At 42.0% G+C, this 72,089-nt stretch overlaps 1 protein-coding gene, 1 non-coding gene and 1 pseudogene across 3 annotated transcripts; all 3 read right to left on the bottom strand.

The window, feature by feature from the left end:
• Positions 1-19,364: 19,364 nt before the first annotated feature.
• On the bottom strand, positions 19,365-44,102 carry LOC102389067 (serpin B8). Of its 2 annotated transcripts, XM_006071725.4 has the most exons (7): positions 43,948-44,102; positions 34,817-34,994; positions 30,405-30,542; positions 28,009-28,126; positions 27,276-27,418; positions 23,397-23,549; positions 19,365-19,891 (listed from the first exon to the last, which is right to left on the bottom strand). In XM_006071725.4, the coding sequence occupies exons 2-7, from the start codon at positions 34,982-34,984 to the stop codon at positions 19,487-19,489; spliced, it is 1,125 nt and encodes a 374-aa protein (XP_006071787.4). In that variant the 5' UTR covers positions 34,985-34,994; positions 43,948-44,102; the 3' UTR covers positions 19,365-19,486. The 2 variants fall into 2 exon arrangements, with proteins under 2 accessions (XP_006071787.4, XP_006071788.4); XM_006071726.4 differs by lacking the exons at positions 34,817-34,994; positions 43,948-44,102 and adding an exon at positions 28,769-28,854 and having other exon boundaries at positions 30,405-30,543.
• TRNAK-UUU lies at positions 40,688-40,760 on the bottom strand. Its single transcript has one exon. It is a non-coding gene; the product is annotated as a tRNA-Lys (tRNA).
• Positions 44,103-46,513: 2,411 nt separating the features above from the next.
• Positions 46,514-70,619, bottom strand: LOC123331193 (annotated as a pseudogene).
• Between the last annotated feature and the right edge of the window lie 1,470 nt (positions 70,620-72,089).

Raw genomic sequence — 72,089 nt, 5'->3', positions numbered from 1 at the left:
CACATTCTAAGATCCCACAATATTACTTCCATTTTATGTTTTACTTTTTGGCTGCCAGAAACCAAAAAGCCAAAGCATAAAATGGAAGCAATATTATAATGAATTCAATAAAGACTGAAAAATGGTTCACATAAAAAAAAAAAAAATGATCGTAACTTCTGACCATACAACAATTAAAAGATTTAGGGACTTCCCTGGCAGTTCAGTGCTTAAGATTTCTGCATCTCCAAGGCAGGGGGTACCAGTCTGATCCTTGGTTCAGGAAGTAAGATCCCTCATGCCACACAGCCAAAAAATAAAATTTAAAAAAAAGTGAAAGATTTATGTGTAAAAAAAAAAAAAATCTAACATGATGCTAATTTAGTCCTTAATCTTGGACAAGTTTCTTAGTTTCATTGCCTTTGTTTTCTGTTTTTCAGCAGTAAATAGAGATGATTTTTGAAAAGCCTACTTTATCTGAGCAGGAAGCTTAATGAAGTGAGTAGTCACATGTGAAAGTTATTCACAAATTTTCAAGTGTTATCCATTAGTTATTATTTTTGCCACTCTGGGTAGATTATATTTGTACTCCTCTCCAAAGTATTAACATATACATGGGCCCATTTAACAAACATTTATTGTAACTCCTAATCTGTGCTGCAATGACAGGTCCAAGGACGCAGTGATGTATAAAACAGTTCTCTGCCCTCATAATTTATATTGTGTGGGAGAAAAGACTATTACAACATTATGTGACAATGAATCTGATTTTTTAAAAATGTTTATACATGGGAGACACACTTATTCCAGTCTTAGAATAAGGAAAGCATCCTGAAGGAAGTGACATCTAAGATGAAGACTAAAGATGTGTAAAATTTAGAAAAGTCAGAGATTTTGATGGGGGAGTACAACTCAGATAGAAAAAGCAACATGTGCAAAGACCTGGAAGGCACCTTCATAACATATTTCTGGAACTCCACACAGTCCAGTTTTCATAAAATGAATAATGTAATTCTGTGTATAAGGAGAGATGAGTTAGACTGTTTTATAGAAATGAAATCTTGATGGTCTTATACAACATACAACAGAGGCTGGACTTTTTCCAGTAGGCAACAGAGTTTTAGGCAGGCTATGGCATGATCTCAACATTCAGAAAACGAAGATCATGGCATCTGGTCCCATCACTTCATGGGAAATAGATGAGGAAACAGTGGAAACAGTGTCAGACTTTATTTTTCTGGGCTCCAAAATCACTGCAGATGGTGACTGCAGCCATGAAATTAAAAGACGCTTACTCCTTGGAAGGAAAGTTATGACCAACCTAGATAGCATATTCAAAAGCAGAGACATTACTTTGCCAACAAAGGTTCGTCTAGTCAAGGCTATGGTTTTTCCTGTGGTCATGTATGGATGTGAGAGTTGGACTGTGAAGAAGGCTGAGCGCCGAAGAATTGATGCTTTTGAACTGTCGTGCTGGAGAAGACTTTTGAGAGTCCCTTGGACTGCAAGGAGATCCAACCAGTCCATTCTAAAGGAGATCAGCCCTGGGATTTCTTTGGAAGGAATGATGCTAAAGCTGAAACTCCAGTACTTTGGCCACCTCATGAGAAGAGTTGACTCATTGGAAAAGACTCTGATGCTGGGAGGGATTGGGGGCAAGAGGAGAAGGGGACGACAGAGCTAGGAGATGGCTGGATGGCATCACTGACTCGATGGACGTGAGTCTGAGTGAACTCCGGGAGTTGGTGATGGACAGGGAGGCCTGGCATGCTGAGATTCATGGGGTCGCAAAGAGTCGGACACGACTGAGTGACTGATCTGATCTGATCTGATGGCATGATCAGATTAGAATTATTGAGGATTGGATGAAAGATTTAGATTAGGGCTATTGCAGTAATCCAGATAAAATTCAGTAGTAAAATGTTCTAAGACAGATCTGCACGCATTTACTGTTCATAAAGTTTTACCGAAGATGGCTGTATTCACTTACATATTGTTTTTGTTTGCTTCAGTGCTGCAGTGGTAAGGCTGTATGGTCATGACAGAGACTGTTTAGCCCCTCAAACCTGGAATACTCACTATCTGCCATTGACTAAAAAAGTTTGCCAACTTGATCTAAGGAGAAAATATAATAGGAATGAAGAACAGAAGGCATTGCAGAAAAATCACAAATTGACAGTTTGTAACTGATTAAAGCTGGAAGGGATTGGGGGCAGGAGGAGAAGGGGACAACAGGGGATGACATGGCTGGATGGTATCACTGACTCGATGGACATGAGTTTGAGTAAACTCCGGGAGTTGGTGGTGGACAGGGAGGCCTGGCGTGCTGTGATTCATGGGGTGGCAGAGTGGGACACGACTGAGCGACTGAACTGAACTGAACTGAAATGTAGAGTAGTAAGAAAGATAAATCTAAAAGATGTTTGACATGGACTGAATTAACAGGTACTAAATAAATAAACTGTATCTGATACCCTATCTTTGTGACTATTCAACTACTATGATATAATCACACTCTGATATTCACAGCTTAGTGTTGAATATATCTAACATGAGCTTCTCTGGTGGCTCAGACAGTAAAGAACCTGCCTGTAATGTGGGAGACCTGAGTTCAGTCCCTGGGTTGGGAAGATCCCCTGGAGAAGGGAATGGCAATCCACTCCAGGAGTCTTGCCTGGAGAATTTCATGAACAGAGGAGACTGGTGGGCTGCAGTTCCCGGGGTGGCAAAGAGTTGGACATGATTGAGCAACTAACACTTTCACTTTTTTTTAACATTCATCTATAACATACTGCAAAATATTAAACCTCCCAAAATGTCAATCCATATGGTTTAACACATATATTTAATAGACCAGTATTTTATTTAAACTGAAAATTAGAATGAATATTATTTTCCAAGTAAAGTTAAACGTGCCCCTTCAAATCTGATTTTGTTTTTCTTTAATGAATCTTATAGAAGTTTGTAAATTTAAGTGTGCATCTTGGGAAAACCCTTTCAAGTCTCAGTTTTCTCATTTACAGAATCATTATTTATATTATCCCTAACATCTAAAAATTGAAACATTAATGATTCTAGAGCATTTTGGTTTTCATTTAACTTGCAGCAGAGGAAAAGAACAAAAATAGGGTTTGTGCTGCTGCTGCTAAGTCGCTTCAGTCGTGTCCGACCCTGTGCGACCCCATAGATGGCAGCCCACCAGGCTCCTCCGTCCCTGGGATTCTCCAGGAAAGAATACTGGAGTGGGTTGCCATTTCCTTCTCCAATGCATGAAAGTGAAAAGTGAAAGTGAAGTCTCTCAGTCGTGCCCGACTCTTAGTGACCCCATGGACTGGAGCCTACCAGCCTCCTCCGTCCATGGGATTTTCCAGGCAAGAGTACTGGAGTGGGGTGCCATTGCCTTCTCCAAAAATAGGGTTGAAGTGGCTATGAATCTGAGAAATAAAATATCAAGTGAGAGAATCATATGATAAGAAAGATATTCCTAGGCTAAAAAGGAAAGTTCCAAGCGCTTGGGAGACGTATATCCAGTTAAGTATAAAACTAGACTGGATATACAGTATGTTTAGTTGGTTCACACTTTTAAAATGTTTTTAATGACCTATTTCTACTTTCTAGATGCCCTGATGATTTATCTCTATTGAGCCATGCCATGCCAAGTTGCTTCAGTCGTGTCTGACTCTTTGCGACCCTGTGGACTATAGCCTGCCAGGGTCCTCTGTCCATGAGATTCTCCAGGAAAGAATCCTGGAGTGGGAGTTGCCATTTCCTCCTCCAGAGGTTCTTCTCAACCCAGGGATCAAACCCAGGTCTCCCACATTGCAGGCAGTTTTTATTTCTCAGCTGCTCTGTTGAGCAGCTCAATACAATTACTGACTTGTTTCTCTGTCTTTATTGTCTAGAACCAAACAGTGCAGTTGGTCTTTCAACTGACCAATCAGTGTCTTGGAAATTTTGAGACGGTTCAACCAATATATAAACCTTGGTGAGTTGCTTTGATTTTTGATGTTCTAGAGACTCTTCCTTCCAAAAGTTTCCTTTGCCTTGTCTTTATTTATTTATTATTTTCTTAAGTCCTGATAGAAGGAGAGATGTTGGGTCTTTTGTGGTATGATACATTTGGTGGACTCTGAAGACGTTATTCAGAAAAGGACATTGGGGGAGGAAAAGTCACATGCACACGAGGTAAGTGTTGCATTGTCTATTACTTGAGTACTTAGGTACTTACATTTAAAACCCAGAGCACAAATATTGTAAGTCAGGATCAATTTTGCTTTAAATCAGTTGGATAGAGGCAGAGCCAAGGCACACTGGCAGCCAAAGGACCTGTTTAGGGAGATGATAAATTGAGTCCTTAAGTCCTTGGCAGAAGAGCCGACTTATAGATAGGAGATAAGGAAATGAGTTTGCAATAGAATCTCTACTGATTAGTTGGGATGGAAATCAGAAGGTCTTCTGTGGTCTGGATTGCATTTTATATTATCTTTGCCACTTATTTAGTACATCAGCATATTTTGCAACTTCCCTCCCACCCCCACCACCAACTCAGTCCCTTCAGTAACATCTTTTGCTTGAGTGAGCAGTAAATAACAAGGAGAACTAGGGACAATTAACTATTATTGTAGCCCTATGACTAATGAAAATTCGTACATTGCACATTGGGGAAAAATGTACTTATTAACATGCCTGTGGGGGGTAGGTTAATGTTGCTATTTTAACTTTGCTTGGGAGAAACTGAAGTCAAATAACTTACCCAAGGTTATCGAGCCGTCTGTGGCTGTGAGAATTACACAAGCAGAGTTCCTCCTGTCAGTGGCCGCAAGACACTGGTGAAGAAAGTCCAGGGTCCCAGCAGCAACCTCTGGCCGTATCCCAGACTCTAAACACAGGATTCATCTCTGTGTAGTGAGGCTCATTAGCAGGGTTACTAAAAATGCATGTAGCAACTAGCAAGTAATCTCAAGGCTTTTCTCATGCACTCACACATTCACTTGAAGATTCACAGAAATCTTCATTCCTTTCTGAAGAATTTTTTTAATTGGAGTATAATTCCTTTACAATGCTGTGTTAAATTCTGCTGTACAACAACATGAATCAGCTCTGTGCATACATGTATTGGCTCCCTCTTGAGCCTCCTTTCCACTCCCCCATCTCACCTCTCTAAGTCATCATAGAGCACCGAGCTGAGCTCCCTATGTTATACGATAGCTTCCCACTAACTCTCTCTTTTATATGTGGTCATGTGTCTATTGGGCTTCCCAGATGGTGCTAGTGGTAAAAGACTTGCCTGCCATTGCAGGAGACATAAGAGACATGGGTTCAATTCCCGGGTTGGGAAGATCCCCTGGAGGAGGAAAGGGCAACCCACTTCAGTATTCTTGCCTGGGGAATCCCATGGCTAGAGGAGCCTGGTGGCTACAGTGCATGGGGTTACAAAGAGTCAGATGCAGCAAACACACAGTGTATATATGTCAAAACTAATCTCGCAATTTATCCCACTTTCTCCCTCCCCCTCTACACCCACAAGTCTGTTCCCTACCTTGGTGAGGATTTTTTAACCCAGTAAAAACACCAGGACCCCCAAAAGAAAGCTTTAATGGTGAGGTGACATGTGGCAGACTTGGCAAGCAGGTTCATTAGGCACCAAATGACACTGTCACTTACTTCTTTATTAATTCAACCAAAACTTATGTGGCACTTAGTGGGTAGTTCAGGGCTGCTGTAGTATAAGCCCTAGTAGAGTTAACGGAGGACTGCGGCATTCGGTGGGGCCGGTACCGAGGACTCTCCTTGTGACATAAAAGGGAGTATTCTGTTGTATAGTTAATGGTTGTTGTTACTCAGTCGCTAAGTCTTGTCCGACTCTTTGTGAGCCCATGGACTGCAGCATACCAGGCTTCCCTGTCCTTCACCATCTCCCAGAGTTAATGGTTAGCCGCTGGAAAAGTCTGAACAGGGGTGTGACTTAATTAGATTTTCTTGACTGCTACTGACAACAATCTGGCAGAGAAGGAAGAAAAACCAGAACTAAGAAATAGCCCTTTTCTGAGAGAGAGGGTAAGAACTTGAACTCGATCTTTAGCCATGGGTTTGGCAAGATGAAGATAAACAGAGATATTAGTATTCACAGGACAGACAGACAGGAAGACAAGAGTGGCTGGAGGTAGGAGGCAGGAAGGGGGGCGAATTTGGGGATGACTTCTAGATTTCTGATTTGGACGAGGGAGTAGATGATGCTGTCATTCAGTGATTCCTCCTGGAATTACAGGGGGCAAATGAGGTGGAGGCTGTGTAGGGTACAGGAGATGCAGAATAGGAAAATGTCTTTGCTTTGAAATATGCTGAGCTGGAAATGCCTGCAGGCATCTGGACAGTTTCCAATAAGCAGGTTGCTATAGAGGTTTAGCCCTCAAGGAGAAATCTGCACTAACATCAAGATTTGACAGTCTTGATATAGTGGACACTCGTGTATCTTGGTTGGCCTGGATTCCTCACCTAGCCAGTGTCTGATCCTGAATTAAAGGTTATAACCTGTAGAACTGAAAAACTGGACACGGTCATTCACTTTCTCTTTGCCTTTGTTTTTATGTTGTTGCCTTTGTTTTTAAGCCATGAAAATATCTGATATTAGCAAGTACTGGGGAAAATATAAAGTCAAATATCAAGATGTGTCTCAGAAACTTTGATAGACTTATAAATCCCTTATACCAAGGAGTACAACTCACAGGTGTTTATTTTGTTTCCCTTGGTTTCCCTGAGTTTTGTTTTTTTTTTTTTTTTTACTTTTGTCCTTGACCTCATGAGAGTCATTAGGATAAAATATTTTGTAAGCTGTAAAACATTAAACAAAAGTGAAGGATTAGAACAGTCATAATGATAAAGATGATTATATTTTAAAATGTAAACATTTTAAACCCAATGTCATTTAACACAATGGCTTCACACCATAATTATTCAATCAATATTATATTTCTTAGTCACTTCAATGGAACCAAATGCTTACAACATCTTCAGCACAAGAAAACTAGAACAATTCTAATAATCAAACCACTAGTTGTAAGAAATCAATTCTTAATGTTCCATTCACTTTGTATTGATTGGCCTTTGACACCATTTTAAGAGTTCCTTCTGGTTCTGTAATTTCTGCTCAGTGCACCAAGATGATGGATGTAATTAAGGAGGCTTTTTAATCAGACAAGATTTATTTGTTCAGAAGTGTCTCTGGAAATAAACTCAAAGTTGACTACTATTAACTTTTGAAAAATAAAATTAAAAAGCAAAAATTTTAGTTGAATTCTAATATATCTATTCTAGTTTAGCTCAAAAGTATTTCTTTAAAATAAACAAGTTGTCATCTGTCTAGAATAAGTGAAAAGGAAATTGTGGTTCAGTTACCTACATACAGACTAATAGCAACACCAAGTGGTAGCATATTGGAATTGTTTTCAGTCTGTTTTATAAACGCCTAAGAGAAATTACAATCTAGGAAAGTGGCTATTGTGACCAGCGTAATCTGTAATTGGCCTCTAAACGGTTGCAGATTTGAAGTATAATTACAACTAGTGCTTCTGTAATAAAAGTTTTATTTCCAGTCCAGAGTCAGAGTCAAAAATGACTCTCCATATGGACAATCTTGGTATACAAATGAGCATAAGGAAGGTTGCTTATCTTTTGGAAAGAAAGAGGAGGCAGGTGCAGCTCAGAGGGGCCATCAGCCTGCTACAGGGGTCACTGCTACCCCTTACTGATGAGAGGAACTAATGGGAAGGGTAAATCAAGCAAGGTTAAATCCTTCTCTGCTGCTTGTTGGATATATGATTTCCAGTTCATTATTTTAAACTGAATATGTGTGGTTTATTTTTTTTTTTCCATCTTTAAAGTGGGGACAGCTACACTCCAGTTACAGAAAGGGGAGGCCAGTTACAGAAAGATCCAGGGTGGACAGTGAATCTGTCATCACTTTCAGATAACTGGGTTCCTCTTGTCTCACCTTTACCTAGGAACAACACCTGAGAAGTTCTCCAGGTTGCAGGGTATATATGATGGGCAGATCCAGGGGGCAAATAGGAGATGACAATAAGAGAGGAGGAAGCATCGAATGTGGCAAAGATATGAAGCCACATGGAATATGAATCAGGCTACCAAGTTCACTGTAGCTGAAGTATAATATACAAGCGAGAGAAAAAAGGGAAGCAATGAGAGTAAAGAATTAGTGAGGGGACTTCCCTGGTGGTCCAGTGGTTAAGAGTCAGCACTTCCACTGTAGGGGCTGTGGGTTCAATCCCTTTTTGAGAAACTAAGATTCCATATACCATGCAGTACAGCCCCCCCCCCAAAAAAAATTAATTAGGGGCAGATCATAACTGGTCATGTCACTTGAACAAGTTTGGATTTTATTATGAGGGCTTTGAAAAATGGAAAGTGGTTGAACAATCTTTATTTTTTAGAAGTATGACCTTAATAACAAGTTAAGGATTAAATTCAGGAGGAAGTGGATAAGACTGGAGCAGAACTAGTGAAGGGTTGGCAGGATGGGAGAAGCACATGAATTTATAAAACAGTCAGGGTTTTTAACCAATCAGATATTAATTAATTGGGGAACCAGAGAGGTAGAAATCAAGGATGATGCCTAGGCATCTCTTGTTTTCCTACAGATGATATTGTATCAATGGAGAAGGGAGGGCAAAAACAGCTCTCTAATCACAATTTCTGGTGGTGAAAGTCTTAGGCTTAGAACAAAACAGACAGTGGAAAAGGAGTTTGAAATTCAAGGATCTTGAATACAGGTCTACGTTTCTCATTCTTCTCCTTCCACAGTCCAGGACTGCCACCAAGATTTGTGCTACTGAACACTTAATCCAGAAATATTTAATAAACTGATATAACATGTGAGGTGATCTTCTGGATGATGGACAGGCTATACAAACTCTCTGGGTCTTAGATTCCATAAAATAAGGGTGAAAAGTGAAAAGTGTTAGTCACTCATTAGTGTCTGACTCTTTGCAACCCCATAGACTGTAGCCTGACAGTCTCCTCTGTCCATGGAATTCTCCAGGCAAGAATTATGGAGTGGGTAGCCATTCCCTTCTCCAAGGGATCTTCCTAACCCAGGGATCGAACCCAGGTGTCCCTCATTGCAGGTGAATTCTTTACTGTCTGAGCCACCAGGGAAATCATAAAATAAGGGTGGCATCTAGATTATTCCTAAAAGCTCCCCCTATTCAAATACTGAATCTCTGTGACTTTCCAGTAAACCCCTTTTTATTCACTAGTCACCTTTAGCAATAATAAAACTTATTTATCCCTTCCATTCATCACTATGAATATTTCTTTCTGTGATGTCTACCTGAAGGTAAGGAAATCAACCTTGCTGCAGCCACCCTTGAAAGCAGAAGTCTTAAAACTTCTGGGTTTTCTAGAACAAATCTGATTTCAGATCAGAACAAATATCATTTCAAACCAGAACACACCTGGTTTCAACCAGAAAAAAAGAAAAAAACAAAGGAAAAAACAACACGATTTCCAACCTGTGTTTCTGAAAACACACTTGCATTGTGCCCTGATTGAGGATAATCAAAGCTGTGGTTTTCCCAGTAGTTATGTATGGTTGTGAGAGTTGTACCATAAAGAAGGCTGAGCACCAAAGAATTGATGCTTTCTAATTGTGGTGCTGCAGAAGACTCTTGAGAGTCCCATGGACTGCAAGGAGATCAAACCAGTCAATTCTAAAGGAAATCAACCCTGAATATTCATTGGAAGAACTGATGCAAGCTGAAGCTCCAATACTTCAGCCACCTGGTGTGAAGGGTCAACTCATTGAAAAAGACCCTGATGCTGGGAAAGATGGAGGGCAGGAGGAAAAGGGGGAGACAGAGGATGAGATGGTTGGATGGCATCGCCGATTCAATGGACATGAGTTTGAGGACAGGGAAGCCTGGCGTGCTACAGTTCATGGGGTCACAAAGACTCGGACATGACTTAGCAACTGAACAAACAATAACTGATTAAGGCTTTGAGGGAACTGGTCTTGGCAGAGACAGCTAGAAAGCTTTTCTAAAGAATCGTCTATGTATACCTGTGGCGGATTCATTTTGATATTTGGCAAAACTAATACAATTATGTAAAGTTTAAAAATAAAATAAAATTTAAAAAAAAAGTAAAAAAAAAAAAAAAGAATCGTCTATTAAGCTTTGTGACCTATTGGATAAACAAGGCCTCTCCCAGTGGAAGGACTTTCTGGCAAGCTTCAGTCACCAGCTGTACTTCTCAGGAAGCATAACCAGATCAGCTGCCCTGCCCCCAAACCCTGCACTCCCAGGTGTCACCTGAAAGAGGCTTAGCGGTTCTGTGAATATAAATAATCTTACTTCCTAAGAACTGCACAAAAGCCACATGAGCCGCTGAGCCCTGCAGCAGCTTTTTCCTCCAAATTTTGGTCCTCTAATCGAATGTCGCTCTCTTTATCAGGAAGTGAAGAGACTGCCTGGAGCCCTTGGTTAACATGTAGCAGGCTTGCCTAGACCCCTGTCTATGACACAAGCCGCCGCCCTGGAGAACTATTAGCAGAAGTCTTCATTCTGATAAGAGGAACTTCAAAGACCCCCGATGAGGAAAGCAATGTCCCTGGAAAATGTTGAAATGACAAATAGCAATATTTCCGCTGACAAAAGATGAAGATGAAACAAATGTTAGAACAGAAAACGTGATTTTATTTTGCTGGGCTCTCACTGAAAACTGTCATCAAAGTCTTTGACTGAATGAAAAAAAGGCGTCACTATAACAAGCCCAGTAGAGCCAACTTAGATTTCTAACACTGAAAGTCATCTTTGAAATAGCAAAAGCTTACAAAGTAATGAAAAATTGCAATGCAGAAAGTCACGTGCATGGCCCCAGATAGTCTTGTGCTGCACATTTGGTAGACAGCAATAGAGCTGGAAGCCTCTTAGGGATCATTCAGGTAAACCCTTTCATGTTACAAAGCAGGAGACTTGGAACCCAGAAGACATGTGGTAACTTTCTCAAGGTCATAGAACTAGTTAGTGACTTCCAAATTCTTAGCAACTGCCCCTCTACATCTGGGGAGCCAATTGCTTCTCCCTGAAAATCCAACTTTGCCCAGCGATTAAGACAGCTCTAATCAGGTGGTGCTAGGGGTAAAGAATTTGCCCGCAATGCAGGAGACCTGAGTTTGATCCCTGGGTTGGGAAGATCCTCTGGAGAAGGGAATGGCTACCCAGTCCAGTATTCTTACCTGGGAAATCCCACAGACAGAGGAGTCAGTGGGGTCACAAAGTGTCGAACACGACTGAGTGACTAAGCACACACAGCCAGGACTGAAATTCAAGTTCAGTAGGTCCTGGGGCCTAACGTTTGTCCTGCTATCTCAGGTCCATTCTGTGTTATACTCATTAAGCCATAGACTTGCTGAAACCCACCTCATCACTGCCTCACAGCTGCAGAGTCAGAGGTCTGTGTGCAGACCTATGCCCTCTGTGTCAGATCTGTCTGATGACATATGACCTGGAACACAGGGACCAAGGCTGTAAATTTCAAAAAAGTACTGGACAAAAAGGATGAAGGGCTGATGAAGGCATGGTGCATCCTAAAATTTGAAGCCCACAGAGTTAAACATTAGGGATAAGAGAAAAGATAGAAAACCCGAAAGATAAAATGACTTTTTTCCAAACACTACTTAATATGAGAAGTCCTAAGATCAGTCAACAGATGAGACATTCAGACAGTTCAGCCTTTTAAAAGTTGTAAAAGATTTGGAGTTTTGTGGCTTAATCTGCCTTTCAGATATACAGATGACACATTTTTCAAGAATAAGTAAATTTTTTTAATTTTAAGTAAAAGGCATAGAGCCTATAGAGATGAACCCTCAGATCAAATGCAAAGAAGAGGCATGGAAAATACTCAGAGAAGGGCAATCTGAGAAGGCTTTCTGCAGAATCTGAAGGTAATGGATGGAAACTGGCTTGTACAACAGAAATCAAGTTGATGTGTTATTTATGAAATTGGATCACACCATCCAAGAGGGAGGAGTCTGCGGTTGAAAAAAGAGATAATTGGCTTACGGAAGGATTGCTGAAAGGACCCTCAATCCATACTCTTTCTGCCCAGGGCTCTGCATCCCCAACCACTTCCCTGGCCTTGCATCATCTGACTCTGTTCTGTGCTCCAGACACAGCTATGAAGTTACCTTCTTGAAATAACACATACTGTCGGCCTTCATTAGCTACAAGTTCACATCCACGGATTCAATCAACCACAGATTGAATTCCACAATATGGAGTGCCAACTGTTCATAAATGTTGCAAGAATCTCAGTGTTAACCAGTTCAAAATGGAACCCTTGGTCCCCACGCCACCTACAACTGCCTAACCCTGCTCCCCCTTCAGCTTTTCCCCACCACAGGAAAAGGACCTCCTCTGTTCCTTAACTCATGCCAGACCCTTCCATAGCTTAAGTTGCCCTCCCCACCTTGACACGTATCCTGGTACATTTTGTTCCACACTGCGACCTGTGATAACTTCCCTAAAATATGTCTCTAATACGTTCCCTTTTCTAAGCATATTCCTCTACTACTCTAGCCAGATCAGCCCTCATCTCTTGCCAAGACTGTTAAAATAACCTCCCAATTGGACATCTTGTTTCTACGTTTGCCCTATTTTATTCTCCATACAGCAATCCAAATCATTTTTAGAAACTGCAGATGATTTAAGTCTTTCCTTCTACGTAAAACCCTTTTAGTAGGTGCCAATAGCATTAATGAAAGAAAGTGAAAGTGTTAGTCGCTCAGTCGTGTCCTCTTTATGACCCCATGGACTGAAGCCCACCAGGCTCCATGGGATTTTCCAGGCAAGAATACTGGAGTGGATAGCCATTCCCTTCTCCAGGGGATCTTCCAGACCCAGGGATTGAAGCTGCGTCTCCTGCGGCCCCTGCATTGGCAGATGGATTCTTTACATTTTAATCCACCAGGGAAGCACACCAATAGTATTATTAGTTAAATATAAATTTTTGTGTGTGACACACCCACCCTTTATGACTGACCCTGCTTCTTTATTTTGCTTCCTTTTCACCCCTCCTTCTCTGGCTCTAAACTTCCCTCGCACACTGTTCCAGTGCTCCTTCAATAAGCATCTTTCAATATCAGGAGTTTGCATCTGCTGTTTCTTCTTCCTGGTACATTTTGCTCATTAACAGCCTGGTTATTGTCACTCAAAATTTAGATCTTAAATGGTACTTCCTCAAAGAGATCTTCCCTCTTTGGCCATCCAAGTAAGTCTCCCAGGTGATTCTCTCATTGCCTCCTTTATTCTACTTCTTTTCCTGATATTTAGGATACTTTGTAACTATATTGTTTTGCATCCCTTTGGTTCATCTTTATGACCTTGACTCCACAAGAGGTAATGGCACAAGAAGACTAAAATGACCTCACTAAAATGCAATATTATTTCATGTTTTGCTAAGGAATTAAAACTTGTGCCGACTGAATTATGATACAATAATTGATGCTTTCCAATTGTGGTGTTGGAGAAGACACTTGAGAGTCCTTTGGACAGCAAGGGATCAAACCAGTCTATCCTAAAGGAGCTCAACCCTGAATATTTATTGGAAGGACTGATACTGAAGCTGAAGCTCCAATACTCTGGCCACCTGATGGGAAGAGCCGACTCAGTGGAAAAGCCCCTGATGCTGGGAAAGATTGAGGGCAGGAGGAGAAGAAAGGGGCAGAGGATGAGATGGTTGAATAGCATCACTGACTCAATGAACACGAGTCTGAGCAAATTCCAGGAGATTGTGAAGGATAGGGAAGCCTGGCGTGCTGTAGTCCATGCAGTTGCAAAGAGTCAGACACGACTTAGAGACTAAACAACAACAACAGCAGCAATACTTTATTTCACCTGAAATTTCATGATAAATATGTAAAAAGTTCCTTTGCGTTTAGACATATATTTTTGTATATCTTATTCATATGTATTGATAGAATGCAATATTTGCAAAATAAATCACACACAAAAAAACTTAAAAAAAACTTTAGAATCTGGTTCTTTTAAATGGTTATGGGGCTTAAAACCATAGATGTTAATTTTTCACAACAGTATTCTTTATTATGCTGGCAAGAATTTTGGTATGTGGGCATTACCAAACACGAACAAACACAGTGCTATTATTGGGAGGTTTTTCTTCCAAGCTACGACACTCTTCCTGCAAGCTTTGATGTTGGTGTGTGAAGTGCAACGCTGTAACACACTCACCCACTTGTTCTTTCTTAGGTCCTACAATGTTGCTTTGCAAGAAAATTGGGAATTTCACTCATTCCTCCAAACCTAGATATTCACTTCTCTAATATCAAATTCTGGGAGAAGGCAATGGCACCCCACTCCAGTACTGTTGCCCGGAAAATCCCATGGACGGAGGAGCCTGGTAGGCTGCAGTCCATGGGGTCGCTAAGAGTCAGACACCACTGAGTGACTTCACTTTCACTTTCCACTTTCATGCATTGGAGAAGGAAATGGCAACCCACTCCAGTGTTCTTGCCTGGAGAATCCCATGGATGGAGAAGCCTGGTAGGCTGCAGTCCATGGGGTCGCACAGAGTCAGACACGACTGAAGCGACTTGGCAGCAGCAATATCAAATTCCACATCACTGTTTCACTTCAATAATTTTTAGCATTTACAATAATGTTTTCAATGTGCAGATATAATCTTTAAAATTAATGGCGACTATTCTCAACACATACAACACCAAAAATAACTTGAAATGAAAAAAAAAAAAGATACCTTGACTAAAATAAACATGTATGGACCGTGACAATTATATCAAGACATATTTTACTTTCAGAGGTGTAAAAATGTACGAAGTATGGTATAGTCTTTTGCTTTTTTATCAGTTTTTTAATTATTATTTTTTTGTGTGTTCATCTGTCCCGTTTTGAAAGAGGCACATTGAAATTTAAATTGCATCTTCACTGTGAATCGTACCTTTTCTATATCAAATGACAGCATTTTTCCATTTTAATGCATTCCTTAAAGTCCAATTTTTCTGGTATTAATAGCTTGACTCCTGTTGTCCCTTTATTTAAATCTGCCTGATATATCTTTGCTGATTTTATGTCATTTTGTTTGAGATATGCTAATGGAAGACCATATTTGACAAAACACCATTTTTTATTTTCAATGTAAGAGATTTCTATCTTTTAATAAGGAAGTTACATTTAGTTCCATTATTAAATTTGTAATAGTTAGTCTTGCTTCTCTTAGCTGGCTGTAGTTCTTATGGCATCATATTATACCATGATTTCTCCATTCTTTTGTTAAAATGTTTTATTGTGAAATGTATCACAAATACACACAATGGATATATATATGCATATTTAAAGATTAATAGTTAAGTTGAATAAAATTCTAATATCCACTATCCAGCTTAAGAAACAGAGTATCGGGTATAATTCTGAAGCTTCCTGTTGACTTGATTACACTCTTTCCCTGCACTGGATTTAGTACTATCCTGTATTTTGTGTAAGCAGTTCCTTTGCTTTTTCTCTATAGCTTTACTACATATATGTTGCTTTAAACAATTTAATGATCAGCTTGCTTATTGTTTAACTTTATACAAATGCAATTGACACATGATAGCTTTGCTCTGGACCATTTTATGCTGATGGCTGTGATTAATTCATTTTCCCTAATATACGGTGTTCTGTAAAAAATCGTAGAAGCTTGTACATTGTGTTCTCTATGAAAGGTGCTGACAATGTGGATGGTGCCCCCGAGCTGAAGAAGGCCATAACCCTGATCCTTTGTATGAATGCAACATAATCTACTCATTTTAATAATGGTAGATATTTGTACCACTTTTGCAGAATTTATTTGTTTGATATTTTATCAAATTAAAAATTTATAAAGTAAAAAAAAATATAATAATTCAGCATTTTTCCTAGGGTTGTTTTTCTAACTTTTTATTCCTTTTTTTTTGGCCATGCTGCATAATATGTGGGACATTATTTCCCTGACCAGGGGCCAAACCTGCCCCTGCGCTGAAAGCACAGTCTTAACCACTGGACCACCAGGGAAGTCCTCCTAGGTTTCTTGAGCTTTCTTTAACAGTTTTTCCTTGGTTTCTTGCAATAGTATTGCCATGAGCATTATTTTACATGTCTCTGGAACATATGGTTTCTCTAGGGTTTCTAACTAGGAGTGGAATAACTGGTAACAGTGCATACACATACATATGTCAATAAACTTTTGTTCCGGACTTCCCTAGTGGACCTGTGGCTAAGGCTCCATTCTTCCAGTGCAGGGGTCCCAGTTTGATCCCTGGTCAGGGAACTGGATCTTACACGCAGCAACTGAAAAGATCCCATGTGCTGAAACTGAGACCTGGTGCAGCCAAATAAATAAAAAATAAACAAACTGATTTTCTCTTGTTAATCTTTTTGTTAACAAGTCTCAGCTGGAAACCTAAAACAGTGGATAGAAGATTCCCTTCCTTACAAAAGCATCAGATGGATGGGGGACCACCATTGCTGGCATTGAAAATGGAAGAAGCCACAAGAAAGGCCCTCAGCTGACAGGCAAAGAGGAAACAGGGACCTCATTCCTACAAGCACATGGAGCTCAGCGCTGCCAGTAACCTGAAAGTCCCCGGAAATGAATTCTCCCTCAGACCCTGCCAAGGAGGCAGCCTGGCCAACAGCCTGACTTTGACCCTGTAAGACCTAAGGCAGGGCAGACAAGTCACTTACCTACAATACTGTGAGAAGAGATCTCTTACTCAGTGTTAGTGGATCAGTCTGTCTGACTCTTTGTGACCCCATGGACTGTAGCCCACCAGGCTCCTCTGTCCATGGGAGTCTCCAGGCAAGAATACTGGAATGGGTTGCCATGCCCTCTTCCAGGGGATCTTTCCAACCTAGGGATCAAACCTGGGTCTCTAGCATTGCAGGTGGATTCTTTACCCCTGTACCATCTGGGAAACCCTTACTCATGCCACTGAGATTGTAGCAATCTGTCAGGAATAAAAACCAGTACATTTGGTGAGCCTAGTTTATGATAGTTTTGATGATTCAAATGCTTTCAAACAGCCTGATCAATATTATTTCAAATTAATCATTTTTCTAGTTGTGTCAATCTTTAATTGGCAGGAGGAGGCCATGAACTAAGAAGCATCACTGCTCAATTAAAGGCAAAACAGGTTGGGTGGAAAAGAGACACCTGATCAGTCTTCCAAGCAACGTATTATAGTAACTGTCTCTAGTTCATCTCTGTGGTTTCCAGACACTTTGCCCATGTTTTTTGTTCTAGAATGGACAGCTGTGGAGCAAAATTTGGCCAGTCCATATTGGGGTTAAAGGGTGGAACTCTGCTTCAAGTTCCTTGGGGAAAGAGAAGGAAGCTGACACACAGAGAAACAATAAAACCTGAGATGAAGAAAGAACCTAAGGCACTTGGGTCCAAGCTTCTGATTATTCCTCACACACTTTTCCAAACTTGATATCAGATAATAAATTGCTTTTCACTAAGACAGAAATGTGTTTCAGTCATTTGCCAATGAAAAGAACCAGTCTTGAATGCTGTATCCATTTCTGAATGATAAATGTAGTGACTTATTAGTAAAACACCACACATTCACTATCTCAAAGCTCTGCTGTTCAGAAGTTCAGTGCAGGTCTCTGGGCTAAAACCAAGGTCCCAGCAGAGCCACAGCTCTGTCTCAGGGCTCCAGGCCAGAATGCATGTCCCTGCCTTCCAGCTTCTCCATCCACACTTGGCTGGGCCCTTTTCCTCCATCCTCAAAAGTCAGCAACATTGACTCTCTCTCTGCCTTTCCTCTATGGTCACATCTCCCTCTGACCTCTAATGCTTATTTTAATTTGTTTACTTTTATGAATGACATTGAGCATCTTTTCATGTGTTTACTGACCTTTTCTGTTTTCTCTTTTGTGAGGTCTCCGTTTCAAGTCTTTGTCAACTTTTCTATTGGGTCGTTTGCTGCTTTTCTTCCCATTTCTTTCATGGAACTATTTCACATTTTGGAGATTTATCCTTTAGCAGTTAAATCCATTAAACTATCATCTCCTCTTTTGTGCTTATATTTTGATAATTTTATGGCTTTTAAACTTAACCTGTATTTTAATGTAGTTGATTTTGTCCATTGTTTGTCTTACTTTTCTATATATTGATGAAGAAATTCTTCTTTTTTCCTAAAGTCAAAGGATATTCTGCTATATTTTATTGTAAAGGATATAAATTTTTCTTTTCTAATTAAGTATTTACTCTGTCAATAATTGTTTTCTCTTTTTTCCCCAATTAATTAATTAATTAATTTAGCTGCCTCGATTCTTAGTTGCATTCTGGGCTGCTCTCTCGAGTTGTGTGACTCGCGGTGGGTTTAGCCGCCGTACAGCATGTGAGATCTTAGTTCCCCTACCAGGGATCGAACCTGCATCCTCTGCATTTGAAGGCAGATTCTTAACTACAGGACCACCAGGGAAGTCTCGTTTTCTTCTTTTAAATAAGGAAGTTTGCACAGAACATTGTACTGGGCTGTCATTTTCTTACTGATCTCTAATACCAGTTCCTTTCTATTTCACATTTTCATACATGCATTAAGTATGCTTCTGGGCTCTTTATTCTGTACCATTAATCGGTTATGTCTATCTCTGAGTAAACACCACAGTATATTACCAGTAATTTATAATAAGCTTCACTATCTAGTAGAACCAGAGCTCTTCAACTTGATCTTTTTCTTTAGAATATGTTATATCTTTTTGGCCTTTTGCTTATTCATATGCCTTTTAAAATAAACTTGTCAAGTTCCATAGAAACATGGCTGGAATTTGGATTAGAATTACGTCTATAGGACAAGTGGAGGAGAACTGACAATTTTTAACTCAAGGTCTATTCCTGACATGAAATATGTCCATTTATTTTGGTCATCTTTAATGGCTGTCAATAGCACTTTATAATTTTTAGTGTAACAGTCTTACTTAGGTTTTGTTAATCGTTATTCCTGAGAACATTATATTTTTAGTGCAAAAGTAATTACATTTTCTCACTGTTGTTTCTTAAGTGCATAAAAATGCAATTAACTCTTGTCCAATAATGTTCTAAAGTGAAAGTGTCAGTCATAGCCGTGCCTGATTCTCTGTGACCCCATAGACTGTAGCCCACCAGGCTCCTCTGTCCATGGAATTGTCCAGGCAAGAATACTGGAGTGGATTCCCATTCCCTTCTCCAGGGGATCTTCCCCACCCAGGGATCAAACCCAGGTCTCCTGCATTGTAGGCAGGTTCTTTACCATCGGAGCCACCAGGGAAGCCCCCAGGTTCTTTATCAACTCATTAAATCCTCTCATCAACTCTACGAAGGGGAGATCTGTTAACCATAATCACACTTTATTTCAGCATTCAAACCACCGCGTCAATTTGGCAACCGGAATTTGGAGTAAGGCAGAGTGTGTAGAAGCGAGAAGAGAGAAGTAAAGCGATTGCGCCTCTTACGGAGAAGAGAACCTGCCACAGAACAAAATGCTGTTGGTTTCCCGGTGCCTGATGAAGAAGAGGAAAGGGTGGTCTGCACAAAATTTCGGTTCCATTCTGCAGCACCGGGAGTTCCTGACCACGGCAGTGGCCCCGGCTGCCTCTGTGCCCTCCTCATTGACCTCCACGAAGCATTTGTGTGCAACCTTGGACATGGGCACATTCTTCTTAGCTGACATTCCGGAAAAGTCTGCCTTGGCTTCCTCGAAAGCATCAGTCATTCCTAAACTTCGAAGAAAAGCCTCCAAGTCATAACTCGCCTCCAGCTTTAATCTGGGAAGAAAAACTTGAACTTTCTCCTCAGTCAGCTTTTCTGGACTCGTCCAGGTTCTGAACTTCTCATATGTAAGTGCTTTTTCCACCTGAAATAATGAAGAGTTAAGTCTTAAAAGCTAGAGGACAATAGCCCAGTACCCACCCACCTATTGGCTCACTAACCCCTCCCCCTCATGACCTGTGACTTGACACTGAGTTCTGTTCCAGGATAATCTACAGGATATTTCCTCTTATAAACACACCAAAATTTTCCCTCTATTTCTTGCATTTTCCCTTTTTTATGGATACAAGAGAGTAACAGCTAGGAAACACCTGAGACAAAGATAGGGTTTTATTTTGAACTATCTGGAGCAAATTCATGTCAAGTTGGTTTTTTAGTTTAGGAAATTCTCATAACCAATTTATTGTATTTATGTAGATGATACCACTTTAATGGCAGAAAGTGAAGAGGAACTAAAGAGCCTCTTGATGAAGGTGAAAAAAGAGAGTGAAAAAGCTGGCTTAAAACTCAGCATTCAAAAACTAAGATATGGCAAATAGATGGGGAAACAGTATCAGATTTCATTTTTCTGGGCTCCAAAATCAATGTGGACAGTGACTACAATCACGGAGTTAAGACGATTGCTCCTTGGAAGAAGAGCTATGACCAACCTGCTGCTGCTGCTAAGTCACTTCAGTTGTGTCCGACTCTGTGTGACCCCATAGACGGGAGCCCACCAGGCTCCCCTGTCCCTGGGATTCTCCAGGCAAGAACACTGGAGTGGGTTGCCATTTCCTTCTCCAATGCATGAAAGTGAAAAGTAAAAGTGAAGTCGCTCAGTCGTGTCCGACCCTCAGCGACCCCATGGACTGCAGCCTACCAGGGTCCTCCATCCATAGGATTTTCTAGGCAAGAGTACTGAAGTGGGGTGCCATTGCCTTCTCCAATGACCAACCTAGACAGTGTTTTAAAAAGCAGAGACATCACCTTGCTGACAAACTACGTATAGTCAAAGCTATGGCTTTTCCAGTAGTCATGTATGGATGTGAGAGTTGGACCATTAAGAAGGCTGAGTGCCAAAGAACTGACACTTTTGAACTGTGGTGTTGGAGAAGATTCTTAAGAGTTCCTTGGACTGCAGGGAGATCAAACCAGTCAATCCTACAGGAAATTAACCCTGAATATTCATTGGCAGGACTGATGCTGAAGCGGAAGCTCCAATACTTTGGCCACCTGATTGGAAGAGCTGACTCATTGAAAAGACCCTAATGCAGGGAAAAATTAAGGATGAGATGGTTGGATGGCATCACTGACTCAATGGACATGAGTTTTAGCAAACTCAGGGAGATGATGAAGGACAGGGAAGCCTGGCATGCTGCAGTTCATGGGGCTCCAAGAGTTACACATGACTTAGCAACTGAACAACATCAAATGCAATACAGTATCGTGAGTTTGAGAAGCTGTTGACCAAAGAGAGAAAAGCATGACTTAGAACTCGGCTGAATGAAAAAGGGAGAACTCCGTGATTCTGGGGGAGGAGGGCAGGATGGGAAATCCCACAGGACTGTTGCTTCTGGCATCCTTGCTTGCCCTCTGCCTGTTCTGGGGGTAGCTTCAAGCCCTCCCAGATCCAGCCTTCATTCTTGTTTATTAACAAGGAAAATATACAGAGGAGCATCTTCCCCTCAACCAGCAGAAGTCCAGGTGAGAGCTCCTCTCCAGTGGCAGATGTTTGGATGGCAGTTCTATTCCTAGACTTTCCTAATTTTCTTTTTTTTGGGGGGGTGAGGAGCTTTTGAAAAAATTGAAATATATGTGATATACAACATTGTATAAATTTGACATGTCATGTTAGTGTCATACATTTATATATTGAAATATAATTGCCATTATGGCAATGATTAATACCTCATATTATATAACTATCATTTATTTTTTATTTGTTTATTATTAACTGGAGGATAATTGCCTCATAATGTAGCACTGGTTTCTGCCATTCATCAACATGAGTCAGCCATACGTGTGTGTGTATATATATATATATGTCCCTCCCTATTGAACCTCCCTCCCACCTCCCACCCTGTCCCAACCCTGTAGGTTGTCACAGAGCACAGGGTTTGAGCTCCCTGCATCATAGAGCAAATTCCCAGTGGCTACCTACTTTACCTGTGGAAATGTGCATGTTTCTATGCTACTCTCTCAGTTCATCCCACCCTCTCCTACCCCCGCTGTGTCCACAGGTCTCTTCTCCATGTCTGCATCTCATTTTCTTAAAGTTGCCATGACAGATCTCTTCCTTGCTTTATGCCAGGAGGTTCCTGATTCCATAGAGAAGCCAAGGAAATCAGGCAGGCCCTCCCCTCACAGGTGTGGGCCGGCGTGTGCCGGCGTGCTGGAGCTAGCTTGCATCTTCTGCAAAAGTCAACTGTTAAACCCTTGGGAGCCTAAACCTGGCCATGGTGCAGGTATTCACACCACAGGAATCAGCACACATTGTAAGTGAGGGCTTCCCCCACACCTAAGGGGCCAGATAACCAGCACACTGTCGCTCCTGCACCTCCCACCCTGTAAATTTACTTTCCCCCAACCTGAACCCTCTTTTCCTGTCATGGGAAAATATCCTTTTCTTCCTGTCTAAGAAAAATTCCTCACCTGTACTTTAGACTCTTGCTCCTCAAAATTGGGTTTATGACCAACAGCATCTGTATCACTTGGAATCTTGTCAGAAATGCAAAATCTCAGGCCATAATTCCCCTAACTCAGAATCTGTATTTTAACAGGATCCCATTAGATTAATATGCACATATTAAAGTGTTTGAGGAACACTGCTCAGAACTATCTTTATCTTTTTCCTGTTCTTTTGTTCAATAATTACTGGGCTCGCAACTAGCCCCTCCCTTCAGAATAAATAATAGTGTTCTTATTTTTGGAACTCTCTTTGTTTAGGCTTCATCAGAATTTGTTTATTCCAGAAATTCCACTCCTAGGTGTACACTCAATGGAAATGCACACACATGTTCATCAAAAGTCACGCAGTGGTGTTCATTTAGCACTCTTTAGAACAACCCTCTGGAGAAAGAAATGGCAACCCACTCCAGTATTCTTGCCTGGAGAATTTCGTGGACAGAGGAGCCAGGCAGGCTACAGTCCATTGAAGACTTAGACACAACTGAGAGACTCTCACTCACTTACTCACTTAGTACAACCCTAAACTGGAAATGCCTCAAATGCAATCCAGTGGATGCACTTTTGAAAATGAGCTCAGGCTACTTAGGATTGCCAAGGGGAAGGACTGGGGGAAGGGATAGTTAGGGAGAGTGGGGTGGACATGTATACACTGCTACATTTAAAACGGATAGCCAGCAATGACCTAATGTAGAGCACAGGGAACTCTGCACGATGGTACATGGCAGCTAGATGGGAGGGGAGGTTGGGGGAGAATGGATGCAAGCATATATATGCATATATGGCTGAGTCCCTTCACTGTTCACCTGAAATTATTACAGCATTGTTAATCAGCTATATCCCAATACAGAATAAAAAGTTTAAAAAAAAAAAAAACATGCGCAGACTGGATCCGTAGACACTCAGACTTCATGTCAAGGGCTTACCACAGCAAGATCCGTGTTCTCATCAGGCAGAAGGATGAGCATGCTCAGCTCGGCCCCCACGTAGGGCAGCTCCAGGACCTGGGCAGGCACCTCCTTCACGTGCCCCATTTTAAACTTGGCTTGCTTGAACATCATCTGTACTGTCTTCTTCTCCTGATAAAAACATGAAACTAAAATCAAATCACTGAAAAATAACACAGAGTACTAAGAACTGGTATGTCTAATTCACAGAACCCTTGTCGTTCAGTCACTAAGTCACGTCTGACTCTTTGTAACCCCATGGACTGTAGCCACCAGGCGCCTCTGTCCATGGGATTCTTTAGGCAAGACACTGGAGTGGGTTGCCATTTCCTTCTCCAAGAGATATTCCTGACCCAGAGGTCGATCCTATGTCTCCTGCATTGCAGGCGGATTCTTTACCACTGAGCTACCAGGGAAGCCCGTGGAACATAACATATCAGATCAGATCAGATCAGTCGCTCAGTCGTGTCCAACTCTTTGCGACCCATGAATCGCAGCACGCCAGGTCTCCCTGTCCCTCACCAACTCCCGGAGTTCACTGAGACTCACGTCCATCGAGTCAGTGATGCCATCCAGCCATCTCATCCTCTGTCGTCCCCTTCTCCTCCTGCCCCCAATCCCTCCCAGCATCAGAGTCTTTTCCAATGAGTCAACTCTTCTCATGAGGTGACCGAAGTATTGGAGTTTCAGCCTCACCATCATTCCTTCCAAAGAAATCCCAGGGCTGATCTCCTTCAGAATGGACTGGTTGGATCTCCTTGCAGTCCAAGGGACTCTCAAGAGTCTTCTCCAACACCACAGTTCAAAAGCATCAATTCTTCAGTGCTCAGCCCTCTTCACAGTCCAACTCTCACATCCATACATGACCACAGGAAAAACCATAGCCTTGACTAGATGAACCTTTGTTGGCAAAGTAATGTCTCTGCTTTTGAATATGCTATCTAGGTTGGTCATAACTTTCCTTCCAAGGAGTAAGCGTCTTTTAATTTCATGGCTGCAGTCACCATCTGTAGTGATTTTGGAGCCCAGAAAAATAAAGTCTGACACTGTTTCCACTGTTTCCCCATCTATTTCCCATGAAGTGGTGCGACCAGATGCCATGATCTTTGTTTTCTGAATGTTGAGCTTTAAGCCAACTTTTTCACTCTCCTCTTTCACTTTCATCAAGAGGCTTTTGAGTTCCTCTTCACTTTCTGCCATAAGGGTGGTGTCATCTGCATATCTGAGGTTATTGATATTTCTCCCTGCAATCTTGATTCCAGCTTGTGTTTCTTCCAGTCCAGCGTTTCTTATGATGTACTCTGCATATAAGTTAAATAAACAGGGTGACAATATACAGCCTTGACGAACTCCTTTTCCTATTTGGAACCAGTCTGTTGTTCCATGTCCAGTTCTAACTGTTGCTTCCTGACCTGCATACAAATTTCTCAAGAGGCAGATCAGGTGGTCTGATATTCCCATCTCTTTCAGAATTTTCCACAGTTTATTGTGATCCATACAGTCAAAGGCTTTGGCATAGTCAATAAAGCAGAAATAGATGTTTTTCTGGAACTCTCTTGCTTTTTCCATGATCCAGCAGATGTTGGCAATTTGATCTCTGGTTCCTCTGCCTTTTCTAAAACCAGCTTGAACATCAGGGAGTTCACGGTTCACATATTGCTTAAGCCTGGCTTGGAGAATTTTGAGCATTACTTTACTAGCGTATGAGATGAGTGCAATTGTGTGGTAGTTTGAGCATTCTTTGGCATTGCTTTTCTTTGGGATTGGAATGAAAACTGACCTTTTCCAGTCCTGTGGCCACTGCTGAGTTTTCCAAATTTGCTGGCATATTGAGTGCAGCACTTTCACAGCATCATCTTTCAGGATTTGGAATAGCTCAACTGGAATTCCATCACCTCCACTAGCTTTGTTCATAGTGATGCTTTCTAAGGCCCGCTTGACTTCACATTCCAGGATGTCTGGCTCTAGGTCAGTGATCACACCATCGTGATTATCTGGGTCGTGAAGATCTTTTTTGTACAGTTCTTCTGTGTATTCTTGCCATCTCTTCTTAATACCTTCTGCTTCTGTTAGGTCCATACCATTTCTGTCCTTTATCGAGCTCATCTTTGCATGAAATGTTCCTTTGGTATCTCTGATTTTCTTGAAGAGATCCCTAGTCTTTCCCATTCTGTTGTTTTCCTCTATTTCTTTGCATAGATTGCTGAAGAAGGCTTTCTTATCTCTTCTTGCTATTCTTTGGAACTCTGCATTCAGATGTTTATATCTTTCCTTTTCTCCTTTGCTTTTCGCTTCCCTTCTTTTCACAGCTATTTGTAAGGCCTCCCCAGACAGCCATTTTGCTTTTTTGCATTTCTTTTCTATGGGAATGGTCTTGATCCCTGTCTCCTGTACAATGTCACAAACCTCATTCCATAGTTCATCAGGCACTCTATCTTTCAGATCTAGGCCCTTAAATCTATTTCTCATTTCCACTGTATAATCATAAGGGATTTGATTTAGGTCATACCTGAATGGTCTAGTGGTTTTCCCTACTTTCTTCAATTTAAGTCTGAATTTGGCAATAAGGAATGGCAAACATAACATATAGGTACATATAATTATTGTTTCTATGCATTTATGCTGATTGATGCAAAATCTTCATTAGTACATACTAGCGTTGAGTAATAACATTCCATTGTCCCAGCAGATCAAGTACTACCATGTGGGAGAGAAAAAATTGATGAATAGAGACATAAAACTCTTTATATTATCCTCAGAAGAAATTGTGTTTTTTCTCTTTTTAAAAGATAAGTAGAGTAGCACTCGCAGGGACCTTTTAATTAAAAAATTATTTCTCGAAGTTAATAGGAAAATGAACTAATATTCAAATCTTTACCCTGGAAGATTTATTTAGAAAAGGTATATAGGCCAGAGGGAGTTACACTTTTACTCTGAAAAGTTGCTCAATTATATAATTGGCGCTACGGCCTTGCTTTTCTTGGAGGGAAAACCTTGATGAGATGTCCAGAGTCCACCATTTTTAGAGACTGCAACAAATGTATTCTGGGCATGTAAATTTTTGTGCAATATGCTATTATCAAGTGGATGGAGGTCAAATTCCAAGCTGAGAGTTATTGACCTCAGCCATTATCATATTCAAAAGTGAAAGGAGAAAAGTTTTTTAAAGTTAGGTATAGAAGTCTAAAAATCAAACACATAGCATGATGACTATGGTTAATAATAGTGTGGATTAATAATATAATAATATGGAATGCTGGACATTTGCTAAGAGGGTAGATTTCAGGTGCTGTCATCAAGAAAATATATGGTAACTATGTGAGCAAAAGATATCTTAATTAGCTTCACTGCAGTAATCATTTCACTGTGTATCTCAAATCCTCTTCTTATACACCTTAAATATGTAAACTTTTTATTTTTTAAAAAAAGATCCAAAAATAAATAAAAACAAAGCTCTCCTGAACATTTGCTAACACTTTTTTTCTTGTATTCCAAATTGTACAGCCATAAATTCTAAGGCAATAAATAGGCATAGTTGTCATTGACAATTGCGAGAAAAAGTCTAAATACACTCAGTGATCAAATAATACAAATATAACGCCAAGGCTTAGAAGAAATTTTCTTTCAATCCAAATAATATGACCAGAGACAGATCGACTTGACCAAGGATCCAAAAACAAAAAGATCAATATAACAATTATTTTGGTATTTCTCTTTCCCATTCCAGTAAGAGATATACAGGGGACATGAAATTTATTCAGAAATACATTAAGAATCAAGACAGTGTAAAATAAATTATTTTTCCATTCCTTCACAGTCTTTAGAAAGTAGCAATATGTCTGCAAAATGTTTTCCTACCTGGTTAGTCTTAAAGGGCATTCCCCTTGTGTGCTTTCTGTCAAACTGCTCATTCCACTTGCCTTTGAAATAGATGGCATTCACCAGGACCAGCTTAGTCAGAGGACCGACTGTGCCAGCCCCCAGTATCTCTGATATCTTACCTATAAAGAATATAAGAGAAAGTTACTGCTATTGGGGGAGAATAAACTTTTCTTTTATAGAAGTTCTCTCTCTCGATATTGAAAAAAGGCTGGAATTCTGCCGTTCTGGCTGCCTGAGGACTCAGGGAGATGATGTTTCATGCGGGGCACACATATAGTGTAGTATTTGTCTTTAAACAACAATCTTGAAGCAGAGACTAACACTAGGTTTAAGCATTTTTCAGAAATCACCACTTCATAAGCCCAAGAAAAATATCAGATTGGCATTGGGGCTTCCCTGATGGCTCAGACAATGAAGAATCTGCCCGCAATGTGGGAGATCCAGGTTCAATCCCTGGGTCGGGAAGATTGCCCTGGAGAAGGGAATGGCTACTCGCTCCAGTATGCTTGCCTGGAGAATCCCACGGACAGAGGGGCCTGGCAGGCTACAGTCCATGTCAGAATGGCATTACCTGCTTCAAAACCCAGCAAACATACACACAGTCTACTGGAAACAGCGTCAGAGTGGTCACACCGAGGAGGTCACATCCGGACGGTCTTGGCTCTGTCTCCCTTATAACACCACCTCTCCCAAAATGAAAACCGCTCACCTTCCGTCTTCTCCATCACCCAGTCGTTTATGTGTTTCCTGCATTCTTCAGTGTCTTCAGCAAAGGACAGCTCCTCCAGGTCAGCCTGATAGAACTTCTGGCAGGATTCTTTAAAAGCCTACAAATGCAGAATACCAAGGGTGGCCATATTCTACTTGGCAAAATTTCCTAAAAGTGTGAAAACATTTTTTTCTTAACATGTTTCTGGCATAAATGCTTGTACAGGGCACTCTGTACTTTAAAACTCATTTGTGCAATTAATCAAAATGTACAGACCACTGGCACTGTGCCAGGTGCGGGATGCCAGGGTAAAGACAGGACTTTGGACCTGAGGTGGCTCACAGTCTGCGGAGAGAGAAATATATATACCCAGAGAGTTGCAAGATGTTTTGAGAATATGGACAGCAGCAGCTATGCACAAAACAGCCTGCGAACTTTCCTGTCAAACACTCCATGTTGACCTTCTGTTTGATTTTTATCTCCTCCACTATGTGGTCTAACCACGTTTTACTCATTTCTGTATGACCAGAACAGACCAGAGTGTCCAAAACATCCTTATGGAATGATTGGAAGACTTGAACTAGACTATCAAAAGATCTTCCAGGTCTTCCAGGAGTGGAATCATTGTGTGTGTGTGTGTGTGTGTGTGTGTGTAGGGAATTAGGGAGAAAAGTAGCAAGGGATAAGCCATGAAATGTAAGTTGGGGTCAAATCAGGAAGGGCATTACATGCAACACATTAAAATCCACAGGTAACTCACCTCACAAAAACTTGTTTTCTGATATAATGTGCCTGGCAATTGGCTCCCATCCTCCGCCCATCTCCTGTCCTCAAACATGTTAGTTTCTACGGAGGAAAGAAGATGCAGAGAGAAGAAGAACCCAAGCGACCATGAAAAGTGGAGAACAATCCTCTGTGTCCTCAATATTCCCCAATTACAGTATTCAAAAATCTGGCTGATATTCAAAAATGAACATCCATAAACCAGGATTTCCTGGAATCACAAGTACTTATCCTGCTGCTGCTAAGTCGCTTCAGTCGTGTCCGACTCTGTGCGACCCCATAGATGGTGGCCCACCAGGCTCCCCCATCCCTGGGATTCTCCAGGCAAGAACACTGGAGTAGGTACTTATCCTAGAAAACCTAACTAGCTGAAGGACTCAGAATCATCTCCAAGGATACTGAACCCCAGACCAGGCAGTCTGCACTGGGTAGCACCCAACAGCAGCCAGGACAAGGTTATATTTGAGTCTTACATAATAATCCTTGGAACTGCTGACTGCTAAGATGGCCAGACTTACCCTGATCATTTCATTAATCTTAAAATAACATCTCTCTGTTTACAGTAGAGCACAATTTTTTGGATCTCACTTATTGAATAATGGACTAGAGACCTTTGGAATTATACACTGCAGTAAATAGGAAATACTCAGATTCAAAATCTTATTTTTTAGCGACAGATTTTAATTTTAGAAAGACTATTCTATCATTTACCAACAAAAGTCCGTCTAGTCAAAGCTATAGTTTTTCCAGTAGTCATGTATGGATGTGAGAGTTGGACTATAAAGAAAGCTGAGCACTGAAGAATTGATGCTTTTGAACTGTGGTGTTGGAGAAGACTCTTGAGAGTCCCTTGGACACCAAGGAGATCCAATCCTAAAGGAAATCACTCCTGAATATTTGTTGGAAGGACTGATGCTTGAAGCTGAAACTCCAATACTTTGGCTACCTGATGTGAAGAACTGACTCATTTGAGAAGACCCTGATGCTGGGAAAAATTGAAGGTGGGAGGAGAAGGGGACGACAGAGAGTGAGATGGTTGGATGGCATCACTGACTCAATGGACATGAGTTTGAGTAAACTCCGGGAGTTGCTGATGAACAGGGAGACCTGGCATGCTGCAGTCCATGGGGTCACAAAGAGCCGGACACGACTGAGTGACTGAACGGAACTGAATTCTATGCTGCACTTGGAGAGATCATTTAGAAAACAAACTAATAGTGTAGACCGTGTGAGAGCCTGGACACAGGCAATGACGATGGTGATTCAGAAGAGGGGACAAATTTAAGAGACTTTGCATGGTCAGCTCCACAGAAAGTGCCCAGTAAAGATGAGACAAGGGTTAGGGGTTGTGGTCATTGAGATGGGGGTGGGGGAAAGGCAGGTGTGGGTGCAGGAAGACGGACAAATTGAAATTGACATCTGGGAGTATGATATATCAGAAACAGTCATTTTTTTTAAAGGACACAGTTCAGAAGCAATCATAAAATTCTCAAATACAGAAGTATAATTCTAAGCACATTTTTAAGGCAGCACAACTATACTTTATTTCTGCTCTTCCATAATTCTGTTTTATTTTCAGTGTCTTTTTTTATCGATGTGGGAGCACTACTTACTGGCAGGAAATCACATGTCTTTTCCCCAAAGAGTCTGTTGGCAGTTCTGAGCAGGCACTGTGGGCCGGACGTGCTGATTTCCCTGAGGAGTGACTGGAAACCTTGATGGACATCTCCACTTTCATTCAGACAAAGTGCCTGGTGATAGAAGACAAGAACACTAACTTTTTTTTTTTTAATTTTATTTTATTTTTAAACTTTACATAATTGTATTAGTTTTGCCAAATATCAAAATGAATCCGCCACAGGTATACATGTGTTCCCCATCCTGAACCCTCCTCCCTCCTCCCTCCCCATTCCATCCCTCTGGGTCGTCCCAGTGCACCAGCCCCAAGCATCCAGTATCGTGCATCGAACCTGGACTGGCAACTCGTTTCATACATGATATTTTACATGTTTCAATTCCATTCTCTCAAATCTTCCCACCCTCTCCCTCTCCCAGAGTCCATAAGACTGTTCTTTTAACATGCCATTTTCTCCCTCAAAGAGCTCTTCCCAAGCAAATTTCTGCACTGAAAATAACAAAGGATCATATTTTAAAAGGAGTTTGGTTTGACCATCTAGCACAGAGTTTCTCAACCTTGAAATATAGACTTTTGGGGCCACAAACCTGGGGGCTCAGCGGTAAAGAATCCACCTGCTAATGCAGAAGACATAGGAGAGATGGGTTTGATTCCCGGGTTGGGAAGATCCCCTGGAGGAGGAAATGGCAACCCACTCCAGTACTCTTGCCTGGGAAATCCCATGGACAGAAATCCCAAGGTGGGCTACAGTCCATGCGGTCTCAAGAGTTGGACTCGACTTAGCAACTAAACCACCACCACCACTTTGCTGTGAGGCTGTCCTGCACACACGAGAATATTTAGCTGCACTTCTGGCCTCTGTCCACTAGATGTCAGCAGCACCTCTCGGGAACGACAACCAACACAGTCCAGACCTTGTCAAGTGTCCCGGGGATGCCGAATCGCCCCCAGGTGGACAGCCCTGCTCTAGCAGGTTTAGCTCTGCCAGGAAGGCAGCGCATAATCATTCAGGAAGGAGACTGAATAGAACAGGTCATGCAATGACCTCTAGGATACAAGAATGAGCAGAAATAGACATGGGAATGTTTCATTGGGAATTCCACAGAAGTCCTCCACTCTTGATGGGATCAAATCGGAGTGAGAATTAAGTCTGTTCCCTTATCTCCCAACACCACCAGCCCAAAGCCTCCCTCCTCCAGGGAGCTGAAAGAAACAGCCACCCGGGACTCATCTGTGGCTGAGGAAGGATTCTGAGGAGGGTCCCTGCACCCTGATATTTGGGGAACATGATGCATATATGACAGTTTTCTGGGACCCTTTCACCACGGAGTCTACCTCCCTAAAGCAATAGCCACTACCTCCCTGGTGCATGCGTGTGTGCTCAGTCACTTCAGTCGTGTCTGACTCTTTGCAACCCCATAGACTGTAGCCCACCAGGCCCCCTTGTCCATGGGATTCCCAAGGCAAGAATATTGGAGCAGGTTGCCATTTCCTTCTCCAGGGGATCTTCCTGAGCCAGGGATTGAACCCCATCTCCTACATCTCCTGCACTGGCAGGCTGATTCTTTACCCAGTGAGCCACCTGGAAAGCCCACTTCATTGGTAGCCAAGGTCATATATAAACCATGTCAGGTCAATCAGATTATATATTGATTGATTGATTATATATACATATATATATATATATATATGGCTGAGCTCTTTCTATATATATATATAGTTCATATCCTAAAAATTCCAGAAGATATAAGTCCCCATTTGTGTTGCACTTTTTCCACTTATGCGTAACATTATACTAGAAACAACACATTAAACAAAAAATTCATTTACACAGTAGCATTTCCATTTGAGATATGACATTAGCAAAAGTTTAAAATAGAACAAAGTTGGAATTCTTGGCTTTTTTGTGGAACAGAATTGTAGTTTCCCTGGCTCATCAAGGGAAACATAGCAAACACCCTCTTCCAACAACACAAGGGAAGACTCTACACATGGACATCATGAGACAGTCCACCCTGAAATCAGATTGATTATATTCTTTGCAGCCAAAGATGGAGAAGCTCTATACAGTCAGCAAAAACAAGACCAGGAGCTGACTGTGGCTCAGATTATGAACTCCTTATTGCCAAATTCAGATTTAAATTGAAGAAAATAGTGAAAACCACTAGACCATTCAGGTATGACCTAAATCAGATCCCTTATGATTATACAGTGGAAGTGAGAAATAGATTCAAGGGATTATATCTGACAGACCAAGTGCCTGATGAACTATGGACAGAGGTTAGGGACATTGTATAGGAGATAAGAATGAAGACTATCCCCATGAAAAAGGAATGGATAAAAGCAAAATGGCTGTCTTAGGAGGTCTGACAAATAGCTGTGAAAAGAAGACAAGAAAAAAGCAAAGGAGAAAAGGACAGATAAACCCATTTGAATGCAGAGCTCCAAAGAATAGCAAGGAGAGATAAGAAAGCCTTCCTCAGTGATCAATGCAAAGAAAGAGAGGAAAACAATAGAATGGGAAAGAACAGAGATCTCTTCAAGAAAAGTAGAGATACTAAGGGAACGTTTCATGCAAAGATGGGCTCAATAAAGGACAGAAATGGTATGGACCTAAGAGAAGCAGAAGCTATTAAGAAGAGGTGGCAAGAATACACAGAAGAACTGTACAAAAAAGAGCTTCATGACCCAGATAATCACAATGGTATGATCACTCACCTAGAGCCAGACATCCTGGAATGTGAAGTCAAGTGGGCCTTAGAAAGCATCACTACGAACAAAGCTAGTGGAGGTGATGGAATTCCAGTTGAGCTATTTTAAATCTTGACAGATGATGTTGTGAAAGTGCTGCACTCAATAGGCCAGCAAATTTGGAAAACTCAGCAGTGGCCACAGGACTGGATAAGGTCAGTTTTCATTCCAAACCCAAAGAAAGGCAATGCCAAAGAAGGCTCAAACTACCGCACAATTGTACTCTTCTCACACAGTAGTAAAGTAATGTTCAAAATTCTCCAAGCCAGGCTTCAACATGAACCCTGAACTTCCAAATGTTCAAGCTGGATTTAGAAAAGGCAGAGGAACCAGAGATCAAATTGCTAACATCCGCTGGATCATCTAAAAAGCAAGAGTGTTCCAGAAAAACATCTACTTCTGCTTTATTGACTATGCCAAAGCCTTTGACTGTGTGGACCACAGCAAACTATGGAAAATTCTTAAAGAGATGGGAATACGAGACCACCTGACCTGCCTCTTGAGAAATCTGTATGCAGGTCAGGAGGCAACTGTTAGAACTGGACATGGAACAACAGACTGGTTCCAAATAGGAAAAGGAGTACGTCAAGGCTATATACTGTCCCCCTGCTTATTTACCTTATATGCAGAGTACATCATGAGAAACGCTGGGCTGGAAGAAGCACAAGCTGGAATCAAGACTGCCAGGAGAAATATCAATACCCTCACATATGCAATTGACACCACCCTTATGGCAGAAAGTGAAGAAGAACTAAAGAGTCTCTTGATGAAAGTGAAAGAGTGAAAAAGTTGGCTTAAAGCTCAACATTCAGAAAACAAAGATCATGGCATCTGGTCCCATCACTTAATGGCAAATAGATGGGGAAACAGTGGCTGACTTTCTTTTTGGGGGTTCCAAAAGCACTGCAGATGGTGACTGAAGCCATGAAAAGACACTTACTCCTTGGAAGGAAAGTTATGACCAACCTAGATGGCATATTAAAAAGCAGACATTACTTTGCCAATAAAGGTCTGTCTATTCAAGGCAATGATTTTTCCAGTAGTCATGTATGTATGTGAGATTTGGACTATAAAGAAAACTGAGCACCGAAGAATTGCTGCTTTTGTACTGTGGTGCTGGAGAAGACTCTTGAGAGTCCCATGGACTGCAAGGAGATCCAACCAGTCTATCCTAAAGGAAATCAGTCCTGAATGTTCATTGGATGCTGAAGCAGAAACTCCAATACTCTGGCCACCTAATGGGAAGGACTGACTCATTTGAAAAGACCCTGATGCTGGGAAAGATTGAAGGCAGGAGGAGAAGGGGACCACAGAGGAATAGATGGTTGGATGGTACCACCAACTCAATGGACATGAGTTTGAGTAAACTCCGGGAGCTGGTGATGGCCATGGAGGCCTGGCATGCTGCAGAGAGTCAGACATGACCCAGCAACTGAACTGAACTCGCTCATCAAAGATGCAGGAAACAACACTCAGTGTCTCCTGTGAAAACTAGGAGATTTCTCTCACACAATTCTTCCCACTTTCAGGTCTGCATTCTTTCCATCACTCCAGTGCCCCTCCCAGACTCATTGGCATCCATCAGCGGGTGTGAGGCAGGAACAGAGCAGCCCTGTGAAAGCAGAGGAACCCACATACCTGGGACATCTGGGCCGCCGTGTTCCCCTTGGCCCCCATTAACACCATGGTCAGGACAGAGGAGAGGCTCAGCGGAGAGAAGAACACGTTTCTCAAGTGGTCCTCTTCACCCAACATTTTTAATAAGTTGATGGCAAAAGTGCCATTTGCTTCGCAGAGAGCATCCATCGGTAGAGGTCTGTAGCAAAAGCCAAACACAGGCACGTCAGCCACGCCCTCCACTACTCACCTGCATTCGTGCCCCATCTGTGGACACTGGGTGTGGTCAGCAAAGCAGCTGCACCCTCAAACACGCGCGTCGAATCCTGGAAACCTGTGGGTGAGACTGAATTAAGGATCTTGTGATGGAGAGCATCACCTGGATCACCGGGTGAGCTCGGTGTAATCACAGGCTTCTTATAAGAGGACCGCAAGGGACTTCCCTGGTGGTCCAGCCATTAAGCTCTGTGCTCCCAATGCAGGGGTTCCAGGTTCAATCTCGGAGAACAAGATCCCATGTGCCAAAACTAAGACTCAGCACAGCCAAATAAATAAACATTAAAAAAAAAAAAAAGGCAGGAGGGTCAGAGGCAGAGAAGGAGATATGAGGATGGAAGCAAATATCAGGATGATGTGGGGTCAGAAACCAAAGAACACAGGCAGCCTCTTAGAGCTGCAAAATGCAAGGAACTGGACTCTGCCCTAGAGCCCCGAGAGAAAAAAAAAGTAGCTCTGCCAAACTCTTCTGGACATCTGACCTCTAGAAGTGTAAGATAAACCCCCTATTACTGATCATTCTCCCTCAGTTTGGTGTCTCTGGCATAATCTTTAAGCAACATTCTATGAGTTAATAACAATTTTCTGTAAATAAAAATGTCATTTACATACATACATCTTCTTACATAGTTGCCTATATAGTTCAGTTCAGTCACTCAGTCGTGTCCGACTCTTTGTGACCCCATGGACTGCAGCACGCCAGGCTTTCCTGTCCATCACCAACTCCTGGAGTTTACTCAAACTCATGTCCATTGAGTTGGTGATGCCATCCAACCGTCTCATCCTCTGTTGTCCCCTCCTCCTCCTGCTTTCAATCTTTCTCAGCATCAGGGTCTTTTCAAATAAGTCAGTTCTTCGCAACAGGTGTCCAAAGTATTAGAGTTTCAGTTCAGCATCAGTCCTTCCAATGAACATTCAGGACTGATTTCCTTTAGGATGGACTGGGTGGATCTCCTTGCAGTCCAAGGGACTCTCAAGGGTCTTCTCCAACACCACAGTTCAAAAGCATCAATTCTTTGGCACTCAGCTTTCTTTATAGTCCAACTCTCACATCCATACATGATTACTGGAAAAACCATAGCTTTGACTAGACAGACCTTTGTTGGCAAAGTAATGTCTCTGCTTTTTAATATGCTGTCTATGTTGGTCATAGCTTTTCTTAAAAGGAGCAAGCGTCTTTTCATTTCACGGCTGCAGTCACCACCTGCAGTGATGGGCTCTACAGAGCCCCCAAAAATAAAGTCTGCCACTGTTTCCATTGTTTCCCCATCTATTTGCCATGAAATGATGGGACAAGATGTCATGATCTTAGTTTTCTGAATGTTGAGTTTTAAGCCTATTTTTTCACTCTCCTCTTTCACTTTCATCAAGAGGCTCTTTAGCTCTTCTTTGCTTTCTGCCATAAGGGTGGTGTCATCTTCATCTTCTGAAGTCATTGATATTTCTCCTTGATTCCAGCTTGTGCTTCATCCAGCCCAGCATTTCTCATGATATACTCTGCATATAAGTTAAATAAGCAGGGTGACAATAAACAGCATTGACGTACTCCTATTTGGAACCAATCTGTTCCATGTCCAGTTCTAACTGTTGCTTCCTGACCTGCATACAGATTTCCCAGGAAGCAAGTCAGGTGGTCTGGTATTCCCATCTCTAAGAATTTTTCAGAGTTTGTTGTGGTCCACACAGTCAAAGGCTTTGGCATAGTTGTATATATAATATCCCTACAATTGTAGCATTCTGTTCCTTTCATTCATCATTATAGCACATTTTCCCTCATTAAAACTATTTGTAAACATGTTTTCCCTTTCCCCACCAACTCCCAAACCCTGTTGTTGTTGTTTCTCTGTTGTCACACTTTTTTTTTTCTTACCATGCTTTTGTTTCTTTTAAGCCAAAGACAGAGTGTTGTCACACTCTGACACAGGCACAGAGGATTGAGTTAATCATCTTGCTCAGTTCATGGGCTTTAAAAAGGCCTCCTCCCCGCCATCCTAATCTCAATCCCATATTATCTCACATGAAAACAGCCAGAAACAGACTTCCCTGGTGGTCCAGTGGTTAAGATTCCATCTTCCAGTGCAAGGGGTATGGGTTTGGTCCCTGGTCTCAGACCTAAGTTTCCACATGCTGTGGGGTTCAATCAAAATTTTTTTAATAAGAAAAAGAAAACAGCTAGATGGATTTCAATGGTATTGGAGGGTTTGTTTGGGACAGCCTTCCCTAAAATGCAGGTTCCTGGAAAAACACAAAATGCACTTTAAATCAGAAGGACTCAAAAAAAAAAAAAAAAATACAGTTTTCCACTGGTGGTGTTGAAATTGGACTAAGATCTGTGAGAGGGGGCCCCCTGGGAATGTAGATAGAATATGAAGCCCAGATCTCAAGTCATGGGGTGGGCAGTTTGAATCAGGAACTCATTACCGATGCAGCCTTGACCTTCCCCCAGCTTAACTAAATTACAGACAAGATTCTTCCCAACTCTGATCCCTGGCCTCCCTTTCCTTAAAGAACTTACTGTAGGCAATTGGTCATCATAAGTTTTTTCTCTGCTTCTTGGCAGCTAAACATTTTGAAAAGCCTCTTTCTTATTTTACAACCCTAGACACTCTTTCTCAAGCCCCTAGAAGCCAGTTCTTTAAAATAAAATCATCAAGGAAGATGGTCTCCATGGGACAGGGCGAGAAAAACGTCAGCAGCCACCTTGCTGCCAGTTGCGAGAAGTTTTTGCAGCTGATTAGTATAATTTTAGAAAAAAATTATAAACCTTGCATTTATCTCTATTAAACCTTCTCAAAACCTTGGCTCCTAGTCAGTAAATTACTAAAACTCATCAACTCATCTCAGTTTCCCTGAGTCTCTTTACTCTTACAGTTGAGAGCATTTTGGAAAATAAAAGGACAAATCATCACCCATAATCCCATGATCCTATAAGCTCATCTTTTCTATTATATGATCCTTTTAAAAAATGTATATGTATCTTTTTAACTCAAAAATTGTAAAGTGACACAAGAACAATATGTTCCAGTTTGAAAAACTAGCAAACGAGCAAAACCAAAAGTACTGGAAGCTCTACCTAGAGATATGGGTCATCACGCCTTTGTTCATTTTTATAAGCAGATGGGTCACCCTCTGGTCCTTCATCTTTCAGTCTCCCAGTGGACTGACTGGGCTTCCTGAAACCGTCTCGAAAGTGAATCTCATTAAGCTTTGGAGGGGCTCAGACAGAAGGGGCAAGTGAAGGGGGTGGGGGAAGGGCAGCATTTCAACCAGAGCCTCCTCACTGTTGAATGGTTCCTTTGAAGCTGCTAAGAAATTGTTTCAAGAGAAGATGTCTTTGGCTTAAAAGAAACAAAAGCATGGTAGGAAAAAAAAAAAGTGTGACATTCACCCTAAGTATAAAACAGTCCCATCCAGAACAGATTACTTAAAGTTTGGCGGGAAAAATGTATTAAAACGTCATCCAAGAAAATACAACAGTGCTCTATAGTTAATACTTAATAGAGGGACAAAATGTTGTTTTTTTCGGCCCTCAGTTCAGTAAGTCTCTCCAGGGACTTCAGCTCCTAGGTTCCAACACGAGGGCTGCAGGAGTTGGAAGGCTGATATACTTGAAGTGGGCAAGTCCCACACAGAGCAGGACCCAGCCTGCCTCCTCGCCACTTCTGGTCAGAAAATAAAAACCTAGGAGCCAGGAAACCGTTATTCACTCAGTCGTGTCAGACTCTTTGTGACCCCATGGACTGTACCCACCAGGCTCCTCTGTCCATGGGATTCTCGAGACAAGAATACTGGAGAGGGTAGCCATTCCCTTCTCCAGTGGATCTCCCGACCCAGGAATAGAACCGGAGTCTCCCGCATTACAGGCAGACTCTTTACTGGCTGACCCACCAGGGAAGCCAAGAGGGATATTGAAACCTGATAGCAATGCACCTATCAGAAAGTGGCAGCAAAGAGATTCAAAGAAGGAGAGAATTCGGTACCTGGAGATGAAAGACAGGAATAAATTTGGATTGGATTTTACAGGAGCATAGAAGCTTTGGAAAAATGCACAACATGACTTTAAGTTGTGAGTTAAGTTTTACCCAGGATCTTACTGAGGTAAACTATAGTAAGGGAGATAGGCTCTCTGACATAGCTCCGAGCGGGCAGGCAGAAAAGCACGATTTGAGCTACAGAATGCCTGCAGTCAGCCGTTCAGCTCAGTAAAAGGTCACTGCTAGTCACGAGGACCAGAGAGCACAGCTAGTGCTTTTAGCGCTTTGTGATGTAGGGGAAGATGCAAGAATCTCGGCTTATTAATTTTTTTCCAGTGAAATCTCTAAGGAGCCTGTTTTCCCAAAGTACAGAGTGGCTTATCCTGTTTTTCATTCTGATTTCTGTTCAGGGTACACTGTCAGCCAGCGACTGCAGCAGCTCAACACCTGATCCTCGTAGAACTGGAAGGTGAGCAGCATTCTTTGTGTCACAGGAGCCAGGGTGAGGCTGGCATAAGCTTATGCTGGTGAGTGAGTCTGCACACGTGTCTGTGTGTGTCTGTGAGTGTGCAGTTGTCCAATCTGCACAGGCAAAGGAATGAACTGGAATATCACATGAATTTCCTCTTTACATTTTAACTGCTCTTAATTGTAAATGTCTAATTTCAGGTTTCTTCCACATTTCCCCTTTCTTCATCTCATCTCCTCACCTCCATTCCTTTTCAACATCTGGGTGCTAGCCTGTGGCTGAGTATTTTCCATCATCATGTTCCCCAAGCACTGAAACACCCTTGCACACACTCACACGCAAGTGCACCTCTCAGATGCGTCCCAGCTCACACCAGTGAAAAGATTTTACTTTCAGCCAATAAAATGGATTGGCATTAAACTTGTTTTCCTTTTACGGTGAACAATGTCAGGACAATTAAAATACTGTCCTCAGGTCTCAGAAGAAACTAGCAGATTCAGCCACAAAAGCAAGCCTTCTGCTTCCAAGGAGATCTCTCTCAGTATCCATGAGGGGTTGATTCCATAAGCCCCCTGGATACCAAAATCCAAAGACACTTAAGTCCCTTCTATGAAATGGTGTAGTATTTGCATATAAACTACACATATTCTCTTGTCTACTTTAAATCATCTCTAGATTATTTATAATCCCTCACACAATGTAAAATGCTATGTAAATAGTTGCCAGAGGGTGCAATTTCAAGTTTTGCTTTTGAGAACTTTCTGGAATTTTTTTTTTCAAACATTTGCAGTCTCTTGTGGGTTCTGTAGAAGCAGAACCTCTGATAGAGTAGAGGACTGACTGTATTCAGCATCATTTCCTCCTGGGACAGAATGCCTGTCACGTCCCTGCTCGACCCCTCACCTCCAACCAATGAAGTGAAGTGAAGTGAAAGTTGCTCAGTCGTGTCCAACTCCTTGGGACCCCATGGACTATATAGTCCCTGGAATTCTCCAGGCCAGAATGCTGGAGTGCGTAGCCTTTCCCTTCTCCAGGGGATCTTCCTCACCCAGGGATCGAACCTGGGTCTCTGGCATTACAGACAGATTCTTTACCAAATGAGCCACCAGGGAAGCCCAAAATTCTGGAGTCAGAGGCGCTACCATTGCGCCACAAGGTCACAAAAAACAGAGACGCCCAAACAGGGTCATGAACCCTGGCCCCTCAGATTAAAAGTCTGATGCTGTACCGACTGAGCTATCCAGGCATACATACATCCAACCCATACATACATCCAAAAGTGAATTTGTTCAAAGAGCGTTTATGTCGAACTTTCCTTATAAGATTTTGGAAGATTAAAAAAAAAAAAACAACAAAGGCCATAATTCCTGACTGTGAAGAGGAAAAGTTAAAATTTTATGTAACCTCCTGCTCCTTCTACCTCTGTAACTCAGCTTGCTCCTTGCAAAGTCTGGATCACGCAGGTCACATAGTCTCAGAAAGTGGGGACTTATAATACTAAGAACTGGAGCTTATCTCACTCATCCTCGTCCTGCTCTTTTCAGCTGTCCCGCCTCTGCAAACTTGCTTAATCATGCCTGTCCATGTAAAGGTCAGGCATTCCCTTCCCTATCTTGACTGCTGTTCCCGCTCACACGTAACCCCTTAGTTAAAACCAACCTAATAACAGCTAGTGTTGCCCACTATGCTGCTGCTGTTAAGTCACGTCAGTCATGTCCGACTCTGTGTGACCCCATAGAAGGCAGCCCACCAGGCTCCCCCGTCCCTGGGATTCTCCGGGCAAGAACACTGGAGTGGGTTGCCATTTCCTTCTCCAATGCATGAAAGTGAAAAGTGAAAGGGAGGTCACTCAGTCATGTTCGACTCTTAGCGACCCCATGGACTGCAGCCTACCAGGCTCCTCCGTCCATGGGAGTTTCCAGGCAAGAGTACTGGAGTGGGGTGCCATTGCCTTCTCTGGTTGCCCACTATAGTCTGTCTATAAAAACTCTGTAATCCCTTTGGGCTCAGAGCTTGGAGTGTTAACTCCTCTGGGTCCACCTGCATAATAAATCTGAGTTCTCCAACTCTCCGAGTGTGGTGCTTGGTTTCTCAAGTACTGGTTTCTGCAACAACTGGGAGCTCCCACCCTTGGGGAGATACACACGCATAAATGCATGGTTTCAAGCTGGCCTGTACTCTGTATCAGGATAAACAACAAAGTGCTAAGGAAGCCAACAGTAAAGCAGAAAGAAATCTCTTCAAAAGCCCAGGAGAAGGGGAGCAGTAAGTTGGTTCTCAAAGACTGGCAGGAGCTCTGGAAGGGAGTGAGCGTCAGGGCCAGCAGGTGCACAGAATGGACAGGAAGCACATGGTCCACGTGGGGCCCAGGGAGCAGGTGAGTGCAGCTTCCTACCAGAGGCACAGTGCCTGGGACAGGAAGGGGGCACCCCATACACCAGGTTGAGAGTTTGGGACTTGAGCTATGATCTAGGAAGCCAGGCAGTTTTCAAACAAAGACTTTATATGAGTTTTAGAAAAAGATTGTGGCTCATGGTTTGGTGTAAAAAAAAAACTGGGGACCCCTGTTACTGACTAGAGACTCCCCAACACAGAGAAAAGGTCTGCACTAGAGAGTGGAGGATGGAACTGCCAGGCTCAGGGGTTGATCACGTGAGGATAAGGAGGAGGACAGAGTCCCAGGAAGAGGCTCTTAGCTAATCCATCCAAAGGGTGGGACACCAACCACAGGAAGTTATATGAGTCAGCTTGGAATGGGGAAGGTGCTACATTCTGTTTGAGATGAGTGGAACATACCATTTCAAGGGCTCCGGTAACAAAGACTGCCCAGGGTTGTTTGTGAACACAGGGAGGGGACTTAAGAGGATAGGAGGCTCTAGAGCAAGAGATTGACAGCCCTTAGTCTGCATCCACATTCCAGGAACCTCTAGGTAAATGGATGGAATTAGAACGTACAGGTGGAGGCCTAAGAGGAAAAAAAAATCTACTTTGTTCTGGGGAATTTCCCATTTTCACAGGTAGTGAGAGGAAAAGCCAAGAGACTAGGACCCAGCAATCCTGATGTCCTGGGAGAACTGGACATGAGTAAGGGACCAGGGAAGTGGGGAGGATGGAGGAGGAGAGGAAGGCAGCACCCCAGGCTGGACCAGGGAGCGGTGGGGGGTGGCAGTTCAGACCTTAAATCCCTCATCAGAGTTGGTGGGAGCAGGAACCAGGGAGCTGGAGGTATCCGGGGAGTGTGCAGTCTACACTGTGACTGCTGAGGATGGGGAGACGGGGAGGAAGCTGTTTGTTTCACGTGAGAGAGAGGGCTTCCCTGGTAGCTCAGCTGGTAAAGAATCCGCCTGCAATATGGGAGGCCTGGGTCGGGAAGATCCCCTGGAGGGAGGGCATGGCAACCCCTCCAGCATTCCTGCCTGGAGAATCTCATGGACAGAGGAGCCTGGCGGGGTAGAAGACCCCATGGGGTCGCAAGGAATCCGACGTGACTGAGCGACTAAGCGCAGCAGAACACAGAGAGAGGAGCCCATGAATAAGAACAGATGAACAGATGTTAAAGAAAAAAAAGAAAGAAATACAGAAAGAAAAGGAAGTAAAGAAGGGAGGGACAGAGGGGAGGAGGAACACATAGAAGAATGTGGAGGAGGGGAGGGAGGGGGGCTGGTTACACCCAATAAGCTGGAGGCCCGGCACCTTCCTGAGCTCACCGGAGGCTTCACTCACCTGGAGTTTTCCAGGCGAGGCTGCGGTGGGCGCCACAGACCTCCAGCTGCGCCCCGCCACCCCCCCCCCCCCCACCACCCGGTCCCCCGCCGACTCCCCCTCTCCCCGTCCGCCCCCAACCTTGTTAGAAGTATCACAGACTTTAGAATTGATAATAATCATGGTCTGTTAACCGTTTTTGCCCCTGGGAAACAAAACTATTAATGGAAATTCAGTATAGTAATTAAAGAGCCTATAGGCTTCCCTCCCCCTTCTCACCCTTCACCCCCCGCCCACACCAGGGCTCCTGCCAGTCCTCCTCCCGGAACCGCAGCCCGGGCGGGGCTCCCGGCCGCGCCCTCCCTACCCGCAAATCGCAGCGCAGTGGAGTCAGCAGGCCCATGTCGCCCCAACTCCGGGGACCACCCTGTGACCCAGGGTGGGTCTGCACTCCAGAGCTCGGGCATCCTAGTCCCGTCCTTGGAGATTCACCCTTGAGGTCCCAACCCAGCGGGCCGGGATCCCGCGGGTGCGGCGGGGCCCGGGGCGACCCCGGCCCCGCGGCTCTCCTGCCCGGATACCCCTGCGGGCCTTCCCCTGGTCCTCTCCACCTCCCTGCTCAGACCCGCGTTGCCTCCGGCTTCCCGCCGTCCCTACAACTACAACGTCCCCAGGCTAGAGGCAGCCGCCTGGGTACCCGGAGGGCTCGGGAGCCCCCGGAGACCGGGTACCTGGGAGATTCCTGCTGCGGCGGCGGCGGCTCTTCCAGCTCGGTGGATGTTTCACGTCAGCTTTGAGTTGGGACCAGGCTTCCGGCGGTGACTCAGAACTACGGGAGACGGCCCGGCCCGTGTAGCAGCTGGACCGTGGGCGGAGGCTGAGCCTCGCGCGTATCTCCCTTCCCCGGGCCCGAGAGAGCAGACGGATTGGTGGTGGAGGCTAGCGCCTGATCCTCCGAGGGTGTTTGCAGAAGGCTTCGCCCGTTAGGGAATGGGTTTGCTTTCCTGGGTTAATTTGCCATAGTCTTAGGACTTCCCTGGTGGTTCAGATGGTAAAGCGTCTGCCTACAATGCCAGAGACTCGGCTTCAATCCCTGGGTTGGGAAGATCTGGAGAAGGAAATGGCAACCCACACCAGTATTCTTGGCTGGAAAATCCCATGGCCGGTGGAGTCTGTAGGCTACAGTCCATGGGGTCGCAAAGAGTCGGGGACAGGACTGAGCACTTCACTTTCACTTTTCCTTAGCTTATTTAGAGGGCTCCCCAGGTGGAGCTAAGTGGTATAAAGAACTTCCCTGCCAATGCAGGAGACATGAGTTGTGGGGCTCGATCCCTTGGTTGGGAAGATCACCTGGAGAAAGAAATGGCAACTCACTCCAGTATTCTTGCCTGGGAAATCCCATGGAGGAGCCTGGTGGACTGCAGTCCATGGGGTCACAAAGAGACAGACACAACTGAAGTGACTTAGCACACATGCCCAGCTTGTTTAATACGCCTTGTTTAGTAAGCCTACGGAAGAGAACTTTAAAAATCCAGATTCCAGTCTGTCTAGTTACATTTTTAGCCACTACACGAATGTCTGTATTATTGAACATGTTGTTCAGTCGCTCAGTGCTGTCTGACTCTTTGTGACCTCTTGGACTGTAGCCCCCTGGGTCCCTCTGTCCAAGGGATTTCCCAGGCAAGAATACTGGAGTGGATTGCCATTTTCTTCTCCAGGATTGAATTTGCATCTTCTGCATTGGCTGGCAGATTCTTTACCACCAGAGCCACCAGGGAAGCCCATATGCTCTTTAATTACTATACTGCTTTTTCCATTAATAGTTTTGTTCTCCCTGGGGGAAAAAGGGAGATTAACAGACCATAATTATTATTTATTGTTCTAAAGTCTATGATACTTCTAAAAAGACAGGCTATATACATTTGCACTAAAGGAGAAAAACAAATACCAGGGAATACTTTAAGCCTCATTATTGAAAAAGCCTGATGAGTGCACACACATACATGTGTGTCCAGGATGACTGCAGTTTATTTTGCAATCATTTTTTGTACTAGCATCTACTTTGAGTCTATTTCCCCCTCGAGTTTGTAAGCTTCATGACTCCAGGAGACAGGGGACAAGGGTCCATCTGTGTTCAGAAGCAGAGTCTTATGCCCCAAATATCAACTGATACAGCATAGATATCTAGTAACCATTTTTTAAATGAATGACTGCCTGAATGCATCTTCCTAGCCTGCAGTTTCTACTATCATCCTTTTTCCTCTTGTTTGTTTGGAAAATATTGTGTTGAATGTTCTTAGACTGTCAGCTTCTGACAGAGTCACTCTGGTCTTCCTTTATCTTGGCTTGGTTTCTAGGCTTCCTGTTCACTTGTTAACCTACTTTTCTTTTGAGTCCACATGATACGAAAAACCTAAGGACTTTAATGCGATAGAACACAGACACAGGGATTTCTTTTGTTGTTACTTAATGTGAGGTGCTGTGGGTAGAGGCAAAACGTTACATGATGATATGATAAAATGTCATATATACTACAGTTTCCCTTCTTTGGAGCTAAAGCAAAGAACCCGGGTCTCCTGTATTGCAGGCAGATTCTTTATCATCTGAGCCACTAGGGAAGCCCAAAGTATAGGATCTCTTTTTTTTTAGTTCTATGATACCAAACCAAGATTTTATACAGAAAACACGTTTTATTGTACTATTTTATACACTGTTCATGTCAGAGCCATGGTAGATTATATCTTTCACTCAGTACATTAAAATGAAAAAAAGCAACCTAGAATGATACACTTAGTCTCTAAAATTAGAATAAGAGCTGATGAGATGACCAATAAGCCATTGTATAGGAGTATTTTTAGTAGGAGTTGGAAAAACAAAGGCAATTTTGTGGAGATAAAATTTTACTAAGAATATCTTCTTATACCTGACAATACGCATTTATATAAATTAGAAATTTACTCTTCTAGTTTATAAGATTTTTAAAAGCAAAGATGTTAATGTGACAACTTTTACCCATAATAATTCTAATAAAATTTTTATTTTGGAATGCTTTTAAATTCACATATTAATATCAGTGATATCATTATATCACCTTTATAAAGATTTTTCTTCACGAAATGATGCATGTGAAATATAAATGACAATGGAAATACAGTGACCAGGTAGGTCAAGCATTGTAAGGCATTTGATTGAATAACCGAATTTCTGAAATGTAAATAAAAGTCACATTAAAATAAAATGTTAAAAAAATTAAATTTGCCATTCTCTCTAGCTATATAGGCCTCATAGGATCACTAGACTATATTATTTCAAGATAATTTTGCTAATATTTATGCATAAGAAAGAGTCAGGCTACAAACCGGTTTTATTAGAATTGTGTTTTCGATCATATGTGTATTTTTCATACTAAGATGCTCTTGTTTGATGAGAGAGATGCAGGGTTTAGGAGGAGCAGAATCTCCCATAAAATAGTATGCTGTTGGTTTTGTTGTGCCTGATGAAGAAGAGGAATGGGTGGTCTGCATTGAATTTGATGGAGGGGAGTTTAATTCTTACACTCACTTCACTCCAGGTACCAGCTGCAGCCTCTGCACCTTGTTCATTTATTTCCACAAAAGACTTATGGAAAACACTGGACAGAAATAGGTTTTTCTCTAAGGACATTCCTGAGAAATCAGCTTTGCTCTGGTTAAAGGCATCGCTCATCCCCATACTTCTCAAAGTTGACTTGATATCATAAGTCTCTTCCAGCTTGAACTTGGGAAGGTTTAACTGCAGGTTGCCCAACTCCATCATGTTTGCGCTGGTCTACTCACTCAGCTTCTCGTAGGTGATCGCCGTTTCCAGCTGCAATTTGGAGCCGATGAAGAAAGAGTCAGTAATTTCCAGTTAAGAAATAGAGGTTGAGTGAGACCTCTAGATATTACATAGATGAATTATAATCACTCCTATTACCAAAGGTAGTAAAACACACACATTTGGAAGTTTTTTGTTTATAATAATGAGATCCTTCACACTGTTGACATATCATATTGCAGATTAATAGTTCTCAGGATATAGGCTTAGTAGATTAGACCTTGAAATTAAAATGCTTCTGTGATAATTTGCAAGACAGCAACTACATACACAAATATATTAATATAAATATACATTTAGATGTCATCGACACAAAAGCATATACTCTAGGACATGTTGTATGCCAGGGAACAACAAAAAAAATTTTTTATTAGTTTTATTAACTTGTTTAAAACTAGTTTATTACTTAATAAATTAATTTAATAGCTAATTTATTAAATTAGTTTTATTAACACAGTACACAATCCTTCAAAAACAAAATCTGAAATAAAATAAAATGTCTAAAATCACACCAGTATGAAACTAGTAGCTATAAATCACAGAAAAAAAGAAAGGAAAATCCTTCTATCTTAAGAGTAATAACTTTTTAAATAGTGATTTTGAAGCTGCTTTTTCTCTTGATATTTAAAATTTTGAAACAATAAATATATATGTATATACACGTATGTGTACATAGATAGGCTACAAAGCAATGTTTGATTTTTTAAATAACATGTTTGTTTAAAGCACATGCTTTTGCTACTTCGAAGTTTTCTTGATCCAAATATTGCTATCAAAGACACATATGTAAATGATGTGCATTAAGTGACAATGTTTTCAGGTCAGGAACTTGCATTTTCTAAAAAAAAAGGCTTATCTTATAATGATGTAACTAATAGTTTAATATTCACATTTGGTCTTATTTTTACCATCCTCTCCAGTTTCACAAATTTTATGACACTATCTAGAAATCTTTCTAAACACTAGTAGGGCAGTGGAAGCAGAAATATAAACAATCTGTCACACATGAAAAGTAGTCACAGGGCAAAGACACACAGACCACTTATTGCATGTGAATTGCTGAGAAATGTGGTCTGACCAAAATCAGGCTTAAGAGATATTTAGCTGATGAATAACTTGAATAATAACTTGAAGATGCACTGATACAGACTATATCTTCTGAAGAGTGTTTACTTGATTAAAAAAAAAAGTTCTTTAAACAATGTTTTAGACTCTGTTTAATATTTTTAAATGTATGTCTAAGGCTCACTTAAACATAAAGTTAATGAAGTAGGTTCTACCAGAAGGAGGAAAAAGACCTATACTACCTTAAAGATTGTTATGATCAACCTACACAGCTTTGTTACTCATGATAAATATCTCTAGCTGTTGTTTTTGTGACTACCTGATGCTAAAGGTTTCTGTAGACTACTTAACCTTCCTGAGGAATAGTAACATCAACCTTACAAAGTTTTGTAAAGCTTAAATGATAATGTGAAAATATAGTACCTAGGGCTGAAGGTATGTTGTTTGCCTTCCTGTACAGCAATTAAAGAACTGGGAGATTGTGTCTTTATGTTTTTCCCAGGAGGAATAAACACTAGAACCATCTTCATGTTAGACTGATGTCTTTTTTTAAAAGTTATTTTTCCATGTAAATAAATGTTCCCAGGTGGTGCTAGTGGTAAAGAACCTGCCTGCGAATGCAGGGGACATAAAAGACACAGGTTTGATCCCTGGATTGGGAAGGTCCCCTGGAGAAGGAAATGGCTACCCACCCCAGTATTCTTGCTTGGAGAATCCCATGGGCAGAGGAGCTTGATGGGTCCATGGCACAGAGTCAAACATGACTAAAGCGATTTTGTTTGCATTTGCAAAATAGACACTGACTCAGAGAAAAAACAAATGTTACCAAAGGGGAGCGGAAAAGAGAGAGGTATGAATAGACTGAGCCTTTTACCTGATCCAGTCCACCAATGTTTTCTGGCAGTAGTATGAGCAGACTGAGGTCACGGCTCTCATAGTAAAGTTGAACGCCTATCTTGTGGGTTTTCTATGTAAAATACTCGAAGTTTTTCTTTCATGGACATCATTTGCACTGGTTTGCTTGTAATCTGTAGAATGTATGCAGCAAAATCACTGGGGCGGTCTCTCACCAAATTCTTAATTCTTTAGCAACATTGAGTCAAAGATGGTGATCCTCTGCCAAATGCTGAATAAAATTATCCAAACCTTGCTTTCTGGAAATATGTGTTCTACTGGATAACATCATCAATAAATGATGTGGGAGTCTTTTTCTCTGACAGTATTATGCCATCCTCTGTGAATCACAGCAAGCTGGAGTCTACCAAACACTTAAGAGTATGTAATTTTATGCAAACTATGCAAATGCCAATGATTCAGAAACTAAGTTGCATTTCAGATTCAAATATTTGAGACAGTCTTTTAATATCATAAAACTGAAATTCACTTTAGAGTGAAAACACAAGCAATAAACTAGGAGCTAAGAATTGCAAAACACATGTTTGATAAAGTACCGTTATCCAAAATTTGTGAAGAATTCTTAAAACTCAACAGTGATAAAGCAATGAACCCTACTTAAAAAATAGGCAAAAGATCTGAACTGATAGCTCACCAAAGGAAGACCTATAGCATAAGAAAAGATGTTCAATCCTATGTGCTGAGGGAATTGCAAATTAAAAGAGAAGATACCACTCCACAGCTAATAGAATGGCTAAAAATTCAAAACCAGGATGACACAAACCTCTAGTGAAGGTGGAACTGACATTCTCTGCCAGTGAGACTGCAAAGTGGAAGTCACACCAGATGGCAATGCTGTGGTTTCTTACAAAGCTAAACACGACCTTACCACGTGATCCAGCAACTGTGCTCCTGGGTGGTCACCAAAATGAGTTAACATGTTCACACAAAATTTTGCACACAAATGCTTATAGCAGCTTTAGTGTAACTCCCGAAAGCTGGAAAGAACCAAAATGCCCTTCAGAAAGGTGAATGGATAAACAAACTCTTACATCCATACAATGGGAGATTATTCAGCAATAAAGTGAAATGACCTATCAAGCCAGAAAAAGGCATGGAGGAAGTTTAAGTACAAATTGCTAAGTGGAAGAAGGTGGTCCAAGAAGACTGCATACTATGCAATTCCAATTAGATGGCATTCTGAAAAAGGCAAAACTATAGAGACAGTACAAAGATCAGCAGTTGCCAGAGATTTAGAGGGAGGGATGAATGTGTTGAGTACAGGGCATTTTTAGGACAATGAAATTATTCTGTATGATACTGTAATGGTGGATACATGACATTATGAAATGTTAGTAAAGCCAATGGTAAACGAAAGTAAAACCCTGCAGTTCAGACATTGTAGACTTGTTATTTATCCACTCTATGTGGAACTAAATGTCAATCACAAAGTCCTACCTTTCTGCTAAGGTAGTGGCCATGTGACCAGGGCTGTTTGTTCAGGATGCTTGTGATGAAATGATTGTCTCAAGGATAAGCGTATGAGTGGGACCAACCAGAGTCTTCTTTGGGAGCATTCTGTTAGAGCTAGCAGCCAAGACTCTCTGTATTAATAGCAGAATTGTGAAGCTAGAATACAGGGCAGTCATATTCCCTTGTTATATGGATAAATTCCATCTTTAATATTAGAGAATGAGAGCAATAATAATGGGTCAAGGGTAGAGGCAGAGAGAACAGATTATGTTTGAGACTATAGAGGTCCCACTCCTGGTTCCTCTTGGTTGCTTTGATGTTGTTTAGTCTCTTATTCATGTCCAACTTTTTTGCGACACCATGGACTGTAGCCCCCCAGTGTCTTCTGCCCATGGGATTTTCCAGGCAAGAATACTGAAGTGGGTTGCCATTTTCTTCTCCAGGGGATCTTCTCAACCAGGGTATCGAACCCACACCTCCCACATTGGCAGGCGGGTTCTTTACCACTGTTCCATCAAGGAAGCTCTTGAGCTAACGCTAAAATAATTCTCATGTCACTGGAGCTAGTTTGGAATGCTTTCCTATCACCTGCAGCTGAAAATTCCTAGTGATTTTTTTAAGCCAAGTAACTATCCAGCTTATTTCTAGTTAGCCTGTTGGATTATAAATTCAGTCCCTTCTCTATCCTTACACCACTGATTATCTGAAAACTGCCTATTGCACACAACCATGTGGTTAGAATAATATGTCCTCAGCAGCACTGTTTAAGTGAGATCATCCACCCAGGACTAAAATGTTTGCGCAAACTTTGGCCAGTTGGTTCCTTACCTAGGAATTTGGAATGCGACCTATCAAACTGGTCTCTAGAATGGAGGTTAGACTTCAGATTGAGAGAAAAAGGATGGGAGAAACAGAGTTGGAAAGATAGAGAATCACTTCAGTTCAGTTCAGCAGCTCAGTTGTGTCCAACTCTTTGCAACCCCATGGACCCCAGCACGCCAGGCCTCCCTGTCCATCACCAACTCCCAGAGTTTACTCAAACCCATGTCCACTGAGTCGGTGATGCCATCCAACCATCTCATCCTCTGTCATCCCCTTCTCCTCCTGCCCTCACTCTTTCCCAGCATCAGGGTCTTTTCAAGTGAGTCAGCTCTTCGCATCAGGTGGCCAAGTTATTGATAGAGAATGAATCCTGACAATATTTGAATCCTTGTTTCCACTCAAGTCCCAACATCCAGCCCTTGGGTGTATCTGTGACCTTCCATTAACCTCCCTTGTTACTGAAGTAAATTCCTACTAGAAAAACAAGTGTTCTGTGTGGCGGCCCAGAGGGAAACCTTAAAGAAAGAGATGAGCTTTTACAATGTTTTCTATTTATTTTTCTTCTGGAAAAGTCAGAGTTTGGTATAAGATAGTGCAGTACTTCTGCCTGGAAAATCCCATAGACGGAGGAGCCTGGTAGGCTGCAGTCCATGGGGTCGCTAGGAGTCGGACACGACTGAGCGACTTCACTTTTACTTTTCACTTTCATGCATTGGAGAAGGAAATGGCAACCCACTCCAGTGTTCTTGGCTGGAGAATCCCAGGGACGGGGGAGCCTGGTGGGCTGCCGTCTATGGGGTCGCACAGAGTCGGACACGACAAGCGACTTAGCAGCAGCAGCAGCAGTGCTAGTTTAGTAGAACAAGAACAGAACTAGTAAGTGAAGAGCGTGGAATCTTGGTTCTGGCAGCCTTCTAACTGAAGCACAGCTCTAGTCACTTGGGGCTTCTCCAGTGGCTCAGCGGTAGAGCATCCGCCTGCCACTGAAGGAGACCCAGGTTCGATCCTTGGGTCAGGAAGATCCCCTGGAGGAGGAAATGGCTACCCACTCCAGTATTCTTGCTTGGAAAATCCCATAGAAAGGGGAGCCTGGCGGGCTACAGTCACAAAGTCTTTGTGGCGTCACAAAGAGCGATTAACACATGCACACACACAAACACTGGACATTTAAAGGTTGTTTCCTCTATTGACTAGGGAAACTGTAATGCAACCAAAATAAATAAAATTGAAATGAATCTAGTCACTTAGCCACACTGAATTTCTAACCTGGGAAATAAATGCAGTAAATGCCTCACCTACACTACGACCATAGTCGCAGCAAGGGGTGAGTGATAAAATAGGGCGTGGTCTATCTTCAGAGAATTAAATAATGAAAGGGTAATGTCCAGATTATTGGGGACATGGGATGAAACTGGGGCTTTTAGGTCAGTCGTCCCTGCCGAGTAAAGAGCCATAGTTTACAGGAACATATATTCAGATAGAATGAATTTAAAATAGAATTTCATTTGCAATATCTTATAAAATGCATACTGGTTACTAACAGACTCCTACCTTCTTTATTTTAAAAGACTTTTCTGTGGCATTTTGGACTAAGAATTGATGTTCCCAGACTCCTTTAAAATAAAGGGCATTCACCAGAACCATTCTGGTTGTAGGATCCACAGCATCATCAGGTAGGAGATTCAGGATTTTTCCTACAGGAGCAAAGGGACAGATTCCAAATGATACAGTTACATCCTGGTGAAATGCCACACTTATAAAACTGATGATTATGAAATACTATTAAATGGAACATACAAGGATTCAAACTAGGAAGTCAGTATTGATAGAATACTTTTAATATCAACCAATCTATTTAGATTTCTTCTTCTAAATTTTTTTTTTTTTTGTAGACCATTTTTAAAGTTCTTACTGAATTTGTTACAATACCGCTTCTGTTTTATGTTTTGTTTTTTTGGCCACAAGTCATGTGAGATCTTAGCTCCCCAACCAGGGATCAAACCCATACCTCATGTTTTGGAAGGCAAGATCCCAGCCCCACTGGACTGCCAGGGGCATCCTCTATTTAAATTTCATCTGTTGTTTCAATGCTGCTAAGTCACTTCAGTCGTGTCTGACTCTGTGTGACCCCATAGACAGCAGCCCACCAGGCTCCCCTGTCCCTGGGATTCTCCAGGAAGAACACTGGAGTGGGTTGCCATTTCCTTTTCCAATGCATGAAAATGAAAAATGAAAGTGAAGTCGCTCAGTCGTGTCCAACTCTTAGCAACCTCATGGACTGCAGCCTACCAGGCTCCTCCGTCCATGGGATTTTCCAGGCAAGAGTACTGGAGTGGGGTGCCATTGCCTTCTCCAATGCAAGGCAATAGTGTCCTTTTTTTCTAGACCAGAAATCAATCCAAGGACTCAAGTTGCATTTAGCTTTCATTTCCTCTTAGTCTTCTTTAATCTGAAGCAGTTCCTCATTCATTCTTTGTCTTTCATGACCTTGATACTTTTGAAAAACCAAATTGTAGAATGTGTAATTCTTGGTTCAGATTTGTCTGATGCTTCCTCAAGATAATACTTAGGTTATGCATTTGGGAGAGAATATTACTCTTGTGGGCTGAATTTTGTCCTCCCCAAAAGATACATTCATTCTTAACCCCCAGTCCCTGTAAATGTGGTCTTATTTTAAAATAGGGTCTTTGCAGGTAGAATCAAGTTAAAATGAAGTCATACTGGATTAGGTTGGGGCTATAATTCAATGACTGCTGTTCTTATAAAAGAAGGGAAATTCAGAACAGACACACAGACTGTTAAAACGCAGAGACAAAGGAGAGCAAAAGAAGAAAGCCATGTATCAACAGAGATAGAGATCAGAGAGATGCTTCTATAAGCCAAGGTTTGCCAGCAACCATGAGCGACTAGAAGAGAGGCATGGAATGGCTTCTTTCCTAAAACTTTCCAAAAGAGTAGAAGCCTGGCATGCCACAGTTCATGGGGTTGTGAAGAGTCAGACACAACTTAGCGACTGAACAACAACAGAGCCGTGTTAACACCTTAATTTCAGAAGTGCAGCTTCCAGAATTGTGTTGTTGCATTGTTTCACACTAAATCGTGTCTGACTCTTTGCAACCCCATGGACTGTAGCCCACCAGGCTCCTGTGTCCATGCAATTTCCCAGGCAAGAATACCGGAGTGGGTTGTCATTCCTTCTTCAGGGGATCGTCCCAACCCAGGGATGAAATCTGTGTTTCCTGCATCTCCTGCATTGGTAGGCAGATTCTTTACCAATGAGCCACTAGGAAAGCACCAGAACTATCAGAGGCTATATTTCCATTGGTTTAAACCACACAGTTTGTGGTCATTTGCTATGGCAGCCCTTGGATTTATCATACATTTCTATCATCATAGGGAGATCTGGACAGCTCTGTGATCGGTGAAATGGATTCTGTCATGTTCCTTGAGTGCATCAGCCTATATGGGGAAGATGCCAAGACACTTACACAAACCAATCTTGTGAGCATGACAGTTTCTCTCTACTCAGCTCTGAAAGGCTTTGCTGGGGTGAAAGATAGCACATGGGTCGTTCCCTGCCTTCCCGTCTGTAAGGCCCCCTCTTGTCTTCCAGAGAACCAAGTAGGCAGAGGGCAGGAATTGGAGAGCTGAGATTTAGTTGAGCTCTGGCACTATAATTGCTTCCATTTCTAGTGGAAAGAACCTGCTTGTCAATGCAGGTAGACATAAGAGACATGAATTTGATCTCTGTATCAGGAAGATTCCCCTGGAAGAGGGCATGGCAACCCACTCCAGTATTCTTGCCTGGAGGAGCCCATGGACCAAGGAGCCTTGTGGGCTATAGTCAATAGGGTTGCAAAGAGTCGGACACGACTGAAGTGACTTAGCACAGCTACTATGTTGAGTCTGTGTTGTGTATTTCAATGTGCTTTTGCCTGTACAATCACGTTTGTTTCTCATATGAACTGGAACAATGCAAATAGTTTCTTTCTGTAAATACAGGTTAATCTATAATTCTCAAACCAGACTCACAATCCAAATCAGGCATAAGTTAGGGAAAACAGTCACTCCTGCCTCAGCATGGCTTCTGAGTCACTAGTTCAGTGAAAAAAAGAACTGAGAATTTAGGGCTGCCAGCTTCCTCAATTCACTTCAATAAACATTAATGTTGGGAGCAACTAACATAAGCGAGGCTGTTATGTGTTAGTGATTCAAAGCAGAAACTTGAAAAAGGTAGTAATATTGCACTTGAGTCTTTGAATCTAGTGGGAGAGGTAGGGACTTCAATGAACAACTGAACAATTGTTAATTTTAGGAGCAACATAATGAGTGTCAAGGTAAAGGTTCCCAAAGGGGTTTTGAGAGCAAGTAGGAAGGCTCTTATCCCTGAGGGAGGCCCTGAGTTGTTATCCAGTGGCCATGAAGGGACTAGGAGTGGCAGGAGATGGGACAGTTTCAGACTGTGGGGACACAGAAGCAGGTGTGTGGGGTCGTGAGGTAGCATAGGAATCTTCCAGGATTCTGTGCCACTTAGAATTCCTGAGCATTAATTTTGAGTCAGAGAATGACAAGAGTTGAAGTAGAGAGACAGGCAAGATCTCTGAGGTAACGCTGAGCTTCTATGTCAGTTTAGGAAGTTAGGATTCATCTTTTATTACAAGTCCAAGCAACTGACTATCTTGGTTTGTCCAGGACTGAGACTGTCAGATACTAAAGTCAGGAAATCCCCAGGCAAGCTAAGGCAAAATTGTCACCAGAGCATAAAGTGTATCATGTCCCAAGCGTGGGATATCAGTGGAACTGATGTGCGAGCAGCAGCAGTGCCGTGCTGGAGCAGCGAGCAGCCAAGAGGCGATACCACACGTCCAAGCCTCGTCTAACTCAATGAAACTATTAGCCATTCTGTGTGGGGCCACCCAAAACAGATGGGTCATGGTGGAGAACTCTGACAAAATGTGGTCCACTGGAGAAGGGAATGGCAAATCACTTCAGTATTCTTGCCTTGAGAACCCCTTGAACAGTATAAAAAGGCAAAACGGTATCACATTGAAAGATGAACTCCCCAGGTTGGTAGGTGCCCAATATGCTACTGGAGATCAGTGGAGAAGTAACTCCAGAAAAAAATGAAGAAATGGAGCCAGAGCAAAAACAACACCCAGTTGTGGATGTGACTGGTGATGGAAGCAAGGTCCGATGTTGTAAAGAGCAATACTGCATAGGAACCTGGAATGTTAGGTCCATGAATCAGGGAAAATTGGAAGTGGTCAAACAGGGGTTTGACCTGAGTACAAGAGTGAACGTTGACATTTTAGGAATCAGCGAGCTAAAATGGACTGGAATGGATGAATTTAACTCAGATGACCATCATATCTACGACTGTGGGCAAGAATCCTTTAGAAGAAAAGGAGTAGCCATCATAGGCAACAAAAGAGTCTGAGATGCAGTACTTGGATGCAATCTCAGAAATGATAGAATGATCTCTCTTTGTTTCCAAGGCAAACCATTCAATATCACAGTAATCCAAGTCTATGCCCCGACCAGTAACGCTGAAGCAGCTGAAGTTGAATAGGTCTATGAAGACCTACAAGACCTTCTAGAACTAACACCCCCAAAAGATATCTTTTTCATTATAGGGGACTGAAATGCAAAAGTAGGAAGTTAAGAAGCACCTGGAGTAACAGGCAAATTTGGCCTTGGAATACAGAATGAAGAAGGACAAAGGCTAATAGAGTTTTGCCAAGAGAACGCACTGGTCATAGCAAACACCCTCTTCCAACAACACAAGAGAAGATGTTACACATGGACATCACCAGATGGTCAATACTGAAATCAGATTGATTATATTCCTTGCAGTCAAAGATGGAGAAGCTCTATACAGTCAGCAAAAACAAGACCAGGAGCTGACTGTGGCTCAGATCATGAACTCCTTACTGCCAAATTCAGACTTAAACTGAAGAAAGTAGGAAAAACCACTAGACCATTCAGGTATGACCTAAATCAAACCCCTTATGATTATACAGTGGAAGTGACAAATAGATTTAAGGCACTAGATCTGATAGAGTACCTGATGAACTATGAATGGAGGTTCGTGACATTGTACAGGAGACAGGGATCAAGACCATCCCCATGGAAAAGAAATGCAAAAAAGCAAAATGGCTGTCTGGGGAGGCCTTACAAATAGCTGTGAAAAGAAGAAAAGCGAAAAGCAAAGCAGAAAAGGAAAGATATAAGCATCTGAATGCAGAGTTCCAAAGAATAGCAAGGAGAGATAAGAAAGCCTTCCTCAGTGATCAATGCAAAGAAGTAGAGGAAAACAACACAATGGGAAAGACTAGAGATCTCTTCAAGAAAAGTAGAGATACCAAGGGAACATTTCATGCAAATATGGGCTCGATAAAGGAGAGAAATGGTATGGACCTAAAAGAAGCAGAAGATATTAAGAGGTGGCAAGAATATATAGAGGAACTATACGAAAAAGATCTTCATGACCCAGATAACCACAATGGTGTGATCACTGACCTAGAGCCAGACATCCTGGAATGTGAAGTCAAGTGGGCCTTAGAAAGCATCACTATGAACAAAGCTAGTGGAGGTGATGGAATTCCAATTGAGCTATTTCAGATCCTGAAAGATGATGCTGTGAAAGTACTGCACTCAATATGCCAGCAAATTTGAAAAACTCAGCAGTGGCCACAGGACTGGCCACTTTGTTTTTTTGTTTTCATTCCAATCCCAAAGAAATGCAATGCCAAAGAATGCTCAAACTACCACACAATTGCACTCATCTCACATGCTAGTAAAGTAATGCTCAAAATTCTCCAAGCCAGGCTTCAGCAATACATGAGCCATGAACTTACAGATGTTCAAGCTGGCTTTAGAAAAGGCAGAGGAACCAGAGATCAAATTGCCAACATCCGTTGGATCATCAAAAAAGCAAGAGAGTTCCAGAAAAACATCTACTTCTGCTTTATGGACTATGGCAAAGTGATTGACTGTGTGAATCACAATAAACTGTGGAAAATTCTGAAAGAGATGGGAATACCAGACCACCTGACCTGCCTCCTGAGAAACCTATATTCAGGTCAGGAAGCAACAGTTAGAACTGGACATGGAACAACAGACTGGTTCCAAATAGGAAAAGGAGTTCGTCAAGGCTGTATATTGTCACCCTGCTTATTTAACTTATATGCAGAGTACATCATGAGAAACGCTGGACTGGAAGAAGCACAAGCTGGAATCAAGATTGCCGGAAGAAATATCAATAACCTCAGATATGCAGATGACACCACCCTTATGGCAGAAAGTGAAGAGGAACTAAAAAGCCTCTTGATGAAAGTGAAAGAGGGGAGTGAAAAAGTTGGCTTCAAGCTCAACATTCAGAAAACGAAGATCATGGCATCCGGTCCCATCACTTCATGGCAAATAGATGGGGAAACAGTGGAAACAGTGTCAGACTTTATTTTTTGGGGCTCCAAAATCACTGCAGATGGTGATTGTAGCCATGAAATTAAAAGACGCTTACTCCTTGGAAGGCAAGTTATGACCAACCTAGATAGCATATTGAAAAGCAGAGACATTACTTTGCCAACAAAGGTCCGTCTAGTCAGGCTATGGTTTTTCCATTGGTCATGTATGGATGTGAGAGTTGGACTCTAAAGAATGCTGAGTGCCAAAGAATTGATGCTTTTGAACTGTGGTGCTGGAGAAGACTCTTGAGAGTCCCTTGGACTGCAAGGAGATCCAAACAGTCCATCCTAAAGGAGACCAGTCCTGGGTGTTCATTGGAAGGACTGATACTGAGGCCGAAACTCCAATACTTTGGCCACCTCATGCCAAATGAGTTGACTCATTGTAAAAGACCCTGATGCTGGGAGGGATTGGAGGCAGGAGGAGAAGGGGACGACAGAGGATGAGATGGCTGGATGGCATCACTGACTCGATGGACGTGAGTCTGAGAGAACTCCAGGAGTTGGTGATGGACAGGGAGGCCTGGCGTGCTGCGATTCATGGGGTCACAAAGAGTCGGATATGACTGAGCAACTGAACTGAACTTTACTGAGACAATTCATTAATTTCAAACTGAAGCTGTTAATATTTAAGTAGCACTGAAATAAAACAAGAGTAAGCAACATCCAGCAATACATTTATATGAAATGGACCCAAACTGGAATTTATCTAAAATTAAATCTATCACATTCATAGTTAAAGCTTTTCATAATTAGGCTATTATTAACTAGTTGTGAACTAGGATATTTCTGTGAACCAAAATTCTGTTATTACTCTTTTTAAGCCATGAAATATCTTGTAAATTACAAGACTAAGGAGATATTCTCAGTCCAAACTGACAGAATAGGTACCCTGCCTCTCTCATTCAGGATTATTATCTGTCCCATTTCTACATTTGTCATGGAGGCCACCCTCTTGGGTGGCAATTCTGTCACTTGGCCTTTATATTGCTGTATGATATAGAGCTGAATTTATTTGCTTCTATTTTTATTTAAAACACACACATTTATGTTTACACATGCAGAGATACATATATATATATATGGCTATTAGATTATATGTTTTGCTATATAAGGTCTTCTTTGGTGGTTCAGATGGTAAAGAATCCACCTGCAATGCAGGAGACATGGGTTTGACCCCTGGGTTGGGAAGATCCCCTGGAGGAGGGCATGGCAACCCACTCCAGTATTCTTGTCTGGAGAATTCCATGGACAGAGGAGCCTGGCGGGCTGCAGTCCCTGGGGGTCGCAAAAAGTCAGACACTAATGAGTGGCTTTCACTTTTGCTTTGATATATAAGGCTATGCCCATACACATGCTGTGATTTGAGAATGCTTACATCAAATTAATAACTGCTTATACAATAATACTGTTCTGCTATTTTAATTCTCTTCATGGATTCGTTAGATTTGTCCAGACAATCAGGGACTGAACAAAGTAACAACCAAACAAAGCATGAGGAACAGAATTCACCTCATTTTTCTATTTGTGTCTTTTAAAATCATTTATTATTTTATTTATTTATTGTTGGTTGCACTGGGGCTTTGCTGCTTTGCACGGGCATTCAGGCTTTCTGTAGTTGAGGTGACTGGGTGCTAATCTCTAAGTGGGGTTTCCCTTATTTTGGAGTCTAGGCTCTCGACTCACAGGCTACAATAGTTGCCCTGCAGCCTGTGGGATCTTCCCTGAGAAACTGTGTCCCCTACATGGAAAGGCAGATTCTTAACCACTGGACCACCAAAGAAGTCCTCTATTTGTGTTTTTAAGAAAATCCTTCTAAGATTAGAAAGATGATGACTAACGCTATCCAAGTATGAGCCATGACTTTCTTGAAATATATTAATAATCAAAATAATTTTTTTAAAACATTGAACCAAACTTGATAACCTCATCCCTCCAACTGATTTTGCCAGAGAACAGGCATTCTTAAATGGTTTTCCTAGAAACAGCTGTCAGTTGATTCACTCTCTCAGACTTATTTTTTAAGGTCTGGAAAATTTGTGTGTCTTTTATTTTGGAAGACATTATTGTAAAATGTGGATTAGTTGGGTTTCAGGAGAGGAATGAAAGTGAAAGCAAAAAAAAAAAAAAAGAAAGAAAGAAACATTTCATTTTAAGACATAGAGGATAGTTGATCTTTCTTACTCACCTAGGCCATTTGGGCTGCAGTGGTCCCTTTGGTGCCTAAATACACCATGGCCAAGGAAGCTGAGATGCCCCAGGGAGAAAAGATATTTTTACCCTCAGCAGATTCAGCTAGCTTTTTGCCAAACTCCAGAGCAAATTGGTTGACAGATTTTGCTAGAGAGTCTATTGGGAAGATATAAGAAAAGTAAAGCAGTTAAAGATCGTGTTAATAATCCTTTCCATTTATTTTATTTTTGTACATGGATTTTTTGGCTTACACAATTATCTTTTTTATCACACCTCATTGAAATGACAAAAGAATGTATTATCCAATTTAAAATCTATATGGGGCTTCCCCGGTGGCTCAGTGGTAAACAATTGGCCTGCCAATTGAAGACACATGGGTTCAATCCTTGGAGCAGGAAGATCCCCCGGAGAAGGAAATGTCAACCTATTCCAGCATTCTTGCCTGGGAAATCCCGTGAACAGAGGAGTCTGGTGGGCTACAGTCCATGGGTCACAAAGAGTTGGATACAATTTAGCATCTAAACACCAACGACAATAATCTGTATATCTTTTATCCATACTCTCATAAAAACTGAATGAACATAATTCCAATATTATTTTAAATGTTAGAAAACTGGAGTCTAGAGAGTTTAAGAGAACTCCCTCAAATTCTACAGCTGATACTCCTGAGAGAACACCTGGATCCTGGTCAGTTAGTGGCTCCCTGTTGAAAATGCCAGAATATAAATGGTAGTGGAATCAGCCAAGTGCTTCTTTTTAATACAACACATACCTGCTGACTTTTCCAGTAAATGAGGAATAGTTATACACCTTTTTGACTTTGTACTTTTTCTCACTTATCTTTTACCCCGTTTTTATACTTTTTAACCTTGTTTATTTGTTCATACTTTGATAAGTGATATCCTGGTTCCTGGAGAGCCTTTATCCTCCTTTACAAGAAGTTGAAACCCAACTTTGCTCCAGATCTTTTTCTCTGGAAGCTTTTTCTGAACTTGGGGGTTCACAGGAGCATGTCTGCCACCAAAGTCCCATAACGTAAATTTCACCACTTGCTTGGCACTCATCACACTGCTAGTTCTGTTTTTATATATTTATATCTTTTCAACTCTAAGATAAGTTCCCTGAGAGCAAAATTTTCTTAATCTTCTTTGTGCATCAACTAGCACACAGCTCAGGACTTTGCACAAAATGGAAACTTACAAATACTTATTTTTTATTTAGAGTGTTTATAGTTTGGGTCCTAGTCACCATTTTTTAAAATCTATTTAAACCTGAAATTTTTCACAGTTTATAATGCTTATAGAGAAGTAGAGAAGTCAAGACTCTTGTATTTATTCTCACTCACCAAGTCTCCCTGAAACCGATCTTAATGAACAGAGGAATTCAAGCTTTCTCATATCTTTAAAATATTGTATTCAGCTTCTAAATTTCACTTTTAATCACTCTGATATTTTCTTTTAAGTTTTTTAAGACTGGATCGCTATCAAAGAAATAATGAGTTCAAACTATTATCATTTTATAGCCAAATAATTTCTCAAACTGATTAATTTAAAATAAGCCAGATTCCTAGGTCTAGAGATTCCCATTACGGCCACTATTGTGTAGAACTTGGTCTTGCACTGATATCATCTGGCCCTCTGAGAAGCCTAGAATGAGAACTTTAGAAAAGTCAGGAGATCGTTCTAGTTAAATGGTTGAATCAAGGAAGAGACATGTTCAGACAAAGTCTTGATTTTATCATAACTTGAGTTAACAGTGAAAACTGGTGAAACCTCTCCTAGTCATAGGCTTACCCTTAACCGAACAGCTTCTCAGCCCTTAAATCATCTCTAGTTGATGATACAGAAGCATCATCATCACCTACTTATTGCAGAAGCTGATGATAATTCTAGGCTAACAAATTTTAATAAAAAGAGCAACAACTCTAGTTTTGTAATAACTCTACGCCCTCATAAAATGTTTGAAATTTACAAAGTGTCAAAGTGAATATAAGCACTTTCTCCTGACAGATCCAGTGCCGTCTTGGAGATAAGCTCCCTGTTTTCTTTATAGCTATGTCCATTTAAATGATGCTTTGTTTACTGCCTATACATTAAGCTTTATCTTTTATTTTCCAGCTTTTTTTATTTGGCTATACTGGGTCTTATGTGTGGCATGTAGGGTCTTTGGTTGAGGCATGTGGGATCTAGTTCCTTGAACAGGCATCAAACTCAAGTCCTCTGCTTTGGGAGCAGGTAGTCTTAGCCACTAGACCACCAGGAAAGTCCCCTAAGCTTTATCTTTTAAGAACTCGTGAATTTTTTCATATGGAAAATGCTTGGTTCCATGGCCAAAGCATAATCACCTTGAAGGGAAGAGGAGAAACTACTATTTTAGGGCTGAGGACTTATATCTTTCTACTTATGATTTATGATTATTCCAGAGTTTAGATACTGGTAACAAATCCCTGAAAATGATAATTCTCTCTGATGAAAGAGTTAATTTCTTGTGGGAAATTAATAGACAGTTATCTTCGGCTTCATTAACTCTCTTGTTAATATCATCATTAGTATATCAGATGCAGCCCAGAACATACAAGAAGAACAATTTTTGCCTTAAAAAAAAAAGTACCGAAGTGCTAAGCCAGTAGTGAAAAGTGCTTTCTGAAAGATGCAAAATTTGGGGATGAAATTCTCATGAAATAATTTATCCATTCAAGGGATGGAGAGTGATCTTTTCAGGGGAAATTATAAGTAAAGACTAAAGTCTAGGTCAGAAGTCAAATGTTCCCTTTTCAGAATGATTGCTCTTCTGCAGTTTTCAAGAGGTATGTAGATATATCAGTATGCATGCTCAGTTGCCCAGACTGACTCTTTGTGACCCCATGGATTGTAGTCCACCAGGCTCCTCTGTTCATGGAATTTTCCAGACAAGAATACTTCAGTGGGTTGCCATTTCCTACTCCATATATTAGTATCAGTTCAGTTCAGTTCAGTCACTCAGTCATGTCCAAATCTTTGTGACCCCATGGAATGCAGCACACCAGGCTTTCCTGTCCATCACCGACTCCTGGAGCTTACTGAAACTCATGTCCATAGAGTTGGTGATGCCATTCAACCAATTCATCCTCTTGTCCCCTTCTCCTCTTGCCTTCAGTCTTTCCCATCATCAGGGTCTTTTCCAATGAGTCGATTCTTCGAATCATGTGGCCAAAGTATTGGAGTTTCAGCTTCAGCATCAGTCCTTCCAATGAACATTCAGCACTGATTTCCTTTACAGTCCAGGAAATGCTCTAGGCCAGGATACTGGAGTGGGTAGCCATTCCCTTCTCCAGGGGATCTTCCCAAACCAGGAATCAAACCTAGGTCTCCTGCATTGCAGACAGATTCTTTACCAACTGAGCTATCAGGGAAGCCCATATATCAGTATCAGTTCAGTTCAGTTCAGACACTTAGTCCTGTCCGACTCTTTGCAACCCCATGAATCATAGCACACCAGGCTTCCCTGTCCATCACCAACTCCCAGAGTTCACTCAGACTCACGTCCACTGAGTCAGTGATGCCATTCAGACATCTCATCCTCTGTCGTCCCCTTCTTCTCCTGCCCCCAACTCCTCCCATCATTAGAGTCTTTTCTAATGAGTCAACTCTTCACATGAGGTGGCCAAAGTAATGCAATTTCAGCTTTAGCATCATTTCTTTCAAAGAAATCCCAGGGCTGATCTCCTTCAGAATGGACTGGTTGGATCTCCTTGCAGTCCAAGGGACTCTCAAGAGTCTTCTCCAACACCACAGTTCAAAAGCATCAATTCTTCACCGCTCAGCCTTCTTTACAGTCCAACTCTCACATCCATACATGACCACAGGAAAAACCATAGCCTGACTAGACGGACCTTTGTTGGCAAAGTAATGTCTCTGCTTTTCAATATGCTATCTAGGTTGGTCATAACTTTCCTTCCAAGGAGTAAACATCTTTTAATTTCATGGCTGCAGTCACCATCTGTAGTGATTTTGGAGCCCAAGAAAATAAAGTCTGACACTGTTTCCACTGTTTACCCATCTATTTCCCATGAAGTGATGGGACTGGATGCCATGATCTTCGTTTTCTGAATGTTGAGCTTTAAGCCAACTTTTTCACTCTCCTCTTTCACTTTCCTCAAGAGGCTTTTGAGTTCCTCTTCACTTTCTGCCATAAGGGTGGTGTCATCTGTATATCTGAGGTTATTGATATTTCTCCCTGCAATCTTGAATCCAGCTTGTGTTTCTTCCAGCCCAGCATTTCTCATGATGTACTCTGCATATAAGGTAAATAAGCAGGGTTACAATATACAGCCTTGACGAACTCCTTTTCCTATTTGGAACCAGTCTGTTGTTCCATGTCCAGTTCTAACTGTTGCTTCCTGACCTGCATACAGATTTCTCAAGAGGCAGGTCGGGTGGTCTGGTATTCCCATCTCTTTCAGAATTTTCCACAGTTTATTGTGATCCACACAGTCAAAGGCTTTGGCATAGTCAATAAAGCAGAAATAGATGTTTTTCTGGAACTCTCTTGCTTTTTTGATGATCCAGTGGACGTTGGCAATTTGATCTCTGGTTCCTCTGCCTTTTCTAAAACCAGCTTGAACACCTAGAAGTTCATGGTTCACATGTTGCTGAAGCCTTGCTTGGAGAATTTTGAGCATTACTTTACTAGCATGTGAGATGAGTGCAATTGTGTGGTAGTTTGAGCATTCTTTGGCACTGCCTTTCTTTGGGTTTGGAATGAAAACTGACCTTTTCCAGTCCTGTGGCCTCTGCTGAGTTTTCCAAATTTGCTGGCATATTGAATGCAGCACTTTCACAGCATCATCTTTCAGGATTTGAAATAGCTCAACTGGAATTCCATCACCTCCACTAGCTTTGTTCGTAGTGATGCTTTCTAAGGCCCACTTGACTTCACATTCCAGGATATCTGGCTCTAGGTCAGTGATCACACCATCGTGGTGTGTGAAGATCTTTTTTGTACAGTTCTTCTGTGTATTCATGCCACCTCTTCTTAATATCTTCTGCTTCTTTTAGGTCCATACTATTTCTGTCCTTTATTGAGCCCATCTTTGCATGAAATATTCCCTTGGTATCTCTAATTTTCTTGAAGAGATCCCTAGTCTTTCCCATTCTGTTGTTTTCCTCTACATCTTTGCATTGATCACTGAGGAAGGCTTTCTTATCTCTTCTTGCTATTCTTTGGAACTCTGCATTCAGATGCTTATATCTTTCCTTTTCTCCTTTGCTTCTCTTCTTTTCATAGCTATTTGTAAGGCCTCCCCAGACAGCCATTTTGCTTTTTTGCATTTCTTTTCCATGGGGATGGTCTTGATCCCTGTCTCCTGTACAATGTCACGAACCTCATTCCATAGTTCATCAGGCACTCTATCTATCAGATCTAGGCCCTTAAATCTATTTCTCACTTCCACTGTAGAATCATAAGGGATTTGATTTAGGTCATACCTGAATGGTCTAGTGGTTTTCCCTACTTTCTTCAATTTAAGTCTGAATTTGGCAATAAGGAGTTCATGATCTGAGCCACAGTCAGCTCCCGGTCTTGTTTTTGCTGACTGTATAGAGCTTCTCCATCTTTGGCTGCAAAGAATATAATCAATCTAATTTCAGTGTTGATCATCTGTAGAGTGATGTCCATGTGTAGAGTCTTCTCTTGTGTTGTTGGAAGAGGGTGTTTGTTATGACCAGTGCATTTTCTTGGGAAAACTGTATTAGTCTTTGTCCTGCTTCATTCCGTATTCCAAGGCCAAATTTGCCTGTTACTCCAGGTGTTTCTTGACTTCCTACTTTTTCATTCCAGTCCCCTATAATGAAAAGGACACCTTTTTGGGTGTTAGTTCTAAAAGGTCTTGTAGGTCTTCATAGAACCGTCCAACTTCAGCTTCTTCAGCGTTACTGGTTGGGGCATAGACTTGGATTATTGTGATATTGAATGGTTTGCCTTGGAAATGAACAGAGATCATTCTGTGGTTTTTGAGATTGCATCCAAGTACTGCATTTTGGACTCTTTTGTTGACCATGATGGCTACTCCATTTCTTCTGAGGGATTCCTGCCTGCAGTAGTAGATATAATGGTCATCTGAGTTAAATTCACCCATTCCAGTCCACTTTAGTTCACTGATTCCTAGAATGTCTACATTCACTCTTGCCATCTCTTGTTTGACCACTTCCAATTTGCCTTGATTCATGGACCTGACATTCCAGGTTCCTATGCAATATTACTCTTTACAGCATCGGACCTTGCTTTTATCACCAGTCACATCCACAGCTGGGTATTGTTTTTGCTTTGGTTCCATCCCTTCATTCTTTCTGGAGTTATTTCTCCACTGATCTCCAGTAGCATATTGGGCACCCACTGACCTGGGGAGTCCCTCTTTCAGTATCCTATCATTTTGCCTTTTCATACTGTTCATGGGGTTCTCAAGGCAAGAATACTGAAGTGGTTTGCCATTCCCTTCTCCAGTGGACCACATTCTGTCAGATCTCTTGGGTTGCCCCACGGGTATGGCTTAGTTTCATTGAGTTAGACAAGGCTGTAGTCCTAGTGTGATTAGATTGACTAGTTTCCTGTGAGTATGGTTTCAGTGTGTCTGCCCTCTGATGCCCTCTTGCAACACCTACCGTCTTACTTGGGTTTCTCTTACCTTGGGCATGGGGTATCTCTTCACGGCTGCTCCAGCAAAGTGCAGCCGCTGCTCCTTACCTTGAACAAGGGATATCTCCTCAACGCCGCCCTTCCTGACCTTCAACATGGAATAGCTCCTCTAGGCCCTCCTGCACTCGCACAGCCACCGCTCCTTGGACGTGGTGTTGGTCCTCCCGCCGCGGCCCCTGGCCTTGGTATGGAGTAGCTCCTCCCTGCCGATGCCCCTGGCCTCGGGCATGGGGGCGTGGGGTAGCTTCTCCCGGCTGATGCCCCTGACCTCGGACGCAGGGTAGCTCCTCTCGGCCGTTGCCCCTGACCTCAGACGCAGGGTAGCTCCTCTCGGCCGTTGCCCCTAACCTTGGACGCAGGGTAGCTCCTCTCAGCTGCTGCCCCTGATCTCAGACTTGGGTAGCTCTTCTCAGCTGTTCCTACGCCATGGCAGCCGCTGCCCCTGACCTCGGACGTGGGGTAATTCCTCTTGGCCGCGCTCAAGTGCGCCGGTCGCAGCCGCCCGTGCTATACATATACAGTATGTATACATACCTATAAATAAACACATTTATGTAAAATCTCAATCTGTAAAGGGACTTAACTAAAGAAATATGGAAAAAAGAAAAGGATAGTGGCATTCATCAAAATGTCTCATCATAGATATACATATTCCCAAAAAATCAGAATTGGAAAGAATCTTCCATTCCTTCTAATCAAATTGCCTCATTTTATCTGCTAGGAAGCTAAGGCCCAGAGAGGTTAAATGTGCTGATTAAAATGCATAGTTATCTAAGAGCTATCATCACAATCCCAGGCTCTGGAACCTAAATGCAAATGCTTTTGTCACTATATTTTCTTGCCTTTAAGGTTTTATGGTAAAAGGGAGGGATTGGGTGATGAAAGAGGATAAGCAGGAGGAGGTAAAAAGGAAGGATGATGGTGAGCTGGAGGAGGGAGCAGGAAGGACTCTCCTCCCCTTTTCCATGAGAGGGTATTTAAGGCCTCCTAACTTTCCGACAGTGCTAATACTGCCTACCTGGTGGAGCCATGCATATCAGAAAATAACCTCTCCACACTCCCAGCACTTCTAAGTTTACCTAAAGCCATTTCTGTGGGAATTAATAGTCTGGCAGGGTTTCTGATAACCATGTAGTGTAAGGTTAGGGGCTTAGATTATTCTATGAAAGAGGGGAAAGCTAATGGCCCCTGGTATGGTGGCCAAGACTTGAAGCTGGGTAGGAGTAGGGGATAAAGAGTCAGATCAATAGTTCCCTACACACATGAGTGAGATCAAGTTTATGTTGCCATGTCCAATCTTTTGAAGGGGTAGAAGGGTTTTGGTCAATCATTCTGAGACTATCCTATTTCTTTTTGCCCCTGTTGACAGATACAAAGGTAGCAAATCCAAAAATGTGACTGGAGAAAACATCATTCATAGTTTAACAATTCATGGTAAAACCATCTCTCTCACATCTTTGGAAATGAAGGTGCTCTCCTGCTTAGTCTTTTTCCAGCACAATCTTTGAACCAGTTCAGGGTTAAATCTCTCAGACTTGCACAGAATTCTTGGGGGATGGCCTTCAACTATCATTTCTGTTCTGTGGAAGTCTTGATAACTTGTTATTTAGCTAAGCACTTAAATGAAGAAAGAAAACATAAATAAATATTTTTAAACAGAGACATATTTACAACACCTTGTTTTCTTCCACTGGAGCAGAATTGGCAGTGGGTTTCTTTAGTAAGAGATTGTGGCTGAGTTAATTAACTCTGAACTGTAGGAGTAATTTTTAGCAATTTTAGCACCACCCTTTTCTTAGCCCCACCCTCTGATTCACTTTTAAAAGCCCACACACTCTTCCTTTCAAGTTTATCTTGGCCAGAAGCTCAAATAAAAAGAAAGATAGATAAGGTTTTGCCTCAATTACTTAATTGCCCACATTTTCCATGTCTGTCTGCATATAGAGCCTGGAATTATGACAAATTGTAACTCACACATTCCTGGCTTCATGTTTTCCCTAGTCTGCCAACTGGCAGCAATTAGTGGCTTCCCCAGGATATTTTTTTTCCTACAAAAACAGAAAGTTTTAAATTAGTAGAATAATTAAGAGCAATGATATGGAGATTATTATAGGTAAACTGTTTGCTGTTAAATTGCTCACAAGTTACTACGTGAAGTATCCAGGAAATGTTTCTGTTCTTCTCATTTGGGTGCTGGTGTCGACCCCCAAGCACAACTCCAACTAGTTTATGTCCATTGTCCCCACTCCAGAGATATGGGGTCTGGACAGATGTTTTTGATGCAGTTACTGGGTCTGGTTAAAATAAAAAACAAAAAACCTGCCTGGCAATGCAGAAGACACAGGTTTGATCCCTGGGACAGGAGGATCTCAAGGCTTCCCAGGCAGCACTAGTGGTAAAGAACCCTGCCTCCCAGTACAAGAGACCTAAGAGATGTTGGTTCAATCCCTGGGTCTGATCCCCTGGAGGAGGGCATGGGAAGATCCTCTGGAGAAGGGCATGGCAACCTATTTCAGCATTCTTGCCTGGAGAATCCCATGGACAGAGATGCCTGGTCAGTAGGGCTGGTCGCAGTCAATAGGGCTGCCAAGAGTTGGACACAACTGAAGCGACTTAGCACACACATGCACACACACAGTCATGCATCATATGGAGGCTCCAAATCGAGGGTTGTCCATCTTGACTGCCAGTGGTTCACTAGAGTGTGACTCAGGCTATATCACTGCATAGATCTAGTTATTTGCATTACATTCAATGTATCCATATTGGTTTGGTGGGGATCAGACAAGAAATTGTTTCACCTTCTCTAAAACCTCTTCTCTAAAACCACAGACTAAGTTTTACTCATGTTTTCCCACAAAACTTCTCCAGATTCCTTTCTCACTTACCTCTTGTTTAAAATCTTTAGGGACTTTCCTGGCAGTCTGCTGTTTAAGAGTCTGCACTTCCACTGCAGGGGGCATGGGTTCAATCCGTGATCAGGGAACAAAGGTCCCAGAGGCTGCACTGCACAGCCAAAAATAGATAAATAATAAAATGGAATCTTTATATTGATATACTAGCTTGTAGGAGACAGGAAGAATAAAAGAAAAGCAGGCCCCAGCAAGGGCCACAAAAGACATTTATAATTATTGATTAAACTGGATGCTATAAGGCATGAGACTCTTGGAATAAGTCTAGAGGGAACAGTTCATAATCTTGAAAACAAGATATGATTCTGGAGTCGGAAAACCAACCCCAGACTGTTTCTCAGCTGGCGTCTCAGAGTCACATGTTTTAAATTTCTGGTGGAAAAATAGATAAGAATATTAGTCTTAGTTACTGATTTGTTATTAATTACTGTTTCCCAATTACTCAATGGTTAATGATCATTTTGTTTTTTTGGCCCTGAAGACCACGTAAGTTATTAGCTTAACTCCTCACATATTCTTTCATTCACGGCTGAAAGTATAACAAGCTGGCTTGGACTCAGTTTCAGCACCTTTGCCTTGGAACGGTGTTGGTCCCCTGATCATCGCTTTTCTCTAAATTCTTGTGTCTCATTTCTCATTCTTTTGCTGTATCGCACTTTTGGAAACCCTGCTTGTCGAGCCCGTCTCGACACTAGCTATGGGCTTCCCAGGTGGCACTAGCGGGCTTTCCAGGTAGCACCAGCGGTAAAGAACCATCTGCCAATTCAGGAGACATAAGAGATGTAGGTTTGACCCCTGGGCCAAAAAGATCCCCCAGAGGAAAGCATGGCAACCCACTTCAGTATTCTTTCCTGGAGAATCCCATGGATAGAGGAGCCTGGCAGGCTACAGTCCACGGGGTTGCCAAGAGTCTGAGAAGACTGAAGTGACTGAGCCCAGCATACACATACTAGCTACACTGATAAAATTTTGGTTTTGCATTGTTTTGATGACTGTTTGGAGGGAGCAAGGAAAGAGGTAATGCTATCCTAAGTCAACAATATAATATCAGCAGAATTTTGCTCATTTGCTTATTTGTTGTTAGTTGTGGCCTGCCTGGTGTATGTTTAGCAATATGTACCAATATTCCTACTGAGCATGAAGGAATAGGAGCTATATGAATGGAGAACAGGTGTAAAGGGAGAGTTTTGCTCTAGCTTTTGTTTTTGCAATATTTGATGTTAAGATTGCAAGGAATGTATTAGATATTCAAAATCTGTTAGATAAAATAAAGAACTCTAGGTACATTAGTATTATTTAAATGGGAATCCAGAAGAAGAAAGGAAATAGGGTAGAGCCCAGACAATTTTGTGGATAATGGCTGCTTTATTCAACCATTGGTCAGGTAACAAGACCACTGACTGGGTGCCTGGAGAACATCCATTTTTCACAGTTCTGGACGCTGCAGGTCTGAGATGAGGGTGCCAACGTGGTTGGGCACTTGGTCAGGGCTCACTTCCTGGCTCACAGGGACTCTCAAGA

The sequence above is a fragment of the Bubalus bubalis genome, chromosome 22 (assembly GCF_019923935.1).
Source record: "Bubalus bubalis isolate 160015118507 breed Murrah chromosome 22, NDDB_SH_1, whole genome shotgun sequence".
Lineage (NCBI taxonomy): Eukaryota > Metazoa > Chordata > Mammalia > Artiodactyla > Bovidae > Bubalus > Bubalus bubalis.
The sequence above is the reverse complement of the archived record's forward strand: the minus strand, read 5'-3'. Positions and strand labels throughout refer to the sequence as shown.

Bases quoted from the DNA above. Each gene is read 5' to 3' on its own strand.
- LOC102389067 (XM_006071725.4), bottom strand. From the start codon at position 34,984: ATGGATGCTCTCTGCGAAGCAAATGGCACTTTTGCCATCAACTTATTA. The intron at 30,543-34,816 runs GTATGTGGGTTC...TTCTATCACCAG, and splicing joins CGGCGGCCCAGATGTCCCAG to GCACTTTGTCTGAATGAAAG. The intron at 19,892-23,396 runs GTAAGCCCTTGA...TCATTATTTCAG, and splicing joins AGAACACGGATCTTGCTGTG to GTGGAAAAAGCACTTACATA.